Here is a 72,089-nt window from a genome sequence, read left to right on the forward strand (position 1 = left end):
ATGATGTACCAACTGGCCCATTTATCTATTTTACGACACGAGGACGCTCGCGCGGAATACGGCGGGGAGACGGACGCTGGCGCGGGGAACGCCGGTGCTACGACGAGTGGCGGACTTGACGGACGGACCGAAGAGCGACCCTGGACGACGACGTCCCCATGACGCGGTGTAGACGACCACCGCTGGGACATGGAGCAGCTGCAGTGGCAGCGAACTCCCCCCGGCCTCGCTGATGACCGTTCGCCGATAGCAAAACCCCCCAGGCAATAAGTGAGTGAATAAAACCTTTTGCCCACAGCGAAGTATTGCTGTGTCATGTTCATCCGGGGGCAGGGTCCGAGGGAATCGGAGTTAGAAGCCCGCAAACTAAACCACGACCATTCCCTTACGACGTCCAAAAAATCACTCTTCTCGAGCCCGTATACGACAGCAGCGCCGCAGGGTACATGCGGGACCTTTGTACGCTCGCCGCTCGTCGGTGCCTGATCCCATACCCCTTTCTAGTATGCGCCGCCTTTTCCACCGCTTGGCGGCGGGTATGCAAACGGGTCATTTCTTTGTTTCCGTACTTTATAAACTGCATTTGTTTCTTTTCTGATCAAAGATACTGAACCGAAACTACTTTCATAATAAATTTGAAACGTTTCTCGCCACCTCTATTTGGTATTTCGACTAAAAAGCTTTCAGTGGCTCTGACCATGCAGTAGTAAGCCCACGACCGAAGGTTTCATATATCGCGCGCTTTCGGCACAGCGGGGTCCCCCGCATAGGTGGAGGGGGTTGCCGCGTTGTCCGGTTAAAATATGACGCACTGATATTTAGTTACTCTCTCCGTGCCCGCTGGCTTGTCCAAACCCCAAGAGATGTGGAAACTACAAAAACGATGAACGCTTAAATATGCTTGCAGGGCCCTTTGAAAACAGCCATTTGGGCCAGTTCATTCATGATCACCTAAAAAAGCGCCAAAAAACACAACGACGAAGTCATTGTCGGTTTTACGTTAGCGCTCTTGTCCGCTTCTTCGTCCTTGTGTTTTAGAGCGCAGCTCTTAGGGGCCCGTTCCCGGCTTGAGCGGCGTCGCCGTCGGCGTCGGCGTCGCCGTCGCCGTCGGCGTAACCAAGGTCATCCCAAGGTCACGTGACCCCCAAGGTCACGTGACCCCTCCCAAGGTCATCTCAAGGTCACGTGACCCCCTGAAGGTCACGTGACCCCTCGAGGTCACGTGACCCCTTCCAAGGTCATCTCAAGGTCACGTGACCCCAAGATGACCCCACGTGACCCTTTGAAGGTCACGTGACCCCCAAGTCACGTGACCCCTCTGAGGTCACGTGACCCCCGAGGTCACGTGGTCGCCTCCCCAAGGTCACGTGACCCCTTCCAAGGTCAAGGTCACGTGACCCCACGTGACCCCCAGGTCACGTGACCCCTCTGAGGTCACGACCCCTCTGAGGTCACGTGACCCCCCGAGGTCACGTGACCCCTCCAGGTCACGTGACCTCAGAGGGGTCACGTGACCTTGGGGGTCACGTGACCCCTCCAGATCACGTGACCCCCAAGGTCACCTGGGGGTCACCTTTGGGGTCACGTGGCCTTGAGGTCACCCCCAGGTCACGCCTCCCCGAGGTCACGTGACCCCCTCCCCGAAGTCACGTGACACCCCCCCCCCCCGGAGCATATTAAAGAATGAGGGGAGGAGGAGGAGAAGGGGGAGGGGTCTACCCTCCCCTCAGTACCCTTCACTCCTCCTCCTCAAGAGCTGCGCTCCAATTCGGCGTTACAGGGATTTGTAAACGGCTTTCACTTTTTTTTTAAATATTTCTTTACGTTTTTTTAGGTGAAGCTGTGCTGGCTGCATTCAAAACCGCCGACACCGGGAGAACTGATTGGCTTTCCGAACGCAGCAGTATGCAAAGTTGCGAGGTTGAGATTCCCGCTCTCCATTGAGTCGGGACACCTGCTCTAAATGTCAGCGCATTTTTTCGAGAATTTGCGTCGCTGCAGCAGCGATTCCAGTATCATTTATTTATGATCATCAATTAAATATCCTGCTCACAAGTAATACAGAGCGAAATATAACCAAGCGCATGCAATGAAAACAAAGTATTGTTCACGAATTAATTCATTTTGTAGTATTTTAGTTTTGTTGTCTTAGTCTCTCAAGCAGCAGACACCCATAAAAATACTGTGGGTACAGTATATGCGAAGAAGTTAACGCGACACGCTTTATGTTTCCCCGATTTCCCGTGATTTAAACCGCTATCGGCATAATCTGGTCCGTTTAACCTCCATATCGCAGCGTGCTTCCCGGACACCTGTATATGAGAATCCTAAACAACCACGCCATATTTCCTACTGATCCAGGTATTACACATTGCGTATGGTTTTTTGGGGGCCCGCTGCTGTTCAAGTCAAGCTGGTTAATGTTGCGAATAATCATAAGGTGGAGTCTCTCTTCTTCGATTTGTGATAATGATTAGAGTTGCGTCTTTAATATGCAATGCCTACAGAAATTGAATGAACTTTACTCTTGTGACTGTGGAACGATAGTGACGTCATCGCTGTCGCCAAAGCTGATTTGAAAGATATAACACCGCTTCCGAGACCGTACTTCTGATTTCGCCGTAAATCCCGCAAATCAACGTTTTGTATAAAATATCTAATATTTAAGCACATGGTTTACAAAATGTTATATTAAGCAATTCATTGGCGATGATTCCGCTACTAACAGTCTTGATCTCGAAATCTAAAAGAAATCAGTATTGTCGCGCTTTTGCGAGAAACAAAGCCACTGAGCTCGGGAGAACGTAAAACATTTATCATGCTTAATAAACTCTTTACACTCTTTATGCGTCGTGTTGATATGCCCGCGAGCCTTATCATGCTGTTGAAGTGTATATCTGTGATCATTGTAATCTTATAGTTGAAACTCGTTAAAGTTGTTACAAGAAGATTCAAGCTTTTCATTAGTTTTGCAATGTATATGCGAATAGAATAATTTATTATTTGGTCCTACAGATTCTTCATTGTTCACTGTATTCGTACACAATCTGTTGCTTAGAAGAGCTATCTGCATATTGTGTTTCCTTATGATGTTTTCATTTCTTATTTTACTTAAAGTTGCGACTATATTAAGACTTAATTGGGTATAACACTTTCGTTTTTTAATTGAATGATACTTCAATTGTTTCTATAATAATTATGTTTTTTGTTGAGCTATATTGTGACATTTAATTTCTGTATAATTCATTTATCGGAACTTTATGTATAATTTTGATGCTTTGCCACTTTGTGTATGATGGGTATGTTATTTTATTATTTCAAATCGCGTCTGCTTGTTGCCAGTTGGAAACCAAGAGGGGGCTATGGCCTGCTTAGGCATCTACGCCTTTTGTCTTTGGCCCAATCTGCTGTACCAAAGCGCAGGCTCAAATAATAATAAAAAAAAATAGGCAGAATGAAATCGGGCACAATTTTTATTGCATCAAGAAAGTTAGCCAAAACGTTCTACTGATTTATTCTCGGAGTTTATAATACTCCTGAAAAACCCTCTGCGAACAACTACAAATGTAGGCAAACACTTCTAATTGAAGCCTGGTTTGAGTCCGGCAATCTCAGGATGTTTAGTCGTTTATTTTTGTCATGATAAAACGTCATCACTTCGTTTCTTTGCAAGTGCTCTTACTTTGCATTTTTGAACAGCCTTTTCTTTTCTTCTGGAGTTCCGTAACATCCCCGTCCATGTTGTCTGCAAAAGTAAATATTATAATGCATAAAAAGTCCATAAGTTTTTACTGTCATTTGATATGAAACAATTTGAAAATAATGTTAAATTGAGGTATTCTTTCTGTAAACTAAAACTAAAACCGATTTCCTACTGATTTTCTTTTTATATGCCATTTTGTTCGTCATTTTAAAGACAGGGAAAGTGTTCCAGTCTTTCTTGCTACTTTTGCGTTTGAATTAAATGCGGCCAGAGATAATTATGTTTGCCTTCCCGTATGATCTATCTGAAAGCTTCAGTTGCTCTTGGGTTACATTTTATAGAACAAATCAAGTAGGGGACCAATGCAATGGAAAAGCTTGTTTTTATCTGTGATCAATTTGTTGATGTGTCCATACCGCTTACAAAATGCAGCGTCGTTCATCTATACTTGCTTTTAATTATGGTTATTGTAAAGCAGAGCTAAGGTTTAAATCTATAAAAGCTTTTGCGACTTTGACGAGTCTAACTTAAGTGGGGTATGGAGTTTACGGTTGTTTTTGTTTAAGCTAGTTTGAGCCCAACCAGATTAATTAAGGGCGCCTTGAGGCCGATGTTCACATACTTTACTCAGGTGTGTTTTGATTAAAATAAGAAGATACACACCAGCGCACTCTGTTTACCAGTGACCTAGATGAGGCCCCACGTTTTTAAGATTTGATCGACCTTGTTATAATTTTTGTACGCTTAGCCCAAACAAGATTCGTCTGAAAATTAGAGATGAACCCGAATCTACATGCCGACGATTCCGTCGAGCTTGCTGCAGAATTCAGCTAGGCGCATCCTACTTGATGTAAAGGGGTGCCGCAAACATTTTGTCCGAAATGAACTCGGTAATAAATATGTCTGTCTCATTTGAAGAACCCGGGTGTGCACCCTTTGGGAAGTACAAAGATAAACTGGGACAATTTTTTAAACTATAAAAGATACATGTGCCCGTTACTTAAAAAATAAAATCGATTGCAATCAATAAATTAACCTTACTAATTATTCTCATAAAAGTAATCGATTACTTCACTCGTTACGTCATAAGTTGCTGTCACTTTATATTGCGCGGCACTTCTCAAGTAGTGCATAAATGAAACGTCTTCCTTTACACTCATTTTGTTTCTATGCTACTTCCGATTTTTCTCAAGATATACATGAATATAAAAAAATAAATAAAAAAATATAAATTAAAAAATTTATTATTAACAATATTAAAAATAATTTTAAACGTTATTGCAACATAACTTTGAAGGATGAAGCTTGAGATGATAATCGCCCTGACTAGAAACCTTCTGACACCTCATGTGGGGTGGTGGAGGTATAGCAGTTCTTTGTATGATATGGACACAGAAGGCTGGCTGACACAGATGTCACCACAAGCCTTGATATTCTGCGCCTCGTAAAGTTCTCTTGATCGTTTTCCACGGTACGGTCCAAGGACTTCTGCATTTTTGAAGATCGGTGTGCAGTGGCAGTCACGGACGTGTATTGCCAGATGTCCTGCCGGTGACGAGTTGAGGGATGCTGCATGTTCTCGCAGTCCGGTATTCACAGACTTGCCAGATTGTCCCACATTAACTTTTCCGCAGGTGAATGGTATACCAGACTGCGAGAACACGCAAAATCTCTCAACTCCTCACCGGCAGGACATATCGTAATGCACGTCCGTGACAGCCACTGCACACCGATCTTCAAAAAGGCAGAAGTCCTTGGACCGTACCATGGCAAAATATCAAGAAAACTTTACGAGGCGCAGACAATCAAGGCTTGTGGTTACGTCTGTGTCAATCAGCCTTCTGTGTCCGTATCATACAAAGAACTACTATACCTCCACCACCCCACATGAGGTGTCAGAAGGTTTCTAGTTAGAGGGATGATCATCTCAAACTTCATCTTTCAAAGTTTTTTTGCAATAATGCTAAAAATTATGTTTAATATCTATAATAATAATTATTTTAATTTTTGTTATTTATTTATTTTTTGTATTAATTTACATCTACAATTGCAATGGTTCTCCTACTTCTTTCATTTATTTCTTTTATTTTCGTCGTTTTTGTCCCCCCTTCCGTATAATTTCTTCGCTTCTTTCGTCTCTTCTTTATTTTCCATTAAAACCCCAGTTTTGAGTATAGCGTGGTATAGCGCTGTCTTGTCTACTTCATGTCCGTGTCTGTCCTTTGCGCTTTATAATTCAATACGTGAACCCACATGACTACATAATTCTAAGCAAGATGTCTCACTTGCACCAGGTCGCTGCTGGCGTAAAAAAACACTTCAAACTGCAAACCTGTCAAAGTTACCCTCACGCACATACTGCATGTGCTTGCACACATGACACTACTATAGACGCCATGCTCGCAATTGTATAAGAGTTGTTTAACTTTATAAAAGTCGAACGACTACAGTTAGAGTATCTCATTGGCGCAAGTAATTAAATTATACGAGGATCTAATCTGCGACTTCTCGCCATATTTCGTCTGCTTTCTCTAAAATAAACAAATAACAGTAATATCGTTGCCTACCCAAAAATCCACGAAAGCACGACTTTATCGGGGAAATCGAAATCACTTTTCTGTGCCATATCGCCACGCGAAGTGACGAGCAAGCAGCACCCGGTCATGGTATTCTAAAAGGTTTGCGACTGTGCGGCAAAAGTGGGTGCGACAGCCGACGCAGCGAGTGCGACCGCAGTGTTTGGTTTCACACGCTGCAACAACCGCGCGATTTCTGTCGGCGCTGCCGGCTCTTCGGATATGAACGTGACGCGCTTGACTTTGCATAAAATACAACAAAAACGTCTTAATAAACAGAAACGTTTTACGAATAGTGTATGCAACCAGATTTTTTGAATAATTCAGCATTAAACCAAAAGCTTTTTGGTGTATAAATTTATTTTCGAATACGCGGCAATCGCGGATGAAAGCTGGCTAATGAACGGCTGGTTAAAGAGGAAGCGATCGCACCAACTCTGCGACAAAATACCAACTTGGTGGAAACCAGTCACAGAGCCGCTGCGACAGTGCGACTGCGATTTTAATCGGACATTTACTGGAAATCGCACCGATTTTGGACGAGAATCGCAGCATGTGAAACAACCTTTACTCGGGGCGTAACTTTTATCGTTTCGCCGTAGTTTCTTGTTCTCGAAAGTGCCTGATCATTCTCACACCGAACGCTCGATGCTCAAACCTTCTTAGCCGAATTTTCGACATGACGACGCACACACTCGACAAGGAGCGGCCCGCGACATTGTCGAGTCAGCCTCGCTCTCGCTTGCTGTTACGCCGCCAAATCACCGCCCAATTTTCTGCTGTCTCGACGCTCGCTCTTTATATTGTTTGGCACAAGTTCGCCGATTAAGCCTTTATTTTCAGTTCACTCTTCACCCTGTCGTCGCCTTCATTCTTGACAATATTCCACTTTTACTGATGATAATATTTATAGATTTTGTAATTTTTTACTTATATTTGTTGTTTAATTGAGTGAATGCTCTAGTTCAGTATTATTTTCGTATTCTTTTATAAAAGTTACGAGAGACATAAGGCAAGTTTTACTCAAACTTTGTAGTTAAATTACAGCAAAAGATGACAGCTGCCAAAAAATGACGCGGCAATTACGGAATTACGAAATAATAAATTGTGAGTGCTGCATTGATTGTAACAAATTCCCTTCAAAGTCTGCATGAATGGGAGTCTCATCTAGAGGTAGAACGTACACAGCCTATCCTTAGCTGCCCGTGATCCCCTCATTTGGTCCAGGCGAGTACAAGAGGGCACCTCAGTCTCACAACTGTTCAGCAAGTATGCATTATTGTTCCACACCAAGCGAAACGTAGTTCTAGAAATTATGTTGTATATCACTGAATAAACGTAATCGAAAGCAAACTTACCTCAGTCCCATCACGAACTGGTGTGGAGTGCAGCTAGATAAGCCAAAGCTTTTCCGATCGTTTCCCCATTTACCCATGAGAAATCCATCGTTAGGGTCACAGCCTTCTGCACCGTCACTTCCTCTCACGAATTCGGCTCCTGGAGGACCCTCGCCGTCATTCACAGCACCCATGCTTAAAAATAGGCATAAGTGTAAGCGTTTCCTGCAAAACTCCTAAAGTGCCACAGTAAACAAAAATCTTAAGACGCAGTTTAAATCATCCAAAGTAAGAGCTGCGTAACCCTCTCTACTTCATGGGCACGTCAAAGGAATTCAAACCAGTGACCAATGTAAAATAGATGAACTAGCGCCTGTAATGTTGGACGCACAGAATGGAATCACGAGCTGAATCGCCGATCCTAAGAAAGTCCTTGACTGGATGGCCTTAAAAATGCCCGGAAAGCATATGTATTACATAGTTAAATGTTCTAGATAACAGAAAGTATATAACTAAGAGAGGACGAAACAGAGACGAGTGCAGATAGGATACTATTTCTTACCTAGTATACTTTACCAACACGCTCGTTAGCAATATGTTTAAAAGTTCGCTTGTTACGCTTTCAACTGTAAAATTATAAGTCGATGGTTTCGGTATTTTTAATGACGTAAACATATATTCTTTAACGAAACAGGGTACCTAACCAAAACACGGTAGAGCCATAACACAAAGGAGAGTAATGATGAAGACACCTTTAAGAGTTTGCAGTCTTTAAGAACAGACCAAACATTTCCCTTTTGATCGCACTGCGCAGTAGTTAAACAAAACCATTCCTAATAAAAAAAAAATCATCACTGCTACAGGTCATCTTAAATCATGCAACCCTTTTCTAAGACTTAGGTATATGTTGCTCATTGAAGGGTCTAGAAGACATGGCGTTGTTGATTTGTGCCGATCTGCAGAGAAGCTTTTAATGAGTACAGTGGTCCCAAAACAGGTTGTGTTTCTGAATCAGTACTTATTATCCGGGGACGGGGGAAGATGGAGGAGCCGGGATGATGACACTTTCTAGCTAGAGATTCTATGATGTTCATTTGCCGTTTGAGCGTTTTATTGGGAATGGGTGGTAATAACGAAAAAAAAGCATGGTTAATCAAATGATTGGCGCTTGCATCGGTGGCCCCGAGAAACTGGATGAACTAAAATATTTGCATTGTGAAGAAAATACAATACCAGCCTTTTTACTATGCATAAAGTGTATGGTTTTGGCTAAATGCTCATATAAGCGGTATTTCATACGTAGGTAAAGAGTGAGAAGGTGACAAAAGTCCGAAAAAACCGAAAAAAGAAAGAAGCATTATAAATTGAAATTGGGCTAGTTGGTCTATAATATTCAAAAGGTTTAAAACTACGAAAAGCGAGCACAAAGACACGAACACAACAGGACTGGCGCTACGGCCTGTCGTGTAGTTTTCGTGTCTTCTTTGTCCTCACTTTTCTCGCACATTTAAACCCACAACCAAAAGCACCGTATTTTCCGGGCTATTAGTCCCCAAACCATGGGCACCCTGCGTCCGCTAGGAGCCGGTACCGATCCCCCAGCGAACAGCGCCGCGCGCGGCCACTTTTGAGTCGGCGTAGGGAGTGTGGTAGAGCTCCTCCGCGCTGACGCTGCTCCCGCGCTTCCGCCAATGTCGTAGCGTATGCAGGCGTGCCGACCTTGCAATATTAGCCATATTAGAAGATTTGGGGCCCTCGGCTAAGGTTGCTTTAGGGGCTCTCGTGATGATGATGATATTACTGGTTGACACAGTACTTTTTGAAAAGCCGAAGTTATTTTTAAAGTTATGCGTTTGTACCTTCTTGAGTAATGTTATCACTGAAAAGTGGGTAAAAATCTTTGTTCACTCCAAGTAAATTACTATGTATAGCCGTACGGAACGCGGCAACGTAATGACTGCCACGATTCGCTTTCCAGTAAGCGCTCAGGGATGGAAGTACCGACCCTTTTTCAGTGTAGCGCAATAATATATCTTTTGCAACTTAGCGTTTTACGAATGTCGTTTACTTGTTGCTTGTAAAAAAAATCTCCTCTGCCCTTTTTTTGTTTGAATTAATTTTTTATAATGTAACTGTTTTTTTCTGGAAGGCCGATGTCTGGAGGCTTGTAATAAGCAGGAGCATTTTAAACTCGTTGTTGTAGAGGGAACGTTCTCCACATTGCTCAAAGGTCCTCGCTTTGCTAAAAAGTTCATTGTGGAGGCAATGAACGCATTGAGAAGTAGAACCATGTGTGCAGCTTTCGGCTAAACATTGACTTGACTAATCGCCCATTGTTGTTCATAAAATGATTATAACAAAAAGAGTTCCATAAAGAATAGAAATAGAGATGGTTTAAGCCTTCCTCTTGGCTTCAATTAGGAAAAGTTTCACTGAAGCTGCCGCGGAGATGACAGCTCTGTCCCCTTCGCAAGGGAGCATCGAAGGCCGCGCTTCAAAAACATACGTTCGCACGAAATATAACAGTAAGCCCGAGCTCGAGTAGGACAGTGGATGAAGGCGTTTACGATGTTTCTCTTTTCTTTGCCTAAAGAGGGATGGAAAATGTCCAGAAGGCTGGAGGCTAATCGGCGCCTAATTTTGCTCAAAGCCATTTTGAGAAGAATGTAACTAGCGTGAGTGGCCCGACACATCAGACACACGCGCCAGATTAGAACCGCCATTGCTGACCTTCCCTTGTCTAACGGCGATATCGAGCCACTGAAACGGATGTTGATAAACCTCCAGAGAGGCCAATGCTGGGAAAGAGGACAGAATAAAATTTAAGATGACAAAAACTTGGCATGCTAGGTTGATGACCAAGTGAAGAAAATGGAATAAGAGGAAACAAAAACGGAAGGTCAGCTATGGCGGCGCCCGGGCACCGCTGCTACAAAGCGTCTACACACCAACCAAAGAAGCTCGCCGCGCAGAGCGTTGTTCGGTTTCGTTTGCAGTGACGTTATCTTTTTCAAGCCTCTCTTCCTTAAAAGTAATGGAAATAGTGTCCAAAATATTCAGTTAAAAAGCTCCTGACACGCAAAAAAAAATATCATGTTAGGCGTTAAAATGGTGCTGCAGGACATCACTAAAAAATAGTTTCACTAGACGGTTGCGTAGTTTTTTTTTATAAGAAATAGAAATACGAAACCCAATTCAAAGCGCCCACCATAGAGTTATTACAATAAACGCTAGAGGCTCAGCTGGCGCTAGTGGGCTGTTGCAAATTGAAGCCGACAGCATGCAGTCAGAAATTGACTTCTGGTAATGCATTTCTAAGGGAAAAATCGAGTTCATTTTCTCTCTGCGCTCGATTATAAGAGCAAATATCACGAATAATATGTACGTACTAGGCACATTGGAACATTTCTCAGACACGCAGACGAAATAATTGGTCAGTTACAGCATTTTTATTTGAAATTCGCGGCGTTAAAACCGCTTCGTACGTGTATTTATGTGCACTGTCGGACACTGTTAGCGCGAACACGGCGTCGACGCTTTCCAGCATGGGGGATATACGTGCCAAACGAACGAACGACATGTGGAAAACCAAGAGAGACGGCAAGAACTACGCAGTAATACTGGTTAAGTAACTCCTTGTGCTTGCAGACAATCAAAATAAGTTGAAAGTCACGTAATATTGTCCGATTTGCAATAAATAAGTAATGCTTTATTCTTTCTGCTCATGAATATGTGCGAAGATGCTTGTTCTGTGTTCAAATCATCGCCCGCACGCTCCAAATCTTTGCAACTAGGGGGAAGCCAAAGGACAGGGGCGCGATAAAAACTGCCCAAGATAGGAAATAATAAGAAAACACACTTTTCGTAGCCCACGTACTTTACACTTTACGTTTCGAACGTTTTTCTTTTTTTTTTTTTTAACCGCTCGTAGAGATGCACGACGGGGTCATTTTCATATAGTGAGAGGAGAGGCATATTAGCAATATATAAGCCCCAACGGAATGCTGGAGAACTTTGAACACACTCTACATTCCTTTCGATCGTTATTTTGCTTAGAATCGTCGCTCGTTTCTACCTACCTGCCATGGAACAGAGGTTTGGGCCTGAAATATAGCGAAGTTTAACATCGTTCAGTGGTAAAGGAAAAATGCTGTAACTAAAGCAATTACACTTTCACAATATTAATAAAAGTACATACTACCCGGTACAACCGAAATAACAAAAGTTATTACTTAATGTTATTTTCCGGCGACGAGACAAAATTCACGCGCGTTTTCCCATAGGAATACACAGGAAGACTGGAAAAGTAGACTGCATGCTGTCTGCTTCAATTTGCAACCGGAAGTCCCATAGACACTAGCGCCGGCTGAGCCTCTGGCGTTAATTGTAATAACTCTGTGGTGCCCACCAGTGCCCTGTGACGTAACAGTGTACCGCAACGTGTCGGGGCGGTCCGAAGGGAGGCATCGACCTACTTCACTAAACGTGGGTTCGCCAGAAGTCACCTGAGTATCACTCCTAGTGCTCTCCGGGACTGTGCCCAAGATTTTTTTGTTTTGTTATTCTGGTCTTCTCCACGAGCAATCGTATAAAACGAAGTTTCAGTTTCATTAGCTTTTTTATCGCTGCACCGTTCGTTAGTTTGCGTGCTGTAAAAGTTGAGGACAAAAAGTTATTGGATCGACGTGATGGAGTTCAACGATGAAAGCGTTGGGAGTACAAGCCAGTGTACGTTGCATGTCATCAGTCTGATGATACAGAGCCATACTTCGCACAAAAAAGAAGCTATCGTGTTTAAAAAAAAAAGAAAAGAATGTTCGCAGAAATTAGGACTGCTAGCATATAGCACGCCCGATCGCATTGCTGAACGTTCAGACACCGATGTCGTCGAATCATCGGATAATCTCCAGACTGAAGACGCCTGCCGTTTAGAGAATACGAACTGGTGAGCGTACCAAGTACAAGTAAACGTCGAGCATAAAGTACGTGTTTTTTCTAAAACCGTGAGCAGAACTTCTTTACTAGGTTCACTGACTCCTCTGCTTCTGTCGTTACAGCAACATTAGGCGATGAAAAGCAAATAAAAGAAACCTTGTTTGTTTGGATTGCTCGCGGAGGTGCGGAATATAACAAAAAAAAATATATTACACGCGGTCGCGGTAAGCAAGGAGTGATACAACTCACGCGACCTTTTGCGATGCCTACCTTCTGACCGCCCCGACATCTTGCGGTGCATTGTTACCTCACAGGGCACTGGCAGGGGGATCGGTGGCCGCGTGGGCTAAAGCGCACACCCAGCTCGACGCGCGTGGAGCGAAAGCTCACGCCGCAGAACCCAGAGATCCTGGGCTCGAGCCCCACCCCTGCCCGTTTTGATCTGGATGAGCATCGTACCGGCGTGCGGTCGTGTATCACTACTGCCTGAGCACGTTAAAGACCCCAGGTTAGCAGCCGTACTGCACCGGCAAAATTGCTCATCTACAGTGTAAACCAGTATCGCCTCATCCTGGCAGACCGACCTTACGCTATATAAATCACTAAACGTCCAGTTGGACATTTATTTGAGGGCACTGGCCATAACCTCCGAGATCCCGAAGCGCGCGCGCGCGAAGGCTTCTCTGGCCGTTTTATTCAAGTCGCTCCCCAGCAGTACGAGTGTAATCGCGCAAACTCCGCCGCTCGCCGCGAGGGGGCGATGTTTGCTCAGTCATAACGGAGGGGCGAGCCGTCAGCTTCGCAGGTAGAGATCTGCACTGGTACGGGCCAGACCGCGGGCCAGGGGCCGGCCCGGTCCGCAGGCCGGGCTCGGGCTTCACGGCTACATTCATGAAAGGCCCGGGCTGGGTACGGGTCTTGCATTCAAGTCTACAAGGGGGGCCAAAACGGCCAAGCCACGCATTACTTTTTTTTTTGTTTTTAACGGCACGTTCTTCGGAAGCGTATTCGAGGGTTGGGAGAGGAACCACAGTGGGGGGATAAACAGATGCTGAAGCATGTGTTTGTGCTTTATGTTTTGTACGGTCCGGTGTGTGCAGCGAATGCTCTTACAGAGCACTATATGGCGCGGCGTTCCTTTTCGTTTCCGGCGGCGCCGCCGTCGTAGCATCGCTTCTGACCACACGCAAATGCCTACACAATGCGCACCCTTGCCGGCATAAACCCTCTACGTACGAGTGCTTGCATCCCCAATATGGATGAAGAGGTTCCCCTGAAAGGGTACTTTGCCTGAAGAATTTCTCGCGGACCACTGCAAAAAAAGGCGAAATTAATGTGTGTGTGTGTGTGTGTTTTAACGGTTGTGCGCAGCGAGAGGGGCTAATCTAGAACTTTTTTCATCTTTTGTTCAAACCCGTCGCGACGTGTCCCTTCCTTTTCACTATGACGTGTGGTTTTGGTTACTGCTGCTTGTCATTTTTCTTTTTCCGTCTGGAAGGAATATCGGGTGAATTTCGTTAACAAGCTGCCTAGGCATGCAGGTTGGTCCAAATAATAATAGCACAAAACAAAATGCTTACAGTATTTACTGTCGGGTACCGCAATCAACTTATGTGTAGCAAGTGCAAGCGAGCTGCCATGCCTCGCAATTTGTGAGCTATTCATTTTGGCTAAAATAAAGCGCAGCTGGGCCGTAAAAACTAGCTTCGGGCCAGGCCGGGCCGGCTGTCGGAAATAGATAGCGGGCCGCGAGCAAGTCCGGGCCGAATAGACAGTGTGCCGGCTGGGTCGGGTTTCTAAATTTCGGCCCGTGCAGACCCTTAGTCGAGGCATCGTGGGTGGGTATTGCCAGTGGCATCGTCGCGCTTTATCTTGCGTTTACCCGGGCTCTCCGGATAACGAAATAAAAAAAGTAGAGCATGGTTGCTTCTACTCAGAGAAATATATATATATACTTATCTTCTTACTTAGATTAAGAGAAAGAGCGCGCCAAAAAAAGGACGCGACAGCTCGCGCTGAGCCCGGCAGTTCGAAATAAAAGCCGACCGCCAGGGACTGACTCCTGGACTTCTCCTTCAACAACAACAACGTAACACTTTGGTAGAGGTGCGTCCCCTGCGCCCCTTTGCTCACTAACCACAACGCTTCGCCAAAGTCTGAAGCAGCTTGCTCCAACAATGTCTCGATGTGAAGCATCAGCCACTCAAAATATTCGTGCTAGTTCCGTCCCCTACCGACAGCGAGACCCTCCCTCCTCCGGCGGCTTCGGAAGCGATGACGTGGATGACTGGTTCCGCAACTTTGAGCGCGTTAGCGCTCACAACGCCTGGGACAACACCCTAAAATTGATTAACGTGGTTTTCTACCTGCGTGACACCGCCAAGGTATGGTTTAACAATCACGAAGATCAAATAGCCTCGTGGGACGAATTCAAGACCCGTCTATTAGATGTCTTCGGATGTCCTACCAGCCGCACACAGGACGCGAACCGCAAGCTTGCGACTCGCGCTCACTCCGGACCCGAGACAACTACGGCTTACATTGAAGACATACTGGCTCTGTGTAAACGCCGGAACCCGGTGATGCCTAAATCGGAAAAAGTGAGCCATATCATGAGAGGGATTGCAGAAGACGCATGCAACATGCTGATTTCTCATAATCCAGCCACAGTCGCCAAACTTCAGGAACAGTGCCAACGATGGGAAGCACTTCGGAATCGGCGCATTTCAGGAGCAGAAACTATCACTCGCCTCCAGAATTGCGTTGCGTCATCCACACTTTTGTCGACCGGTGACATTGTTTCCCCTCATCAGTACAATAACCAAAGAAGAGCTTGCCGCCTCGTCTCCCTTGCCTCAACGAAACTTATCAACAGAGGCACATATCCCCGTCGAGTTATGAACACTCATTCAAACTGAGTTGTCTCGATTTTCACTTCCTCCTGTCAAAAACATATCGTTACCTCTACCAGCGGCACCCCTACCACCTGACACAGTATGCGCTACGTCCCCGGCACAGTATTACCAGCCCATCACGATGTACCCTCCCGACCCTCGAACATCTTTCTCCCGGCCTTATACTAAACGACAACCTTGGGCTCAGTCAGTAGTTCCTCCGAACTACTTCACAAACCGTCGACCAGCTTGGTTCTACTGCGGTATGCCAGGTCATATTTCGCGCTTCTGTCGCCGTCCGCTGTCGGATACATCAAGAACTGCATCTAACTCCCGGTACTTTACGCCATATGAATCCAACCGGCTTTACAACCAACGTAACGACGCTGATGATCACCGCTTCGGTCAACAACGGCGCTCATCATCTCCTTCCAATCGTGGTCGCAAACACCGCAGCTCCTCACCCGCATACCGGCAGCCCTCCCCTCTTCGTGCGCAGTCCACTTTTCCAAAAGCTTTCGTCCATGGGGAAAACTAAATGAGGCAGCTGAAGGGGGTACGGCTACTTCTGGTTTCCTCAGCATTCCCCACCGACTGCGTCCTAATCTAATTTAATTGACATAATTATCAAAAAGGTGAAACTGGCACCACTTGTTGATACCGGAGCATCGATTTCAATAATTAGCGAGAACATTCGAAAAAAATGTTAAAGCTTGGTACAACGCCCTGGGACGGTGGCAGTCTCCGTGGAGCCAACATGTCCCTGAGACATCTTCTTGGACTAGTTTTCGTTGAAATTTCTATCGATAACGAACCACATCGTCATTGCTTTGCTGTTTTCGAAAGTTGCACACACGACATAATTTTAGGATGGGATTTCTTAGCCAACCGACGGTCACTTATTGACTGTGGCACACGCACACTTCTCGGTGAAGATGCGAATGACGCTCCCACATCTCGACAACAATGTGCACCTTTCTGCGCAGTGAATCACGCACGGATAGCACCATTTACTGGCGCTATTTTACAATTGGCAGGATCTGTGATAGACGACGCCTACTTGCTGCAACCAAACCGCGAAGTGTTATTTCAGAAGGGGACTTGCTCTACCCATGACAATTATAACGTGCATTGCGGCCAGAACCACTGTTTTTATTGCAAATACCTCTAACATTGCACGGGACTTATTGGCTGGTACCTGCGTGGCATTCACAACAATTAACAACATAGAGTATGTAAATAGTGTCAGTAATCATACTGTAACCCCGACATCTTATCTGAATGATCACCATAACTCCTTCAAGTTACTTCGGAAAAACGTTAGAACTGATTTGCCACCAGAGCAGCAGGATACCCTATACAAGCTATCATGCTTCTTCATTTACAATTTTTTTTTAGCTCTAGGCCCCTGGCTCAAAAATCTTCTGTTCAACACACAATCGATACTAGAACAGAAAAACCCATACGCAGCCGTCCGTATTAAGTTTCACGTTCAGAACCAGAAGTCATCCAGAGGCACGTGAGGCACTTGTTACAACAAAATATAATCGAAGAATCCGCAAGTCCCTGGTCTTCTCCCATAGTGCTTGTGAAGAAAAAAAAAAAAAAAAAAAGAAACGAAGATGGCACATGGCGTTTTTGTGTTGACTACAGACGACACAACAAAATTACCAAAAAATATGTTTATCCCCTTCCCCGAATTGATGATGCCCTTGATACGCTGCATGACGCAAACTATATTTCGTCGATTGACATGCGCTCGGGCTACTGGCAAATTAGCGTTGACCAAAAACATCGAGAAAGGACAGCGTTCGTAACACCCGATGGACTTTACCTGTTTCGAGTCATGAATTTTGGCTTATGCAATGCTCCTGCAACTTTCGAACGAATGATGGATTCGCTACTCCGCAGGTTGCGCGGGACAACCTGTCTGTGTTACCTGGATGACGTTGTCGTCTTTTCGTGTACTTTTCCCGAACATCTATCTCGATTGACAACTGTTTTAGAATGCTCCCGAAACGCGGGCCTTCAACTCAACTGCAAAAAGTGTCTTCTTGGTACATGAGAAATCCAAATTCTTGGACATGTCGTCAGCTGTCGCGGAATATCACCAGACCCAGAAAAACTCCGCGCTGTTACCTACTTTCCACGGCCCGCAACAGTTAAGGCACTCCGTCCATTCTTTGAACTCGGAACGCGGATTTGCTGCCATTTTTGCTCCTTTAAACTTTCTCCTCAAGAAAGATCGACCGTTTGTATGGTATCAAGATCAAGAGGATGCATTCGCAACCCTGAAGACTGCACTGACCACCAAGCCCGTTTTGGCACATTTTTACCCTGCTCTTGATATCGAAATTCACACAGATGCTAGCGGTCAAGGACTTGCTGCTGCACGGATGGAAAAGCAAGACGCTGGAGGACATGTTGTCGCAGATGCAAGTCGAACTTTGTTCAACGCAGAGATGAATTACACCATCACTGAAAAATAATGGCTTGCTATAATTTGGGCAACCAGCAAGTTTAGACCTTATATATTTGGGCGTCCGTTTAAAGGGGTTATAGACCACCATGCTCTGAGCTGGTTATCAAACTTGAAAGATCCTCCTGGACGTCTGGGACGATGGGCACTAAAACTCCAAGAATACGACGTTTCCATATGCCATAAGTCTGTGAAACAACACGACGCGCCTGACTGCTTATTTCGGAATCCCATCTCACCCTCCCCAGAAACTCCCTCTTCTGCCGCTGCCGCAATTGCTTTGACCTCTAGTTTGAATTTAGCTATGGAACAAAGGAGAGACCCACCTTTATAACAGATTTTTTTCTCAACAAACCCCACCTCACCCGCCACGAACAACGGCTTGTTGGCCCTACACAATGCAAAATGACGTACTGTATCGTCGCAACTATGGCCCACGTAATCCTGCTCTGCTTTGCTTTGTTCCAAGACATCCTCGACCTGATATCTTAGGTGCTCTACATGATGACCCCACAGCTGAACACCTGGGTTTTATTAAAACTGAAATGCCTGCGCGAAATACCTTCTACTGGCACGGCAAGCATGTACCGCGACGTTTCGAAGTACGTAGCATCATGCGTCCAATGTCCGCGACGAAAAAGACCAACGGCCATACCAGCTGGACTTCTACATCCTCTCGATCCATCTCACTGCCCATCTGAACTCATCGGTGTCTACCTGGTGGGGTCCCTTCCTCTTACACACAACGGTAACAGCTGGGTCATTGTTGCCATGGGCAATTTGTCACGTTAAGCAGAGACCTCTGCATTACACTCGGCAAATTCAGAGGAAGTCGCAAGATTTCTCTTGAACCACATCATTTTGCGACACGGGCCCCTCGTCACATACTCAGAGATCGAGTAACAGTATTTCTTTCCGTGATACAAAAGCTATTACATCTTTGTGGAACCATTCATAGATCTACAACAGCATATCATTCAGAAACAAATAGCTTGGCGGAACGTTTCAATCGCACCATTGCCGATATGATTTCCATGTATGTCCAATCTGACCAACGAAAATGGGATGCTGTTCTTCCGTTCTTACTTACGCATAAAACACTGCCCTTTAAGACACTCGCGGTTATTTTCCATTTATCTTCTCCATAATCGCCCTCCAACCACATTCTTGGACACGCTCCTACCTTACCGTCAAAATGACGAACCTCCCGACACTGTAGCACATGTCGTGTGCAGTGCTGAAGAAGCGCCCCAACTTGCCCGGGTACGCACACGTACATCACAGCAACGCCAATGCCGACGGTATAACAAGACTCAGCACCCCGTTTCATATGAAATAGGCAACCTTGTTTTACTCTGGACGCCTCAACGCCACCAGAGCTTGGCTACCAAGTTTCTCCACCGCTACATCGTCCCTTACGTAGCCGTCCGCAAACTGTCCGACCCTTCATACCACGTGCAGAAACAGCAAGACACTACTGACCGACGCTGAGAAACCTCCGATGTAGTCCACGTCGCCCGCATGAAGCCCTATACCCCCGACCCACCGCATAAAACAACGCCACCATCGTTACCAAAAAAAAAAAAAAGTTCAATCCGCGAAAAAAAAAAAAAAAAGGGGGGCGGGGTAACGTTACTCAGAAGAAGAGAAAGAGTGCGCCGGGTCATATTGCGGCGTTTGCTTCTGCTAGAAGTACCTTTAAGCCGGGGTCACCCTGCTTATACCCACCATACTAAAGACAGTCTGCAAACAGATTCAGACGCGAGTCACCACGAGATCTGAGCTTCGAATGCCGCACCGAAACGAGTTGAAGGAGACACTTGGCACACGGCATTTGAAGCACGGATGTTGTGGTGACTGATATCTGCAGACTGCTTTTTCCATAATGTATGAGCAGTGTGACCCCGTCTTAAAGGTACTTCTAGCAGAAGCAAACACCGCAATACGACTTGCAAAAAGTTGCGTAATAAATATCAAAAGCATTAAAAGATGGACAACACTTCGTGCTCAGGCATTAAAACCTACGCCAAACAACGTGCGAAACAAAAAAAATTGCACATTGATTTTTTTTTTAGGGAAATCTGAATTTTTTGTGTACGGTGTTAATTGTTTTCGGGAGTTTGATACGTGCTACAGGTTGCAGTCAGACATATCAAAAGGGACGCTTGCAGCGCTAGCCGCAACATGACCAGATGATTATCTCAAACTAAATAAGCATCACAACTTGCCTATCCACATCCCCATAGCTGCTGTTCATCGTTCTACCACCAGACACAAAAATCTGTAAGTAAAGTTGCAGTTACTCTACATAACAATACTTTTTCTTAGGCTCTTTTCCCTCGCTGAAACTACTGAAATGATAAATATGATTCCTGGGTTGAGAGCGCCTCCCCGAGGAGAAACGCCGCCTCCTCCTCTTTTTCTCATTACAGCGCGAAACACATGTACGACGAAACCTTCCGATCCAACGTGCGGACTGCCGGAATGACCCTCGGGGGCGAGGGTTTTCGTAGCAACGAAGAGCGTTGAACACCCTCGCCTCCGACCGTCGTATTGCCTGATCGGACGTCGGATCGGACGTCGGATCGGACATGTGTTTTGCGCGTACGCCCTCTCCGCACGAATGGGACGGCCAAAGAAGAGTTCGCGCGCTTCGGGATCTTGGAGGCCATGCCCTCGCGGGCACTTTGAATTGGTCTTCGTATTTCTATTTTTTTTTTATAAAACAACTACGCAACTTCAAAGTAAAACAATTTTTTGGTCCTGATACACAGTTTTAACGCATAGCACACACAAAAAAAATTTTTTGGCGTATCAGAGGCCCTTTTAAGGTGTCACGAAACAATTTTTCAACTTTTTTCTGTTTAGCTTTTTCCTCAACTCACAAATCGCGGATTCTACCGAAAAGTTCAAGAAGACAAAAAAAAAAAAAGAAAAAAAGGGGGGGGGGTTCTTTTGCTTGGACCCTTCGTTTGTGTACCCGGGCACAGCCATTCTCCCCTTATACTTTGTCTCACCCTACGATAGACTAAAGGCAAAAGCTACGGACTGCCAGATCCAATCATGAGTCACTAAAAAAATTGTGCGGTATTTTGCTTCAACAACCGGTATCGGTGCCCGCGTCTCGGATCACTCATGTGGGAAAGGGTGGGCAGTGGTTCGAATAGAAGAGCACTGAGTGACCCAACAATTTCACATCCCAATGGAAGCCACGACATATAGCCTCTTTACAGCGTCAAAGCTATAGACGCTTTACAGCAGCTGTGCATGGGCGCCGCCATAACCGCCCTTCAGTTTTTGTTTTCGCTTATAGTTTTCACTCTGCTCCATCATTACCACAGGAGGACAGGTTACTGGCATTTTAGATACGACGGTGTCTTTTTCACCAGCATTTGCCTTTGTGGAGGCTCGCCAAAGCCCGCTTCAGTGGTTCGATATCTCGGTAAGACAATAGAAGGTCAACAATGGCGTCTGTACTCTGGCGCGTGTGTAAAGCGTCTATAGGAATAATGCGGCGCTTTTGGATTCGAGCATTATTCGTCCACCCACAATCAATGTTAAGCGCGTCATAGTTAGCGTGGAACGTGATTGGACCTGGCGGCCCGTGGTCTTGGCCTTTAGTTCATCGTAGGATGAGACGAAGTATAGAAGAGTCGCCCGTCTCTCAAAATTCTGACAAAAATTGCTTTCCCCACTTCGCTCACCCCTAAGGTGATACTGGTGTGCAAGCTACCTGCTCGTTGGGACAGCCACACTTTTGCCACGTGATCACGCTCTTTCGCGCATACCCACGCGTAGAGAATGAGGTCAGGGGATGAAAGAGAGGCGGATGATTGGTCCGGCAAGCGCATAGCTTCCACCGCACGGGCAGCTTAGGGGTAAAGAGAATAGGCGAGGTCCGGTGTCGTGTGACGTGCGTTTGGGCCCGGCGACGCGCTTTGGGTACCGTGGATGTATCACAGTGAAAAGGCAGAGAGCTTACGAAGGGAAGGAGGCACAAAATAGTCCGCTGTGTTTTCGGATTTTTGTACGGAAAATCAGGCTTTTGACATTTGGCCCACTTAATTATATGCTATTAGTAAAATGCCAATCTAAATTCACTTATCGCAGACAAAAATTCGTTTCACGGGCCCTTTGAATATAATGGAAAATATTTATGTTTAAATTTTTTGGACAGTCTTTTTTATTCTTTTTTCACGACTTGGTGTTTGAGGCCCCCCGAGTGCCGAGGCCCCTGGGCGGCAGCTTCCTTAGCCCGTAACTTAATTCGAACCAGGTTGCAATACCCACCCGTGTACCACTGCAGTCGAGCTGCGACTGCCGTGGCCACTTCGCGATAATCACGCGCGCCGCTGCCGCGAGAGGCGTGAGTATCGGCACTGAGTTAGATCTGCAGGGTGCCTATACATTTTAAAATCTTAAAGTTTACCAGATGCAGACTATCTACACGTCCTCACTATACACGTTTGCAAGTCCGGCTTCAGGGCGCTGCCATCTTGCTCAGCTGGGGTGCTCTCGGACGAGTCATAACCTGATTACGAGTCCTTGCTAAGGCGTCGTAATTGGATTACGTCCGCGCCGAAGCGCACCCCACTGAGGTAGATGGCAGCGCCCTGAGACCGTACTTGCAAACGTGTATACAAAGACTTTTTTTTCTTTTTTCTTTCTAAATCGTTTACTGTGACAGGAAGTGAAGACTTTTAAGGATAACGGAGTATATTAATGTGGATTTATGAATAATACAGGCTTCTTTGTGAGCTAGTACAGCAGACATTTATCAACGTGTGCCGTGTATGATCATTTTTACTTTCGGACTAGGTACGAAGGGCGCACTATGCACGGTGTGCTAACCATGCGCCGGGTGCGGACTCTCTAAGCAAAAATGTCTTATTTTTGACCCCAAGATTTGTTTTTGCGAAGTATGCACGGTATGCGGACTACAGCCGGAAAATACGTGTATAATACGTATTTTCCGGCACGTGGGTGTTTTTTCAGTGTTGTTCAGCTTTAGTTTTTCTTTGTGCAGCTCACAACGTGTGTGTTCTTTTGCAAAATAAAAGTAATAACTTCTAAGTTCCGGCCTTTCACCTTATATTTTGCTCTTTTGTGTTTATATCAAAGCATTACCGGCAATCTGGACCCTCGGTATCACGAACGTATGCCTCTATGGTCCACCGTTTGAAGGCAACAGAAAGGCATGAAAAGGTTGCGGGTCATTATGCTCACGATATTTTTTATGAACTCTAAAACTGGAAAGCAGGTGAACCAAATTTTTAACATAGAGTATATTGTAAACCGTGTTTGTACGTAACAAAAACCAGGTTATTCGCACACTGAATGTAGCAAGAAACTTTCACCCTAGATTTAACGGCATTTTCGGTGTTATAATATCAACTTCAAAGCCTACGTGTGCACTGAGCAATTTGTTCTATTAGGTTTGTATATATATATATATATATATATATATATATATATATATATATTCCTTTGAACGCTATAGCTCCTGTGCGTAATATATGAACTTACAGAAACGATAGCTGACGAGCAACTTCCCTGACTCCGCTGTAGTTGCCGTCATCTGTCGCTGCAGCTACTTTCTCTTCCGCCAGACAAATTCCTCCGATTCTTCCACTGATGCCTGCAACAATTTTGTTTACAAGTCAGATACTCATATGCCCGAGAGAGATGAAATAAGCATCCAAAATATGAGGTGTGTCATAAACGAACTTTAAATTAACCACAAAAGGTGAACAGTCAGATGATTTGTTAATTTCTGTAGACTCAGAAGTAGCAAACTGTGTGAAAGTGGTGCAGCAAACATAATAGGCGATGCGATACATTTGAAGTGCGAAGACATTGTTGTGAAACACGTAAGTACCTGAAAATCGGTGACTATAAGGAACCTTTCGAGCATCGAATATACAGTTTCCCACAAAAGGAAATATGAAGCCGCCCAGGCAGCTTATCCGTTGGAGCACTCGTTTTTCAGAGGCATTCTATTTTAACTGACGATTGAATAAATGATCATTTTTTTTCTCACCCAAGCAAAGGGCGTGAGGCCTTTAACACGAGTCCCGCACAGCCTCCAAAAGCTGCGTCGTCGAAAATGTTCTTTTTTTACTCTTGAAGACTCTACTAGTCTAAGTATAAATATTTTTATAACGGTTTAGTTCCTTGTAGCATCTTTGTCTATATATTTGAAGACATAGAGGTATGCGACGTAAAATTACAGGGAAAATACATTTCGTCCAACATATCTGAGGAGAGGCGCACTTGTGTGAAGCATCTAGGGACTGTGTGAATAATAATAACAATAATAATGTTAATAATAATTATAATAATCTTTATTGGCTTCGGTGTGCCGCGTCAGCGCACACCAATTTGATAATATTTCCAAGATATTTATACTATATTTACAAGATATTTACAAGTGATGGCTGTTCGAGCCATATTTTAATGCGAGCAATATTAACCACACTTTTTTGTTGCATATTCTTATATGGTCTGCTATTCGGTTGCATTCCTCAAACAAACTGAACCCTCATTGGCAATTTTTTTTTTTAAGTTTGACGGCATGCAATTGCAAATTATCTTAAGAAAATAAAACTATCTTTTTTTGTAAGTCATCACACTATAAACGGACGGCGTTCCCAACACTTTGTTGCTGCTCAGCTTTAAAAACGACCCCTCTAGTAGCACGTGCGCAGCAGTGACGCACAGTTTTGAAGCACGATCAGGCTGAATCAAGTAATATACTCCTGCGCTCTCGTTCACATGCTAAATCTCAAGTTCAAGTTTAAGTTTAATTCCTCTCAAGGACATCTGAATGATGTATTACATGGGAAGATAAAAATAATTCAATGATCTTAGTGTTCATTAAACGTTTGAATAGTAGCAGTGTGTAAGCAGCTCAAAGTACATATGTAATTACCGAGAGGCACGGGAATCCAAGTGGTCCCATTCCCTAAATCATTTTGCACTTTGAACGAAATAAAATCGTCGCTAGTTCGACTTATCGTGTCGGAGCGGTGCCACCGTTATCTTTTGTATATTGCCCGATCATTTCAGTTTACATTGCCCATGACTGTGCCCCAAATATGTCTTAAACCATAAGCGCCAATGATCGAACAATTACCTCTCGGACAATTACCTCCGCCCGTAAACCATCAACCCTTTGCTCATGCCACAATTATCTATTTTCGCATACGAATTAGCTTTTAGTCTACTCCCTACATCCTTTCTCAAATCATTACACTCACACGTTGTTTGCAAACCGATGAAGGAGCGGGTGAAGCAACGAAGCCCTTACGTGGTTAAACCGGTAACGATTTGACGAACGCAAATTTCGCCATTAAAAATCAAGAGGGGAATTGTTCTATGCCATGTGCTTGGTGCTATACTCCAAGGAACAAACAATAGAATAAAGTTAACTTAGTTGTCGTACCCCCTCCCCCCCTTTTTTTAAACCACCTAGCAGTGCGCGTGAGTTTCTCTAACCGTGTGTGTGTCGGTTTCTTTGATTTATGTATAAAATTCATTTTGAACACAGGCGCTAGCGAAACCCGTTTCACACTTTTTTGCTTACCGATTGGACGATTTGTAGTTTTGTTCATAATTTCCTCCCTGCGAAAAAAATTCAAATATTAGTTTAATTCATATGAACTTTTTCTGTATCTGGCTTCTGTTACTTTGAAGTCTACACGTACGTGCAAAAGGAGGCAAAATTAATTATTTATTATATATATATATATATATATATATATATATATATATATATATATACCCACAAAATAAACATTGTCACGAAACGTTTACGGCCAATGATGATAAAGAGGGTTGAAAATATTTACACTAACGAAGAGTTTTGTATCCTCTATTCTAGCTATTCGTTGTATTTAAATATTATAGAATGCAAGAAGGAAGAAAAAAGGTACAAATAATATTTCGCAAACGCAGCCAAGTAAGCTTTATTGAGACAATTCGCTTTGTATTAAATATGTACACCATTCCAATGTTTACAAGTCCTCTACCCAGCCTGCGATCTCCTCAGCCCAACATGCGCAATCACTCGCCATACGCACGAACACCGAAAACGGAACCGGCCAGGAGTCCATTTTTGGAAAGGTCTGTCGGTGCTCCAGTCTTTGACGACGCAGTGAACTTCCGGTTCATGCAGATAATGAACAAAGCCCACCCAACACCGCTGCTTCAAATGTCGACGAAACGATTAAACACCACTTCTCCAGTGAACGCAAAAAGAAAAGAAAAACAAAAACACACACAAAAAGAAACAAAGAAGCGTGAGATCTGTTAAAAATTTTCTAATATTCTTTTAAACCAACTTGCCTTTTCCACGACTTTAAATTGTACAGAGGAAGGCCCTCGTTAAATTTCCTACTTCGTTGTTCGTGTAGCATTTATGCTTTCTATCACTGTTGACATAAGCCAGCTCCGCAGTCTTGCGAAGACGGAGCGACCCCAAGTCGCTTGGGACAAACGCAGCAGTTGATATTCGTAAAGAGCAAAAGCGTTGATGCTTAGTTCGAGATAAAACATGGATGCCGTTCCTTTTCTCCTATAATCAGCTACTAAAGACATTTTATCAATCCGTCTCTTCATCTAAGTCCCAAAGCTTGAGTCTTCACGAGGAGAATGGGATATAAGTAGAAACTATTTCTTTAACGTTTAATTTATTCCTAAAAAATTTCATTTTTTTAGGCGTGGGAGTTGGTAATTTATTTTATTAAACGCATAGTACGCCGAGAAGCCCACGCATTCACTAAAAATTATATTTCAATATTTTCGGAAATTGCTTTATTGCTTTATATGCAACGTGTACACTAATGCAACGAACAAATATTGGACGGGCCGCAAAAAGTCAGTTTCTCGACCACGCATCGTGCTGCCATTTACTATACTTTGTTTCACCTTATGCTGTACCGCAACGAAGGCTAGAAGCACGAGCTTATAGGGTTGGCCGTTGCCCTTGGTGCATGAGAGCTTGTGCCGCCGAGATGTGCTCTAGAGCAAGAACTTCGCGCTTGTAGCGTTTCCTGCGTTACAACACAAAGTGAAACAGACTATACAGACGTGCGGCTAGGTGATGAAAGTTTGGAGTAAAAATATCAACAAATGAACTTATCTTAAAAAAAGTATCTGTTTTGGGTATTTTAGAGCCACTAAATAATCTAAACTTAGAGTATCGGCACTTCATTCCCTAATTTCCCCCGGGCGCCGCCACCTTGGTGCTTAGTGCAAAGCGGGCTCAACTGGCGATCATTACAACTCGAAAATTCAACTTTCTAACCTAGAGATACGGCGTCGGGCAGCTCGAACGACAGCGTTCGGCTTTGGCGGGGGCTACTTTCACAATTACAGAGAGAAAAAACCTGTTTCCCGTGATTCCTGATAATGCTCTAGATACCTGGTCACAAACGGTCACGTTCGTGTTTCTCGAAAACTCCCCCCCCCCCCCCCCCCCGCCCCCCCACTCCCCAACAAATTGCGCACTCCTACTGGCCACAGCGCGCGTGGAGAACATACGCTTTCTCAATGGAAACATTCTAGACACTGAAACACCTCCGCCCGTCGCAAGCAATCAGATTCGCCTTCGGCTGATGACATCAAAATGACTTATGACCGGCATTGAACTGTATTATCTGCGGCGCTAAAATTTGATAGGTGAACCAAATAAGATGGTCCGCCTTTCTCGTTGTACAACGTTGGCTGGACCAAGGCGCACAACAACGGATATTTAGAAAACACGCCAATGCTTTCGCTATGCCTGAAGAGACATTTCGGCGTCAATACCAGCTGTTTAAGAGCACAGTGACATGGCTCTGTGATCAACTTTGCGATGAAAAGGGAATACAGCGCCAACGACAGACGGAGGTGACGATGACCGTTCAGCAGCAAGTTCTAATCGCGCTTAGGTTCTTCGCCACGGGTGGCTACCAAGGTGTCGTAGCTACCGACAAAAGCCTGGCCATCGTTCAACCGACGGTGAGCAGAGCCGGGACGGCACTGGCGAACTTGAGTCACAAGTGGTCCTGCTGTCCGGGCGATGTGAAAGCGCTTGGCTGCTTTAGCACCGTCAATTTGGATATTGATGAAGTAAGACGGATAAAAATCAGTAACGAGGCTCATAGAAAAGGAAAATTGCGTCTGACGTGGCGAACTGACGTGTTGAACGTGACGTGGCTTTATAACGAACAAGTCCAGAGATATTCCACGATTCTTGCTGCCACTCTCGCTGCACGAGGTACAGCACCGTATCAGTAGCTTTCAAGGATTTGATCTCGCGCTCGTAGCTTTTGTTATGGTACACAAGTTAAAAAAATAACTGGTACACTGCGCACGTGATGATAAATTGGACACTTGTCAATATTCACGTGCCGATTCATAGAAACTCCGAATTCCTACTGTGCAATGGTGGAACAGCCAACATCGTTCGGCGTACTATACAAGCGCACGATGAAGTAAACGCTGTAGGATTTCAAGGGTTCCAACATAGGTGCATGTCTTTTGTGTGTTCCATCGTGCAAGGTTCCTCTGCTTTCAGCAGAAGACGCACTTTGCTAAAGGGTCTCTCCCACCTTGGCTAAAACAAGAATGAGTCGCTTAGCAATGTTTTCTCCACAATAAGTACTTGCAATACCATTTGAGACATGACGTTATGTGGGCAAATAAGCCATACACACAATAATCTTCGTGTCTTGAGACGCCCGTATTACGTACCACCAACAGAGTGTGACCTTTCAACCACCGTGAGGTTACCGCCATGCCTCTGTTTTTTTTTTTTTGTGGGAGCGGTTGTTGACGGTCTCGGAGACGACAAAAGTCATCGGACCACAGGAGCCACACCCTCCTTTGATCCTGTTCTTGTTCGCTGCTGGCTGTACAACGGTTGTATACTTGAAGACAACGCGAAGTTTATGGGCCGCTAACATAGTTACTCGTTGATTAGCACCGTGCCGTCGACGGTGATCGTCGAAGCCGACTACACTCTTGCAACAAAGATGTAGTAAAGCCTCCACACCACACTCCCATTAATGTATCCTACCTCCTTTGTGGCTTGCGCAACGACCGGCTGTGACTAACGTCGTCAACGCCGTTCTTGCTGTTGCAAATCAACCAGCGACAAAAACACCATCACTTCCATCACAGCTAAAAGTAGGAGCCAAGTTTCTAATCTTGCGAAAGATAACACAATCAATTTTTATCTTCACCTCGCTATGCACTTGAGCAACCGTTGCCGTAGCCGAAAAGAGTGCTACCGTGCCAGCCGTGGTCGTGCTATGTCACTTGAGTGACGTTGGCTGGACCCACTCCAGCCAACGTCACTCAAGTGACATAACCTAGAAGCCTAGTAGAACAAGAACACAGTCATCTTTTTTGTTCATGTTTCAAAACTCGCCGAGGGTAAAGTTGTCGTAATTAATCGCCCCAAAAGATCGAGTTTCGGCAGGGTCATACGTTATTGTGTTGTCAGGGGCCAAAGCCGAACTGTGACTGTTTAGCGACTAACCGAGGTGTTCTGGTTTGTAGAATGTTTCTATGGCAACACTTCAATATTCCCATGGCAACAGCCCCACATCCACGCGCGATGTAGCCAATGAAAGCACGCGGTACCTAGAGGGAAAAGGGTTTGTTTGTACGTTTGCTTGTTTTTCATAACAGCGGTAACTTCAAGCGCTTATTTGGCCCGTGCTGTCGCCCATGGCTCTCAAAAGGTGGTCCGCGGGGGATCTGATAAGGAAGTTTTAGGCTTAGCTTGTCATGTCAGGCAAGCTGAGCGATAGAACGTTGTTGTTGCATGTCGTAAAACGTTTTCGGCATGAACACACATTTCCGGTGGTATCTTCTTGCTGCATGTAAATATATCAAGCCTAGTTTCTTATATTTTTACAGTAACATTCATTGCCTACTATAAAAATGGGTTTGTCGTATAATAGTGACAAAACAATTCATTCATAAAGGAGCTAACCGAGATCCTCAACCAGCATCAATCGCTTTTACAAGCACGGAGAACGGTCGGCTGTTTACTCGAGTGAAATATTGAAATATTTGTTTATATTTCCCACATCGTGGTCGGGATCTCCAAAACGACGAATTGACACAGTAAGTTATCTGATTGCTGATATACACCTTATTTCGTTATTCGCAATGGCCAGGCACGTATCGCATTACCTTGTCAATGATGACTACAATGTAAAACATACGTCCCCTTAGCGCCTGACCACCCTTACCGTGAACGTTGAAGTTTTCTTTCAATGCATGCTGGGGCAACTCATTCCATTAATACAGGGTGTCACAAAAGAAAATTTACACGGTATTTTTTACCGCGAAAATAAACTAGGCATCGCCGAACGCTCATTCTCCACTCAAAGGTAGAGCTAGAGGTCACAACCATATGCCAACGTTTCAGCCCGATCCGATAACTTAATTAAAAGTTATAAGGGATTTTCTGAAAATTTCAATGGGAAAATGGAGCCCATTTTTGCCCGTTTTCGGTTTCTGGTGCCATAGAGCCCCGTGTGTTTGAAAACTTCGTCGGCCGCCATTTTCCCATTGAAATTTTCAGAAAATCGCGTATAACTTTTGATTAAGTTATCGGATCGGGCTGAAACGTTGGCATATGGTTGTAACCTCTAGCTCTACCTTTGAGTGGAGAATGAGCGTTCGGCGATGCCTAGTTTATTTTTGCGGTAAAAAAGGCGGTCTATAAATGTTAGCGTCCTCTCGAGTCTTCCTGGGTAGGATGGGAAGGGGTCTTGGTCCCGCCCCCTCTCTCCTTGGAGGGTGGCGCCCTCCAGGGGAGCCGAGAGATATAAACTTATCACTGTGGCGGGAGCACTTCGTGCATCGTCACCTTGCGGGCCCACCAACCCACTGTGCCCCAGTAGCGGGGTCGGACGGGGGTCGGGCTCTGATGGGCTCTCCCCCGTTGGTTTTTTCCAGGGTGTTTCTTTGGCTCGGTCCCGGTTTCTTTTTTTCTTTTTGTTCCCAATTGGCTTTTTGGTAAAATTTACACTTGATACTAGGATCCAATTAATTTATATCAAATTGGCATTAATATCTGTTATGCCCTCGAGGCCGTACCGATTGAGAATTTTTTTATTTTTCAATCTTTTTCACGAGCCTCGCCCTATCAAATGTTCTGAGCGCCATCACCCGTTGAAAGTGGTTTTGTATTTCCGGTGAGTCAACCAACATCGTCATTGCAATGTTTAGTGTTGTGAACGAAGCCTGAAATAGTCGTCGATGTCTCCATGTGCTTTGAGAACCAGTGGTGTAACAGCGAGACAAGATTATGTGTAGGGTCGCTGGTTGACATTCAGTGCACCTTAATGAGTTTAATAAGACCGCTTGAGCGATCTTGATGCAATCGATTGACCTGCGGATTGTCATGTTAGAACGCTGGTCCGAAATGTAGCTCCTATAGTAGAATGAGAAATGTAACTGCAGTCTGCCATGCCCTGTTGTGCCCTCCCCGAGAGCGATTGGGCTCTCGGGGTAGGGCTGAACATGCTTGAAATATGACAGAAAGGAAGCACGCACGTACATTTACAGTTTTCAATATTAGCACTATAATCAAAAAAGAAGAGGAAAAAAAAAAAGAACGACCGCTGTGGTGCTAGGTAAATTTGTTTTCTGACCAGGTTCTGTAACACCTTTAATGTTCGCGAGCCCTTAATTTCCCCAATTACGCAAATTGAAAATTCGGAAAATTTAACGGCACGCGAAAAGCTAGCTGGGCTCCGCTTCTGTGCGAACTGGGCACTAGTAGCACCACTTGCACGTTTGCTGGAATTTGTTGGGGATCGGTGGCCGAGTGGTCTAGCGCACACCAGCTCGGAGCACGTGGAGCGAAAGCTCGCGCTGCAGAACCCAGGGATCCTGGGTTCGAGCCCCACCCCTGCCCGTTTCGATCTGGATGAGCATCGTACCGGCGTGCAGTCGTGTATCACTACTGCGTGATGCACGTTAAGGACCCCAGGCTAGCGGCTGTACGGCACTGGCTAAATTTCTCATCTACAGCCGGGAGACTCGTCGCCCCTGTGAGGCAGACCAAGTTCTAGGCTTATGAACACACACACCGCCCAATTTTTTTTTGGAATTTGTGTCAGCGGGAGCACGCGCTGAGCGCTGAACGTGCATGGGCCAGCAGCAGAAAGGAGGAAATTAAGAGCAGAGGAGGAACATCACTGCCACGACTCTGTTTTCTGGCCACACTAGAGTGCCTTCATGCACACGCGCGGTTTTGCTTGGCCACACGAATAAGTGCCGCCATCTAGTGGTTGTACTAATGGCTTGTTCAAGAGGGCCGCCATGGGACCGCCGGATTAAGAGTTTGAATAAGGGCGTCTGGAAGTCGCGAAATTTAGTGGCCGCGACTATGTACTCTGTGACTGATTCGCGAAAAATTTGGGACCGCAAAAATAAAGGGTTTACAGTAGTTTTAGTCGACGGCCGGCATCTGGCAGACCCCACAAAACCTGCGTACCATCGTTCTAGCCTTTTCTTCTTGATTTTTGTGCTTAACCGATCCCGAACTTGCCCGCCGGTTATTGAGGACACATGTTTGAACTACTTTTTGCTACGAGCTTCAACCTTTGTGCTGTTGTACAATGTTTGTGCCGTAAAATTACAATACTGCGAAAAAAATTGACATACTGGCAACATTTTTAATGCTTAGATTTTCATCGAGAAAAACCGTACCTTGAAAACGACGAGTATAAAACGTGGAAGCGCAGTGTACGGAGTCAGTGAAGGGGGTAGTGTGCGTTCATGTTCATATTTGTATGTGTTGTGTATATGACGCTGTATATGAACTGCAATGTATTGTATGTAACGGCAAGCGGAGTGTATGTGTGGGTAGAAAAATTCACAGGGTCTCTTATGCTATCCCTAAGACGATTTGCAGGCGAAACCCCAAGCGCCGGTGCATGAACTTGTTTTGAATGCTAGAAACTCCTTAAAAATTGACACCTTTTAAGGTCGATCTGAAAATACTGCAAAGTGGGGTGCGCAAAAAACACCAACAAGCTGACAAGTCTATTACTGATATAGTACCCACTTCCAAGAGTTTCCTCGATTGATAGACTTGCCATTTTAAGGTGTCTTTTGCACAAGTCAATTCGCAGTATTTTCAGATCGATTATAAGAGGGCGTAACGTTTGTAGAAGTCTATACCACCAGTGCTATATATTTCATATTTTCTTCATTCTTCAATAAGTCACCCTTTAACATCCTAACAATAGTTTCACTCCAAGCTCCCACCACCTAGACGCACCTCTATACAATTCATGGTGCAATATGTTGAGACAGATTATTGCGGAATATCTAAATTATCTTCGACACATTAGAACATAGGCTCTAGATTTTCTAAAAAAGCTGAAACGTTATCAAATTATTATTAACACCTACGTCTACGTTCAAAGCGGGGATTCGATCTGTGTACTGCTTCGTAATTTTTATGCAAAATGAAGGGGAAAAATTAAGTTGCCTCCCCATTTGAAAATAACATTTCAGCCTTGATGAGTTATGGAATCTTCTCCGCTCTTCAAACACCCTTACCCCATCAAACTCCTCAGTCTTACAAACCCCTTCAGACAGTCATACCTTCAAACCCTTTAGCCCGTCAGACCTTTCTTTATACGTGCAAATGACTTTGAACCATAGAAAGATATTCAGTTAACGTTATTGGAGATTTATTTCAGACATTGAGTTTTACGTGCATTTTGTAACTCAAAAATAAGATAAGAACCAACGTTGGCTCAAATCCGGGCACAAGCAGCTGTAGACGAAAGCGATCATACCAAATAGAGAAAACCAAGTTCTTCGTCGCTAAAATATCTTTCAAGGTTCTCGCAATGCCGCTGGGAAAATGTTTGGGGTGCGCAGTAGTTTAACTAATAAAATCGGGCATGTGCGCCACACAGACACATACGCACTGTCTGTAGCACGTTAGGCAAAACCCTGAACGCGTAACCAACATCCACCGCCTTGGAGAATTACTGAACACAGTCACGGTTTCGCCTCCTGCGTCTTTTTCGCTCGCTGGATGCCTCGAAAGCCAGGCGGAAAAAGAAGAGGAAAAAACAGGGCACTGAGATACCTTCTTGATCAGCACACCCAGCTGCTCTAGAAGATAAGTCCCACACATGGGGCGGGAAGCCGATACTGAGCGACCGTTCGTTTTTGTCCATTTAGTTTGCGCTCGTTGACGGAGAGAAAACAGGGTGACAAGCTTCTGACGAAGGCTGTATTTTGACTGACTGAAACCGTTTTTTTCTCTCAAAGAAACAGAAAAAAAAAAACCTGCCGTTTTCCTTTAGCACCCTCTTTTCCTCGTGAGCGAGGAAAAAGGGTGCGTGGGGACGCGTCCTTGACCGTACCTAGTCTAGTCCGTGAAAAACACACATAGGACACGCAGACAGAACAAGGGAGCCGCGAACGCCACGACAGGATAGAGATGGGTAAACGTCCCCTCATTTCCCGAACCCCAGCGGCCGCACGATCCAAAAATGGCCAAGCGGATTCCCAGACGCATACATCTTTTGGGGTCACGTGATCTCTACTACAGACCAGTAAGAACGATTTTGTGGAAGGTGTGGTTTCACGGAAAATTTTGCGACAGACCCCACATGCGTCTAAAAAAGCTATGGCGCGTCTCTTTCACACTTTAGGAATTCCTAAAAGGTACGTCAGGCCCCTTAGAAAACTTTGACAGACATCTCAAATACGTCAAACATTTTTTATGGGTACGTAAAACCATTTCAGAAATTCAGGTGGACCTTATAGAGAGATTTTCAATAGGCTATTTTCGTTGAGATGATACATACTATCAGCTCATCAACTGGCCTTAAAAGAAAAGATTTTAAGAAATCGGGAAACTCACGTGGTAACAAAGATAACGGCACTGATGGGTTGATGGGGGTGCGTTTTATGCCACTTCGTCTCTACTCTGGTCGCCTGTTTTTTCAGTAGTTTTTTTAGCACTTCAGCATTCAGCCTTCCTCCAGATGTGTAAGCTTGCTTGCCGGGCTGCAGAAATTAGATACTATAAATTAAGAAGATATGCACACGCAGAGGACACTTACATTCCACACGCTGGCCTTTAGAAAAGTGAGCGTTACTCGTAGTAAATTTTTCTGAGACTCAAATATATCGTTCATCTGGAAGAAAAAGGGACGAGAGGTGATTAGACGCAGCAAAGTATTTTAGTCTTAAATGTATTTTCAAAACAAGCAAAACATTAAAAAAAAAAAAGTCGCCGGCTCAAGGTTATGAAATTATCTTTGTTTTTACTGTTTTTTAATCTATCCGGCCATCTTGAAGACGCAAACCCGTAATTAAATCTGAGGTCCTGCGATGGTTGGTGCTGCCGTGGTGCAATAATGCATTTCGTCATTTTACTACGCATAAAGCTGCCCACAAATGTGGCTCCGAATAATAATGTAATTGATTTTCCAAGAACCATAGAATGAACCTTGATATTACTGGAAAATATATTCAATGAAATTAAAGAAAGTTTATCCTCGATCTCCTTATAAGTTACCTTGGTTAATTAAAGACGGCTGGGTAAACAATTATAATTTTATATTCTATATGTGGTAGCCCTGCACGCATAGACTCACTTTTTTTTTAGATTTTCAAGTTTAGAAGTAAATGAAAAAGTATTGGTGGACTTGGAATATCGCCAAGACATTATTAATTGAGGTGAAAGAGCGGTGTTGCACAGTCTTGTACCGACGACTACTAGTCTAACTAATATTGTATCAACATTGGAGCTTTTCATTTATACACGAGTTACATATTTATTTATCAGCGTGACACTTTTTTACACGCTTAATGCGGAGCTACCTTCTACTACATTCTAGCGGAGCTGTACTCGACACACTGTGTGCTTCTTCTTCGTCGTCGTCTGTTTTTCGCGCTGTTTCCTACGATGAATTCCCACCAACGCGCCCAACTATCCATTCTTGTATTATAGCTTGAAAGGTTGTCGCAATCTACGAGCGACGGCGGAAACCATACTGGTTGTGTGCTTGCCCCCGTTGCTTATAGATGGCGGTGGCTGTCCAGGTAGCTTTGTGTCGACATACACGGGCATGATCCGGGGGAACCTAGCCCTTAACAACTTCACTGTAAAAACATTGGGGTGTATTATGTTTCTACAGCTTAGTCCTTGGTCTGCCTCAACGGGCAACTTGTGTCTTAGCTGTAGATGAGAAATTTAGCCAGCGGAGTACAAACCGCTAGCCTGGAGTCTTTTACGTGCGCCACGCAGTAATGTTACACGACCGCACGCCGGTACGATGCTCATCCAGACTGTCTATGCTGGAGAAAGCGGTAGAGAAACTGCATCGTGACGCCGCCGGCGGGAGGAGCCTAATCTCCATCACCAACAAACTGCATCGGAAGGGAACTGCACCGTGACGTGTCCGGTGACGTCGCCGAACTGTGGCGATTGAATTGAAACTACATCGTTTATTTCCTCTTTACAGGGAATTTTGGAGAATCGCAAAACTCGGCAGTGAAGGGTTCTAGAAAGCAATACTCTTTCCGTATAACGCAAGCCAATTTAATTAAACTATTTTTTTGCGAAATTTGTCGCATGAAATATTTAGTTTCCTTAAGTTGCACAAAAGCTATCAGCATTAGCTGCAGCCCTTTACGTTGCGCAGGCAGGTGGTCATAGCCGGCAACACAAAAAAGTGGAAGTCCTCTCGTGTCGGTCCACCAGATAACCCTTCTGATCGACTTTTTGACAGAACACCAAGTGTTAGTGAGGGCCGCCACTGACAGTCCCCTGGCCAAGCCTGAGCGGGACGAGTTCTGGGACGAGCTGATCGCCGAAGGCCCGTCCATCAAAACTCGAGCAGAATGGAAGGGCCACTGGAATACTCGTGTGTGCCACGCCCGAGCACGGGGTCTGGATATAGCGTGTACTGCTCGGCCGTGTATCACTACTGCGTGCTGCACGTTAAAAACCCCAGGCTAGCAGTCGTACTGCACTAGTTAAATTGCTTATCTAGATTGGATAACAATGTCGCCATGTTCAGGCAGACTAACATCCTGCTGTATGAATAACTAACGGCAAATTGGACTTTTCACTTTGTTTGACAGCGTTAGTGCAACTTCTCCCGTACTGGACGAGGAAGAAAAAAATTCCTTCGGGGGTTAACTTTTTGGTGAATTAGGAAGCTAAAAAGAAGAAAAGAGAATATTTCCCTCAAGTGGGATTCGTAGTAGAAGAGGAAGAAAAAGAAAATCAGTTGTTTCTCCCAAGGTGTCTATGGTATTTTCTTTGTGTGTATGTTGATTCTACTGGGTGTATCAAGGAGTTGCCAGGCTCTTTAAATCGACCGCAAAATTCGGTTTCTTAACCTATCGCGCTACGACTTTGTGCAGCGTTGCCCACAGATGGTGCATTTTTTTTTTGTCGTAAAATTTGCAAAGAGGGGGGGGGGGGGAGGTTGCCTGAGGGAAAAGTGAAGAAAGAAAAAGGCCAATTGGAGACGGCATAGTCACCATTCGGCCAATTGTTGAAGGACGACCACAGCGACGCTTTCGATCGCGCATGTTGACATTACTGACAAAGCCTGGAAGATCGCCACTAGAAGCGGCCGCCGAAATTCAACAGGTAGAGCGGCAGACAGCGGATGAGAGGAGAGCCACGTGACGGGCGCCCCGCTGCGGCGAGACGCCGAAAAACACTTCTTCCGAGTGATGGAATGTCCGCTCGTACTCCTCGGGTTCCTCGCGCTACCGCTTCTTTTCTTGTCAGGTTTGTAAATCATGTTTCGGGTCCTCGCCGCTATAAAAGCAGTGGGCTGACGACCAGGTTCCCCGAGAAATGCTTTGTGCTACCAAATCATCGCGCTCCAAATCTGCGACCGGGCACTCTGTGGCTCCGTCGTCGAAGTGCAATGTTTTGGTAGTATAGAGGAGGCTATGCTTCTGTGAACTGAAGTCATGGCGGCGTCACGCATGCTCTGAACGCTTAGTGAGATCGGTTTAATGAGCTATGCTTAGAGTATCGGCACTCCGTTCCCTTATCTGCTAGTGGGCGCCGACATCTTGGGGTTTAGAGCAAAGTAGGCACACTCTGGACCGTCGCACTTCAAACATGCATCTTCCTCAGCTTTCGACACGTTGGTAGAAAGCTCAAGTGATATCGTTTTGCTCTGTCCCGAACTGTCCTATCATATCTGGAGGACAGAAAAACGGTTCCTGAGATTTCCGATAACGCTTCAGATAAGTGGCAACCATGATTTTTACCACAAAACTGGCATAAGTGTCGTCACTCTGGATCACCAACTAGCCCAAGTGCATACCCTTCTACGTTACTCTGGAGCGTAGCTTACTTAGTGGCTCTGCTTTGAACACGGTTATGGCTGCTTTACGCATGTGTGAAACGCTTTGTAAAATCGGTCTATTGAGGCAAAGTTGAGCGAAATCACTCAAAAGTTGAACAAGGAGCGAGCTACAAAAGAGAGGCAAAAACGTTTTTCGCAAACGTGGAACCGCGAGAAAGCGGTTATATCAGTTTGAACCGTTTCAATTTTGTCTTCACGTCAGACACGCAGGCTATTAGTGATATGTAAAAAACGGGTAAGTTTAGTTTCACCTTGCCTGATATTTGTGGCACAAGCAACACAAAGGTTTTGTTAAGCGTCAACGTAGTACGTTTTAATATTTTTACCTATATTTATTTCGCTTGATAGCCGTATTACAACTGCAAGCGAGAAATGGAAGTATGTCATGCTACGTATTGAAAACTTAGCGCGAGTATCGCAGCACTCGTTCCCTGGTATGGCTTAGAAGCCGCCTTGCAATGGGGCCCCCTATTCGGAAACATTTTACTCTCAGGTGCACTTTCACACTAGTTTCGTAAATGTCTCAATATGCTGTAGGGCTCATTGTGAAAATTGTGGTTTTCGAAAGGGCGACCAAGAACAACAATACGATTTATCATCAATATTGCACCGCGACGAACACGCATGCGGCTCATTGTGCGTGCGGGAATACTTAAGTCACAGTTGTGTCATTATTCTCGTGTCAATTCCTAAAGTTTTACCTTATGTCTAGATACCCTCAGTTGTCTACTGACGTTTCGAGCCTTGCGAAAACTCATAGCAGTGTAACAGATAGAGTTATAAGGTCGTGAGTTTGATATATTCGAAACTATACTAGAATGATAATTCATGCTGTGCGCTTTGTAAATTGTTTTTTATTTAATAGTTTTTAGGAACAAACTTCTGTGACCGGAGTTAGTTAGGCAAATAAATTTGAGAAGCATTTATTTTCATCTTTAAAGGGGCGATGCAACAATTTTTGTACTTTGCGCAAATACAGCTTAGAACGGATCCCTGACATTAATGACCCATTAAACACGCGTTCGTTTTTCACCAAACGCAATAGAAGTTCCAGGAAAAAATTCAAGAAAAACGATCACCGTTCACCCTCTCAACTCTCAGCCAGAACAAGCGGCCACGTGATCTGTAGCCGATTATATACCGCCAATGTTGATCATAGCCACGCGCTGGGGTTGAAAAGCACAGGACACGCGCTGAGTTCCAGATATTGTTATGGCTCGGCTATTGTCGTCGTTGCAGCGATTGGACACGGGCCACTACCCGTATGCATGTCGAGGCATCGATTTTCACGAGCCCAGATCGAGTGCGTACGCAGTCTTCGCGTCCACTGTGGGAACAGCATTTGAATATCGTCACCGCAAAGCTTGATGACGCATTCCCGGGGATCGTACTGTTGCCATTGTCCCCACAGCTCCTTCATCAAATTTCGCGAAGGAGAGACTGAAAGAAAAGCTCCGCTTTCATCCTTTGAATTCCGCCGTGACGAAGACGCTGCTTGGTCTGTGGTGCTGCGTTCTAGTATTCTTGGGTCCCACTAGTGCGAGGAAGCTGGTGTAAAGTAAGAAATATTCCTACCCAATGTCGTTGTACAGCCCCTTTAATTCTTCATGGCATTGTTCGGAAAAATAACAATATTTTAATCCCCAAATATAAACAAAGAAAGTTAAAAGCTGCAGTCAAGCCAGTGAACTAACATATTAGCGACCATATCCCAGCATTATTAGAAGGATATTGTTGCTTTCCTTTGTCCCACGTAATTCAGATTTACTTACCTTTTTCACAAACTTTCTTAAATATCCACTCTCATGTTTGACATGTTGTTTGTGCTCTTTACTAAACAAAAAGTAAAGTTCAAGATAAGCTGAACCTTTGACAGATAATCTACCTGGAAAGCAGAAGAGGATGTAGTAGAAAAAACAAAACAAAACCACGTGACTGTGAATCGCAATCATTTTGGTATTTTAAACGACGCTAAACATAAAAAAATGCCTTCTATTGATAATACTTGGAATAAAACAAAATCTAGATGGCAAAAACAATTTCGACTCTGATTATGACAGTTTTTTTACATTTTATTTCATGTTTGCTTCTTAGTTTTTAAAGGTATTTGGTTAAAAGTATAATTCAGGGTGAAATGGACAAAATGAAACCTGGTGTTTCGGCCCGCATAAACAAACCACTCATTGCAGAGAGATGAAGCTCTATAAGAAAGGGACGCTAGTGGTGGTGATAAACTGTAAAATGTCGAGCACGCGGGCTTAGCCGGATCAAAAAACACAAAAAGAAAGAAAATATTTATTTATGAGTCGACGTCCACCTAAACCCAATTTGCATCATACCGATATATGAGATTGTGGGTGCCAGTAGCATTTATTTCGGGTGAAAAAAAACTTGACAGTTAAACAAGAAAACTTGTCAGTTAAAAAGACGGTATTGTTTTCCTTCTTGCTGACAAGTGTTTTTCACTGACATAATTGCTAACTAGCTCACATTCCTAAATTTCACTTTGATAAATATTAGACTTAAGCGAGCACAGCCACATAGAACAGTTCTGTTTTTCGTTTCTATCTTTTCATCCCGATAATGTCCGGTGTTCAAGTTTTCGGCTTTTATTACCACCGCTAGGGTTACATTTCCTCGCAAGCTTAGTTTTCTGCAATGCTTTGTTTATTTATTCAGGCCGTAACCCGTTTCATTTTCTCGATCTCACTCTTTAAAATTTATTTCAAGCTCGAAATAGCAGCTAAAATACTCCAGTTTAGAAAATGGCAGTTAATTATTTCTGCGTTTTGAAATAGTAACTTGTTCGTTTTAATGTTCAAAGTGCTAGTGTATAGTGCCTCGCTAAAGAAAAATGTAGTGTACGAGCGAAGAAAATATAATAAAATCAAACCGAGGTACCAACGTAATGTTTAAAACTCGGAACTTTACGTTTTATTTAATACAAGCTTTATGCGTTGTCTTGGCATTTTAATCAATGCAATCCTTGCAGTTTTCGTGTTTATAAGATTTCTTAGTATTATATCAGGTATTTGTATTGGTGACTATATACTGGGGACAGTCAATGCTCGAAATCTCGAACTTCATGGCGTCATTATAAGCGATTGAAAAAAATGAAAGCCGCTTACAACTCCCTGTAACGCCGAATTAGAGCGCAGCTCTTGAGGAGGAGGAGGGAAGGGCACTGGGGGGGGGGGGGTTAAACTAACCAGGGGGGGGTCACGTTACCTTGGGGGTCACGTGACCCCCAATGCCGATGATGTCATCACTGACGTCACTGATGACGTCATCAGTGACGATGACGATGCGGGTACCGATGACGTCATTAGTGACGTCACTGGGCGCGTTAAGTCGGCGCTCCTTTACTCCTACTCCGACGCTCCGAGTTTCATACTCCGAGCGCAGCAACTAAACGGCGCATATCGTACAGGAGCGCGACACACCGAGGCCGCCGAGGCTGCGTTCAAAACCTACTCAAATGGATCCGGGTTACCCTGGCGTTTTATGTCACGTGACAACAAAAATAGAGAAACGCTGGACGCGGGTAGGTCTTCGATAACTACTTTTAGTTAGATCGAGTAAGTTTGGAACACGGCCGGAAACTATCAACGGGCCACGGCCCACACGAGCTCCTTCCAACCGTGGATACAGGTGGCAGAAGCCGAAAATATTTCGAAGATAAATAATTAGGCCCGGGTGGAGCGGCAGAGTCTAAAGCAAAAGAGACGGCAACGTTATGAAGTTTCTACGAACGTTTTAATATTCCTGAAAGGTTTGAAGACTCGCTTCGTGCACATATGTGGAAGGTTACCTTGGTTGATCTATTTATCGACCATGCATGCTGTTCCGATTTAAATTAAAGACAATATTCTTGAACCCGCTCGGGGCGACACAGGAAAACTCTCAAATTTGTCAAAGATTTTCTGGTTCCGTCGGTTCCGTCTCGCAGCGAGACGGAAGCTACGCCGATACCGGCACACCGTCGTTCGTTAGCACATGGTTTTTAGGCGGTATGCATGAACAAGCCTCTCCCGCAACGCTAACTGATGTTTCGGCTTTCCAATCTAAGTATCTTTATTCGCTGCGGCCGGGCTAAGCATTCTAAGCAGGGCAGCCGCCTGTCTTTTCATCACTTTTCTGTCGCCGAGCTATCGGCACGCTCGTTCGATAGATCAATTCGTTTTCAGGCAAGACGCACGAACAAACCTTTTCATCGACGCTCGCTGATGTTTCGGCTTTCAAATCGAAGTATTTTTATTCGCTGCGCTAAGTATTATAAAAGGGACAGAGCGGTCCGAATATCTCATCATCTCGACAACCTTTCTGTCGCAGTGCTATCGGCACGGTAGCGTTTGATAGATTAATTTCTTTTTCAGGCGAGATGAACGAACAAATTTTTTGCGGAACGCTAATTGCTGTTTCGGCTTTCAAATCAAATCGTTTTTACCTGCTGGATTAAGCAGTAATCAACTGAAAAGGTGCAGCGGTCCGCCTACGCCTTTTCGTCTCGCCGGCCGCAAGAGCAGCGCAGCCATCTTGTTTGTTTACGTGACGTCACGGAGCGCGAAGAAGTCACTCGCGCTCCGAAAAATTCTCGGTGCACGAAGAGCGCGCTCGAGTGTCAGTCTCCGGTGGCACTCCTGTTTGTTTAGTGAAAGGAGCGCCAAACTCTCGCGCTCCGGAGCGCGGACTTAACGCGCCCACTGATGACTTCACCAGTGATGATGACGATGACGATGCGAATGTCGGTGACGTCATCAGTGACGTCGCTGATGACGTCATCAGTGATGATGACGATGACGACGCGGATGCCGGTGACGACATCAGTGACGTCACTGATGACGTCATCAGTGATGATGACGATGACAATGCGGATGTCGGTGACGTCATCAGTGATGATGACGATGACGATGTGGATGCCGGTGACGTCATCAGTGATGATGACGATGACGATGTGGATGCCGGTGACGTCATCAGTGATGATGACGATGACGATGTGGATGCCGGTGACGTCATCAGTGATGATGACGATGACGATGCGGATGCCGGTGACGTCATCAGTGATGATGACGATGACGATGTGGATGCCGGTGACGTCATCAGTGATGATGACGATGGCGATGTGGATGCCGGTGACGTCATCAGTGATGATGACGATGCGGATGCCGGTGACGTCATCAGTGATGACGATGACGATGTGGATGCCGGTGACGTCATCAGTGATGATGACGATGACGATGTGGATGCCGGTGACGTCATCAGTGATGATGACGATGACGATGTGGATGCCGGTGACGTCATCAGTGACGATGACGTCATCGGGGGGTCACGCGACATCGGCGGGGGTCACGTGACCTCGAGGAGGGGGCCACGTGACTTCGGGGGGTCACGTGACCCCCCACGAGGTCACGTGACCTTGGTGGGGGGCTCGCGCGGTGCATTATGGGACATTTCCCATGATGCACCGCGCGGTTACGCCGACGCCGACGCCGACGGCGACGCCGCTCAAGCCGGAAACGGGCCCCTAAGAGCTGCGCTCTAAAAAGAGCAATCGGTTAAATCCCGATCGGTTCCTACTACGCGGAACGAAACCCAATTTTGAGGTAATGCGAGTGAACATATTTTAATTATTAATATATATGTGGATTGTGTTTCTGTTAACATTTAGGCACGGAAGCATTTCTTGTCACAGGTTTGTATTTCGATCATTTTGTCTAGCTTACACTTTCGGTTACAAAATAGTTGCATGCATTATTCATGAATGATAGTTTTACAAAATATTCGCCCAGTATTTTTGATATTACGGTATTCAATCAATATTAAGTTTATAACATAAAAATGATTGAATCTTCAACTCTACAAAAAAAAAAGAAAAGAGAAGGTAACGGAAGATTTGGTGATTCTGGAATGCTACTCCCTTAAAAATGACTGCGAGTCTGCTTACTCGCAAAACACTTCAACATCCATCCTCTGCGATATACGAAATCAGCCCAGTAAATGATGAGGCAGAACACAGGTTTAAACCTAAAAATTAAGTCTGCGCTGTGACATTGCAATGCAAGCATGACGCTTTGCATTGGGCAATGCCACAACGCAAACTTCATTTTTAGGTCTAGACAGATGTTTCGCCTCATTCGCTGAGCAGATATCGTAGATAGCAGAGATTGGCTTTTTGAGTGTTTTGCGGGTAAGTAGACGGGCATATATATATTAGAGCGTAGGCACAGTTGCTTGGTACGCCATAATCGAATCAATGGCTTTTATCCAAATGGGTCCAGAATATCTTGTAAAATAAATAAATTAAGATTTCGCTCAACGGGAAAACAGATAATTACGAACCCGGTCAGTGTGTCAAAGCGCCCAGGCGAGATACAGGACACATGGTATTAGAATATAAATTTGTTGGGGAAGCCTCTCAGGCGACTCAGTATGTTCCATCATACTCTTCTTGCCCTTCCGCTCTACACTGAATAGTTTTGAGTGTCCACTTATGCCGGTGTTACACTGGCACCCCCAAACGCAGTTAACTCAGCTTTAACTGCTGCTACGTTTCAACCACCATGGTTTCAACACAGTTACCGCGCTATTAGCGATGTGCGCGACCAAAAGCGTCGCTCCGGTCAGCTTTCCACGATTGGCCAAACCATTGGCATATGAGTATTGTCAGATTGTCAACTTTGACGGTGGTAGTTTTGGATCGCGATGGCTCCTAGCTTCCATTGTGCTTTTCAAACACACCACCGAACTCGTCGTTGCACGTGATGGTAAGTAGCGAGGATAACAACTGATGACGTCACGGTGAGGCAAATCCCAGTCGTGTCGTCACGGATGGAAACAATAAAGGAGTATCCACACGACGGACCAAATTGCTGTTTTGGTCCGCGGGCCGCGCATCACGTGATCTTTCGTTACCGGTTTTCGAGGTCCGCCGGCGGTCCGCGGCCTGCGCTTCTGAGAAATGCCAAGCGACTTTTCTCACCCGGACCTTGGCGGCGGACCGTGGCGTTTTTAGTATAATTGAAGCGCTAAGTCTGGCAACAAGCTGACTTTTGTTGTTTGGATTGGAATCCAAATCCAAAGTCGGTTTCTTTTGGCGCCAACTGTTGCAGACGAAGAAGACGAACCATTTGTTGTGCGACAATGGCGGCATGGTGCGACGATGCAGCTTTTTATTTCATCACGATCGTGAAGCAATTCCGCGCTCTGTGGGACAATAGATGCATGCCCTTTTCGGTTCACTTAAGTCCTCCTCGTCCTCAATAGTCAACGCCAGGGCCACCGCGGCCAAACGTCTCTTTTGTTCAACCTCCATCTTGACTCCTTACAAATAGCCTCAAAGCAGCTCGCTGCATGCGTTCGGCGGAGCTGTGAGGTCGAGGGTTAGACCGGCCCGTTCACTCTGTTGTCTCCTCTTTTGGTCCGCCGTGTGGATGCTCATCGCAGCAGGGCGGCCCACGGGCCGCGCATCAAGTGATCAATCGGTCTGCGGCCCGGTCCGTCGTGTGGACACACCTTAAGAGGGCGCCGCCGAAACATCTCGGCGCTAATACTTTCGGATAGCTATCTTAGAAGAAGTGAGAGTGCGCGTGCACTGCTTTGATATGGGTGCTCAAGATGCTCATTCAAGCGCACGTGCGCCCGTGGCTTTGACTGTATAGCCGCAGAATGTTGTCAGCAAGTATTGTGCGCTAACTGTGGCTTAGCATAACTGCAGTTAAGTGCGCTTGTGTTATAAGGCTATTAAAGAGGAGAGTGACGTCGATAAATCTGAATATTTTAGATCATCCGTAGTTTCTACTGCTATAGAGAGTTTTCTTATCTCGTTTACGCCGTCCCGCAACGCTCTCCGCAAATCGCTAAAATACGCGGAAGTCTACAGTCGAGGCCATCGGCGCGCAAGGACAGCAGCGGTTTCTTCGTTGAGGAGGGCTTAGCGGAGGGGGAAACGCGGTCTACGAAACCTCCGCAATATATTTTTCTCCACGTTATATATTTTATGTTTCTTTTACATCAAAATTTATGCCGCAAAAATATTTTTTTAATGGTACTTAAACCCTTCAATGTTTTCTTGCTTCAAACGTAACCACATATTTTTCAGGGTTATATTTCGTTTTCATCTTAGTATAGCACGAGTCGAGAAAACACAGCTGAACGGCTCTTTCTTTTTTTAGTCTAGCCAAACAAATATCAGTCACCCATTAAAAAAATTCACACCTAAAGTAAATACTTACGGGGTTCCATCATTTTTATATTGCTGTTGCTCCTAGCGTCCAGATCTGAATAGACATTAAGCGACATTCCTGAAAAAAAAAAAGAAGGAAGGAAGTGCATCGAGTGAAGCATAACTCTCCCTTTGGACGTAAAATTCCCGTTAAAACAAACGAAGTGCCAACACATTCTTCAACATAGCAGAAGTAAATCCTGATTTGAAGAAAGCTTAATGTTGTTTCATTCTAGCGATTACAGCAATTTACTCAGAAAAATTGGCTCCCATCAGTCAGGTGCGCGGCTGTCGTCAATGAAGTGATGAACGCTAGAAACACTATTCTTTTAAACATTCCACAACACCCGCTAGATCTTCTGACACAATGTATTAGGAATGTTTGTCCCTAATTAAACCGGAGCTGAATATTTGGAAAATAAAATTGGCTACTCAAGTCATTGTGATCATTATTTCTTCTCTTTATGAATAGGCATACACGTTACGGTGAAACCCAAAATTTATTTCTAAAATATGCCTCAATTTTATGTCTTAAATTACATGAGTTGCCTTTAAACATTAGAGTTTCTAGGCATCCTTCAGTAACGCATGGGAATGATGCGGGTGCCCTGCTACTGTGACATCATTACTCAGTTTTTATCATAACCCTCTTCGCACTTGACTGCGCTACTGTGCTCGAGGTAGAGGAAAAGTAAACATTTCGGTAGAATCTCCCTAGTTTGGTGAGTATTAAGAAACGAAGCTGGAAGCACTCTAACCAACTGTTTAAATAACCCGACGTTTCGTGGCCTGCTCGGGCGCTTGTTCACGGGTGACTTATTTAGCTGGGTGTTCGTCTTTCTCTTCTCCTTGTCGCTGCCGTTCAAATCGTCTTCTTCCTTTAGTGACTCCTCGGAGTCCGTGAATAGTGCCGTTCTTTCAAGTTTCTTTCAGTGTCCTGAACTGCTGTCGAAGTTGATGACATGGTTGTTCTTTCTTGCATGTTCCGCTGAAGCGTTTCCTTGCACGTCCTTTTTTACATCATATTTGTGTCTGCGTAGACGTTCGAGGACGCTCTTGGTTTCTCCCAGATATGAAGCCTGTCAGTCGGCGAGGTGCGAAGATGGCGATTCAATTTTTGTCTTTACTGTGGTCACCATGAGCTTTCAGAAAGCATGTTTTAGCGTAAAAAGAAACTAAAAAAAAACTCTTTTTGATTGAGCGTTTATTGGTGATTAGTACAAAATAACGGGCGCGTGATGTTTTCTAAAAAGTTAAGTTTACATGGTTTTGCCCCACAGTTAATATTGTTTTTTCTAGAGCCATGAAAAAACAATTAATATTGTTTTTTCTAGAGCCGCGGATTTCAGGTAGCGCGTCCCGACCTAGGCGCGTCTTAACTTTGCTAGTAAGTCGCCGAGGCTATTGAATGTGAGACTCCCGAGTCAATACAAGCAGCCGTTCATTTCCCCGAGTGGCCGCTGCGGGAGGAACGGCGGTGTTGCGATCGCCATTATCTCGGTTCTGGAACAGGGGTTGGTGCCACTTTTTCAGAGCAGGCTCTATGGCAGTTTCCCAACTGAGTTTTTCTAGTGACGTTGACTGCTGGAACACTCGCTGCACGAGCACTCGTACAGTCGACGAGGCTTCATCCAAGGCCACTTGATTGGGCTTTTAGCATACCCAACTAACGATAGTCTATGCTAAGGTCAGACGAAGTATATAGTTATGCCACCGCACCCTCTGTGGATCGTGGGACTTGTCTATTTTGCACGTGGGTCAGAAGCATCGTGCTCTGCTCGCGCAGATTTGCAGCATGGTTGTTGCGCGTGCCGAAATACTACAGCTCCCACGATGCATACTGGCTGCGGCGGGGTGACTAAACTGTCTAGTGAGATCGGTCTGGTCCGGATTGGATGCGTTAGAGGGGTACGGGAACGAAATGTTTGCACTTATTTTCTTTTTCGTTATGATGTGGTCTATGTTGTGCCGGCCGCACAGAGACACTAGACTAGTCTAGTGTTTCTGGGCTGTCGATAGAAAAGCCAAGGAAAATATTTTTAGAACGAATCAATAGATTTCAAGATTACGGCTTTTGGCAGTTTTTAAACCTCCGTTGGAATGCCACCACTTCATTGGCCTCTATACTTTGTCTCACCTTATCATGGACTAACTGCGACGGCTGTGCAAGCTCAAGCGGCCAGTCTCGCCTCCCTTCACTGGAGCACTTGCTGCACGAGCGCTCGTGCAGCCGGCGAGGCTTCGTCCAAAGCAACTAGCTCGCGCTTTTAGCATGCACTGCTAATGTAGTCCGTGGTAAGACGAGACGAAGTATAGGAGGTATTCACTGGCGGGCCATAGCTGTGTGCGCGACTGCTGAGCGCGTGCTGATGGCGAGCTTCCACAGTTCTTTTGCAGCGTGCATTCCGCACCCTCAAGATTGCCGGTCTTAGCAACCTATTAGTGTGGGCTCGTTCTGAGCATGCGCTCTAAACAGCACCGACAAATATGGCGCCCAGTGAATATTCCTTATAGGAACCAGAGCTACTTTGCGGCAGTAGGGCTCGCCCGTGGAGTTACTTATACCCCTGTCAGACGGGCTAGTTTAGTGCACTTCAAGTGAGCACACTTTAAAGGGGTACGGAAACCAAATTCTGGAGCTCATTTCTTTGTTTCAACACAACGCAGGTAGCAGCACAACCACAGAAACATAAATATTGCGCTAGAAAACGCAAGAAAACATATTTTAAAGTGAATTAAACGATAATCAAAAACCACCTGGTAGTTGGTTATGAAGCTTCAATGGAATGTCGTGACGACAACATGCCTCTGAAAGCAGCGCCGCAGCGGTATGTCCGCTAACTGGTATTCGCGACTCCAGCAAAACGGACGCCACCAAGCGGGAAAACCGGGAACTGCAGCCGGACCAGGTCGCTCCGCGCCCCTCCGCGTCTCCGATGGCTTTCGCGGAAGCGTGTTGTCGGCGCGGTGGCAAACAGTGTAATTTCACGAAGGTCCGAAAATTTCTTAAGTTTGCCTGAGTATTCATTAGTGTGGTGAAGCCTCAGTAGATTGTTTCCTTCCATCATGTGTTTGAAAGCCCGTTTACTCCACAACACACGGTCGCGTGCTTTCGATTTCTTGGATGAAAAGGAATCACGGAAAAAGGTTTTGATTACTTGTCTGTCTCTAATCACATTCAAAGTGACGACCACTTGATAACTGATAAGTGGTTTCTCTTTAAGGATGTAGAGCAGTGAACTGAGGACGAAAGACGAGGCATTTCACTGGAGGGAACACCAATGTTGCAGTCAAGTGAATGGGAAGGTTCGATAGCTGCTTTTCTTGAGTTTGGTTGTGTTTGATTAGCTTCAAGTTTGAGCCACCCACGCCCGTCGGTGCGTTGGCTATTCACCTTGGCTGCTTTTCGCCGAAAAAGACTCTGGACCACACTGAAGGAGTTTGGGCTGATTTCGCAATTACTTGATTCAGGAAAACCTGCTCGCTGCATATGATGAATGAGGGGAATGATCTGTTTTCAAAAGGTGGGGGACGAGTCTCGCAACGTTAGAAGCTGTCACGGCATTTTGATCTATCGCGCCTCCCAATATTTATATTATACCCCCGTCGAAGTCAGCAGCAATATACGTCTACGTTGCTCAGGTTGACCGGCCAGAAAAAAAATACTCATTGTCTCCGTTCAGGATTCGAAGCAAAGTTCAATGCAGAGAGGTTCTGCGTGAATCTCCGATGAAGACTCTTCAGTTTGTCTCCGTGCTGCCGGCTCGAACCATTTGGCTAAGTTTCAGTAGTATCTCTCTGTCTGTCAAATATACTTTTATTCAGCAGTTCACCTAATAGCTAGTCAACTCAGCTCATATTTCAACCCGAATATACTAATATCGCTTTAGTGGGACCCCCATAGTACGTATTATAATACATAACCCGCTCGTCAAAATGACTTCTCGATTGCTACTAAAACCTGAATTGGAATACGCGTATCAGCTGCTTAGTGGGGTGCCGGCGAGTTAACATGGTCCTTGGCTCAAGAAGCGCTTGCTTAATTTTCATAATTTTCCTGCAGCCTGTGTTGTTCGCCTAGCAGACGACTGGAGCTGTTTCTTAAACGCGGATACGCACAAAAGCTCGATTTCGCGGACAGATGAGTCGCATGGTCGAGGCATGCGAGTCAGCTGAAAACTCCTCTCGGCGGAACAATTCTGTAGTCATCGCCGCTTTTCTTAGATGATCAAAACGGATTAGTATCTTACCGTCTCTCCGGAACCTATAGTTTCGGTTTTGAACGAAATCTCCGAAACGAAAGTTTGACATGAAAAGAACAAAAAACACCGGAAAAAACAAAACTATGCTTTGCAAGTGTATGTGCACCGGCTACACTTAACCGTCTCAGTTCAAATACCGGTAAAATTGGGCGTTAAACAAAAGAAAACCTGTTAAATTGAACGCGCCACCTGTTCAGGCGGCCCGGCCGAGCCGACTCGACCTGGACTCAGCCGCCATTTTTGTTTGGTGGTGGCGCCGCCTATAGGTCGCTGGAGTCGCGAATAGATTGCCTAGGCCTGAACGCAATACCGAGGCGTCTTGGTGGAAAGAGCCAAAACGAAGTGAGCCACCTTGGTTTCAGCTCTCGCGCGACGTGCAAACGCGTGCTTCGGTTGTTCTCAGGTTTGGTGCGCGTGCTGGCCGCGCGATATCTACAGCCCTTGGGTACTTCGACCAGGACCAACTTGAATAGGGGGGAGACCTGTCTATCGCGCGCCCCTCCTATGGGAGAGCTACTGGAGCTCTAGTTGGCGTTGCGGCTACGAGGCGGCGCGCAAAGCCCCCCCATCGATTTGAACTGGAAAGGCTGCGCGATTCACGGTGCGATACTGAAACCGGTGATTTTGTGCAGCTTATGTGCGCAAATATTTAATTTTATTGAATTCACAAAGTAATAATTAAAAAAAAAATATATATATAGCTTTTTTCACTAATTACAAAACAAATTTTATGCGTGCTTTTTTATAGAAGTCCTACAGCTTCAACACAATTCGGGAAGTCGGTTTTTCCTCTTATGACCTGCTTTGCCTGGTGCTCCTCCATCATGTTTGATGCAATGATCGTCAGAAAAGGCCTCGTAAACTTCCTGACGACGACTGCAGCCAGGGCCGGTTCTGTAATCTTGTCAGTCGTTGTCTCCACAGGCAAATAGCAGGTTGCTCGCAATTGCCGGCAGAACCCTTTTAGTAAACGTCAGCAGTGGCTTCCTCGGTGCAAATAACCCCGTCTGAGCAGAATTGGCTGCGCTCTCAAACGTAATCAGAAAGTTGACGAAGCGGGGGCTGGGGTTGCGCGGTACCCCACGGTCCAGGTTGCATGCTATCGTAACGGTTGTGCTGTTGTGTAGAGGGGACTTGAGCTGGTGCAAGCACCTGTCGCTGGCAATGTTGTCTTCAGCCGCTCTCACGAGGAAACCTCCGATGTGTGCCTCCGCGCTGGTTTGCAGTCCTGGAGCTGGAAAACCTACTAAAAATTTTGTTTTGCGTTTTTTACTAGTTTTAATTTGTTATAAACAATAAAATGGTTCTTTATCTGGGAACGTCTTAAGTTCCTTTAAGAAGGGTTGCAAAATATTCTTCATATTTCGTGGCGGAGCAGCAGGCTGCAGTCCTGGCTTTTGCAGCAGCGCACCCATATCGAACTGTGCCGCTCCTTTGTGGAATGCCCGTAAAAACCTACAAGGATAATAAATGATGATGATAAGAATTTTGTGCAGAAAGGAGAGGGCGCCTTAGGCATCCGTTCAGCCCCACCGCAGAGAAGGGCGACTCTTCTCTGTGTGAAAAGAACTTGGACGTTAAAACGTACTTGACTCCTTGGTCCAACAGATTGCGTGTGCACAATACAGTAGACAACGTTCTGATTGCTAAGGCTTCGCGCGTCTCGGACGTTAGAAATACGCTGAACGACGGTGCCGTTCTCTTTCAGTTGTCCACGCACTCGAAGAATCTGTTTTCAAGCGAAAATATAGAGGGGTCCATCGACTCCACCTCGGCCCCTCTGAGGCAGTATTCCCTTCGTTCACCGGGCTCGCCGTCCGTAGCAAATAAAAATCTTGTGTCGACATGTATAACTGTTACAATTATCCTAAAAAATTAATTGCACGCAAAAAAAAAAGATAGCATTTTTTTTGTTTTTTTTTGTTTTTGCGATGGTGGTGCGGGCGTCGCCGGGTGTTTTCAAGTCTGCTTTGAATTGCACTGTTTGTCGATCGGATAAATCTCGAACACGGAACATCGTTGGCACCGCTCTGGGTTTTTTTTTTTTTTTTTTTTTGTTCAAATTTACATTCTCCTTGTCGTCAACTGCTGTAAAATTCTGAGAGCATAAGACAGTGCCCCCGCTATCACTTGGGCGCCATTGAAAGTTCTTTTCACATTTAAAAAAAAAAAAGAACGAAAGAAACCAAAAACATTAAAACATGTCCTGAATGCCTTTTTTTTCTTCTAATACAATATGACGCTATTATTTTTATTTTTCCAAATGACTGAGATGAAAAAAAAAGTCGACACTTACCCGCTCTTGAGATTCTTTTAATCCATTCTGCGGATACTTGGTGATGGAAATTTGTGAAATAGAAATCATTCACCCTTTTTGTTCTGCGAGGTGCACAGCAGCACGCAACAGTGCACCATTTACCCGCAGTTCGAGTCGACACTTTAATTTTCATATCGTAACACACAGATTCCAGCGGCGTAGCCACCTCGCTTCGGTGTTTCCCAAGGCGTCCCGGACTGGATCCGGGAGGGAAGGTAGGGGGGCTCCGAGCGCCACCACGAGCGTTCGTGAGGAATGCGCGTACTACTGAGCCGGCGCTGATCCTCCGTTCAGTAGACAGGTCTCCCCTTTATTTAAGTTGGTCCTGACTTCGACAAAGCGAGATTGTAACGCGTTGACGCCTCCAAGTGGCAAAACTCGTCACTACGGTACGCTTGGTCGTCCGAGGCATGATGACGTCAAGACGTCTGCCGGATCTCCCGAGATGCATCGCGCTCCTCCATGGCTGATTTTGAAGCGCTCGCCAAAATCGCGGCATTTAGAGCATAAAATATAGCCATCTGCTCAAAATACGACCGTGCGATTATTCATTACAGGCTTAGCTGATCATATTGAACTCATTTCTTGATGTTTTCTCTATATTTCAAGTTCCGATTCCGTATCCCTTTAACTCGTCGAAAAACACTCCAAATTTGTTGGTCCTACACGGGAAAAGTTAGTGCCACTCCAAAATGATGACAATGACGATGGGTAAAGTTATCGACACGCAAAATATTAAAGTTCATACCCACAGTTTTATAAATAACTTCGTCGTCTTATTAAAAACACGTTACCAGACATCGTTGCGCTAAGTCACGAGCTTCAATCCGAGCGTAAATCCAATTTGGTGATTATGATCAGCCATTACCAGCCAGGCAAATTTATTTTTTATAATTTTTAAATCACTTTCATTCGCCACAACAAAAACAAAATTTGCGTGTGTGTATGCTTATACCGCCCAGAGCTTTTGCCTCAACGGGCGACTTGTCTCCCAGCTGTAGATGAGAAATTTCGCTAGTGCAGTACAACCGCTAGCCTGGAGTTTTTAACGTTTACCACGCCGTAGTGATACACGACCGCACGCCAGTACGATGCTCATCTAGATAGAAACGGGCAGGGATGGAGCTTGGGAACCCAGGATCCCTGGGTTCTGCAGCGCGAGCTTTCGCTCCGCGTGCTCCGAGTTGGTGTGAGGAAGCCCACTCGGCCACTCGCCACAACGAAACATCATGCCGTGTGTGGAGGACGAGCTGGAAAGCGATATCCGCGATGTTGGACAGTGGAAGCGCATGTTTGGGGCAACTTTCTCAGTGGCGCCTTTCAGATGAGAGGCAGCTGGAGCTGGATGCCGACTCACAGGCAAGAATTTTGAGTGACATTGATCAGCAGCTGCAGGCCAATGCCTTCATCATAGCCGCTCTCATGACTAACAGCCTAACTGTGATCAGTCAAGAAAGATGGACTTTCCGGAGAAAGCAATGGTTGGTCGAAGATACCTTGCCCCATTTGGGCGAGTTCTATTTCAATCAAACCTTTCGCGTCTCTCCTGCCACCTTCAGATCCCTGGTGGAGTCTTGCAAGTGCCTTCTGGCCGTTGCTCCCCGTCGCAGAGGGGCTAAGGCTGGAAACTAGATTAGCCACTTGTTTTTCTACAATGCTCTATTTTTTTGCCAACAGAAAACAAGTGCGCATCTAATATTACTCCTATCTAAATAATACTAACTTTACGCAGCGTTATTTGTTTCTCTTTTCACCCCTTGAACACCACTCTCGAAATTACACACTGGGTCTACCGGAACTAGCCAAGTGTGCTCCCCGATCTCACTTCATCGGAAGTGTGTTCTTCGGGCAGGTCTGGGGACTGTACTCAGGATCACTGGGTTCTTCAGCGCCGAGCTTTCTCTCCACGTACTCCGATCTGGTGTGTGCTAGACCACTCGGGCACCGGCACTTTAATAAATAAACGTTAAAAAAAATATTTACAATTCTCTGTAATGCCGAATAGGAGCGCGACTCTTGAGAGTACGGAGGGAAGGGTACGAAGGGGAGGGTACTCTCCCCCCCCCCCCCTCCAGCTGCTCCCCCTCCGTATACTCCCATTTTCCTCTTTTGCTCCACTCGCATTTAGTGGAAAATTTAGCGGGCAAATTTTCCGCTAAATTTAGCGGGAAGATTTCCCGCCAAACGGAAGTGTGACTTCACATGCCACGTTACGTGAAATTTCACGTGTGACGTCACGTGACGTGACACGTAACGTCACGATAGTAAAATGTTTCCGCTAAATTTAGCGGCAACATTTCCCGCCAAACTTAGCGAAATAATTTACCCTCGGGACAACAAATGTGACGTCACGTGCGACGTAATTTTGGCGAACATCCCACAATGTAACGCGCGGTTACACCGACGCCGACGTCGCTCAACCCGGAATCGGGCGCGAGCTGCGCTCTAAAACAACGTTCAATTAATTTTTTTTTTTTTTTGCGATGCGATGTAGTCGCATCGCGCGACTGCTTATATCTGCGGTGTCCATGCGCCTTTGTGCTGCCATTGAGCTAGCACTGCGCGAGACTCATGTGTGCACGTCTCCCAAACAGATATCATTATTAGGCGTTGCATTGCAAAAGCGAGCGTGGCTCTGTGCGTGTCTTGCATTGTGATTGAGCACTGTCAAATCTTAGCGATAACAAAGAGGGGAAACGACCGGGCTCCGTGGCGCGGCTCCCGCATCACACTTGGGGAATGAAAATGAAATCCAGGAACTTGTACTATTTTAGCGTGTTGGTACTTTTTAAACATTTAGAAAGTGGAGACGCAAAAGGGACGATACAGAGGGGACAATCTTTGAACTTCAACAACATTTATTTTCGGCTTCAAGCTCAAAGCCCGCCCGCTCCGTGGGAGTACTGGAAAAGGCAATCTTGGGGGAATGAGAGGAAGCGGAGGAAGTGTACGCGATCCACCTGTCGTGCGGGGCCAGATACATCGGCCAAACAAGGCGACGCTTTAACGACCGACTCTGAGAATATCAAATGGACGCCGAAAGAGCTGCTTCGGATTCTCAGATGGTCAATCTGGCATGCGCGATGAGCGAGTCGAGCTCCTTTGTTGGCGAGTCGCTTCTTAAGAACTCTCGCTCCGAACGCCGTTGATTGGTTCAGCCTCTCCACGACTAGATCGCATCGCAAAAAGTCGGGTCAGCAAGCGACTGCTCAAATTCCGTCGCTTTTTTCCGCGGTGGTCGGTTTTGCGATGAAAGTTATCGCGCGACTACATCGTATCGCCGGTGTGAACGCGCCTTAATGTCGAACCAGTCTCATGGCGCGTCCCGATATTGGCGTGTGTACCTACGCGCGAGTATAACATCTGGCGCAATTTTCGTTTCGAAAGCTTGGTCCAGCCGCGTCAAAACATTCAGCCAACCTCTGGACTGCAGAAATCGAGAGACACCCAAAATAAGATAAAATGGCAAGCCGAATAAAACTTGATTTGTATTTAATTAAGATGAAGACCTCCCGCGTACATCAAATACCTCATCAGCGGAACTCCAAGGCAGTAAGCCTAGTTCTAGCACTTGTTTGGCAACTTTGGTCCGTAGCTGCCAGATGACAGCCGTACTATCGGGACGGGACGCCTAACTTTGGCACTTCTTTGGCGACTTTGGCCCGTAGCTGCCAGATGACAGACGAATTATTGGAAAGCGAGGCCTAACTTTGGCACTCGTTTGGCGACTTTGGCCCGAAGCTGCCAGATGACAGCCGCACTATCGGGAAGCGAAGCCTAACTTTGGCACTCGTTTGGCTACTTTGGCCCAAAGATGCCAGATGTCATCCGAACTACAAGGTACAAAGTACAAGGCACATCTGTGGCAATTTTGGCCCGAAGGTGCCAGACGACAGCCGAACTATCAAAAAGTGAACGCTAATTTTGGCATTAGTTTGGCAATTCTAGCCCAAAAATGCCAAATATCTGCCGAACTACCGGGCAGTAAGCTTAACTCTGGCATTTGATAGGCGATTTAGGCCCAAGGATGCCAAATGACAGCCGAACTACCAGGCAGTGAAGCCTAAGTTTGGGACTTGTTCGGCGAATTAGGGCCAACATACCCAGACTGTTTGTTGCCAAGGGAGGCCAGGTTTGGCTCTACTCTGGCTTCTTCGGGCTTTTCAATGCCTTAAACTCCCAGACAAAAGCCAAGTTTTGGCCCAGAACTCGGTGCTACCTGGGTCGCGGTCTCACTCGTCGGCGCCAAGCTTAACTACACCGAATACGCTTAAAAGTAGCTTACACCAATCAATACTCATACCGCATAAGAAGAATGGCCTGTCTACACAGCGATCACTGCGGAAATATAGAAGACTTAGGACAACTCATGCTGGAATGTCCTCAGTATGAAGAAGAACACACTCAACTGCAAAAAGAAATTTAACTACGTTCTGGAGAAGACATCACCGTCTGTAAGATACGGGACCGCGAGAAAACGAAGCCCCTGCCACAACAGAAACAAATGCCCTCTTGCGATAACTATCGGCGACAGGTCTCAACAAGAAACTCTAACGCTGTGACAGGATATAAACTGATTTTAATTTTCTTTATCTTATTTTTATCATTTTTTGTGTGCAGGTTTAACTCTTACTATATCTTTGCATCCACATCCCTTCACCGTAACCAGAGTAGCAAGTCAGGAGATACTTCCCGGCTAATTTCTCTGGCTTCCTTTTTTCACATCAATAAAAAAAAGAAAACACTTTGGCATGATTGTTATAACACAGTTTGCGTGCCAGAGTTGCTAGCGGTAACTGTGTGCAATCGCCTTTGTATAAGAGTCCTGTACAATCAAAGACACCAACGTTGACACAAACACAGCCACGGTCACGAAGAGTTTGTCACAGACGTGGTCCCAATCCACCACAAAGAAAGTTCGGACGGAGAATGGTAATCTTGCATTGGTTGGTACCTTTTCAAATAAATTAAGAACAAATTTCAAACAGATATTTAACACTAAAGCCTCTCCCCAAATCCCGTACTCTCCAAAAATATTGAAAACATTTTCACAGCCTCGCGTTGTTCGCCTGGCGATAGCCAGGGACTTAGTATTTGAGATATGTTTATGTTGGTGATCTGGGTAACTGGTAGGAAAATGAGAAGGCTGTCACGCTCTGTGTTGTAGAGCGGGCATTTGGAGATCGTATGTCAAACATCTTCAGGTTTTCCACATGCGCTGCAGTTGGGGCTAGATATCATTGCAAATTTGAACTCGCGGCCATTTGTGTAGGCTGCATTGATTCTTAGCCCATGTAGGTGCGTTTCTAGTTTTCTTGGAAGGCCTTTCGGAAGGAAGCTTCGTAAACAGGGATCAATGCGGTGGGAGTAAGCACGATGATTTGCAGGCGACGTCCAAGTCCGTAGAAAGTGATCCTTACCTAGTGTATTAACAAGTCGGCGACAGTCTGCTTGTGCAAAAGGTATATTTTCATTAAACTCCATATCGTGTCTGCGTGTGGCAGCAGCATCTGCTGCTTCATTTTCAGGGAGACTGCAATGTCCCGGTATCCATTGAAATACAATGCGCTGCCCATTGTCTATTGCTGTCGCATGGAGTTATAAAAGTTCAGAAACTAACACTTGATTTGTTGTTTTGTAGAGAGGGTGTGTTAAGCATTGAATTGCAGCTTGCGAGTCTGAAAGTACGACCCATTTTTGTTGGAGACTGGAAGCCGGTGTGTGTTGAAGTGACTTCTTGAGGCAATGGAGTTCGGCTGCTGTGGATGATACTCTCCGTAAAACTCTGAAAGACTCAACGATGTGCAGAGAAGGGATATGAATATCTGAAGATGAAGAGGTATCAGTTGTTGATCCATCTGTGTGTATGTGTATAAAGTTTGTGTGCCTTGAATGTATATGTGATTGTGCACATTGCAGCAAGACAGTTTAGATTGTGTTGTTTTGTTTGTAATACCGTCTAGATGCAGCGAAACATTCGGTGAAGGTAAAACTCAGAGTGAGCAATCGGGAGGCTCAAGGAAAGCTGCGGCTTGCGGGATATTACGCTGTAAGTGTGCGATATTTTCTCAGACGTCTGAACGCCTTTGTTGTACGTTTATTACGTGACGTTGACGATGTTGAGTTTTGTATCCAAAGTATAATCGGAAAATTTCTTGAATTTGCAATGCCACTCTACACTGTCCTCTTTCATGAATTTCTTTTTCTTTAAAAATAAAATTTACGCCACGTTTTTGGTTGCTGTTTTGTTATGTTTTACTGTTGAAACACTGCTATCAATGCCACGCCCTCAATGCAGTGAAGTGAGTTCCTCAATCTCACTCGAAGCCTCAGCAAGTAGCCGTGTGGCACATTACACAAATGACACTAAAGGCGAAGTGCGCTTGGTTGAAGCATACTAAATTATCCCGTCTGACAGAGTTATTAGTCCTCAATGTCACTTGGCGGAGAACGCTGGCAAGTTTACTACGTTGTAATGTTATAGCTTCCACACCCCTTCTGTAGCGTGAATTCCGTACCATCAAGATTGCCGTTCTTTGCAGACGTTAGGTAAGAACTTGATCCGAGGATGCGGGAAACTTCGAGGGTCGGGAACCGTCAAGCGGTATTCACAGCTTTTTTCCCCGGCCTACCGTTCATCATGTGATGAAAAAATACTACTCCCCTCTCCCTTCCCCACTCACGCTGTCAATAACGCACTCAAACATGGCACCTAGTGAATACCTTATCCGCCTCGCAACTCGACTTGGTCATCTGCGTCGCTGCCCGCCGTTGACCCTGGCAAGTTTCTTGGCCCTATTTTTCACAGAAAGAGAGCTACGCGTTCTAATTTTGCAAGAAAACAGTTCGAGAACATCTAAGCACTTCTTATGAGTTGTGAATACGAAAGCACGAATGTCGTTTTTCCGCTCCTTTAGTTCGTCTGCGGCGTACTAGCGTGGACGGCCATGTTTCGCTACTGCCAAGGTAGCAGCCGGTGCCCGAGCGCGCGCTCTCGTGAAGTGGCTGCGCCGCGCTGAGCTGGGCCGTGCAGCCTTTCCGGAGTCTGCCCGAGCGGGCTGTGCGGCAAGGCCCGCACCTCTTACCGGTGGCCGGGCCTCTGCGTGCTCTGCGCCGCCCTGGAGATGGCTTCTCTGGTGGCGTTTTTTGGAACTACGTCGGGCGAGAGCCAATGGAAGCCTCGTTCCTTGATGACGCGCTCCAGCCGATGGGAGCCTATCCATGAGATCGCGACTTCACTTCGCTCCAATGGGATAGACATGTCTAGGTGCCGTTTGGCGCAGCTTCAAAGCTCATGACGTCGGTTCACTCCATGGTACAGTTAATGCTTTTGCGTTAAGACCCGACCGGTGATATACACCTTTCACGTAAAGTTTAGATTCCTACGTGCAGACACCGATTTTTACGGCCCCTTTTAGATATAGCCTGATGACTTCAGTCACAATATACATAAGGGTTATTCACTGGACGCCATATTTGAGGACACTATTTAGAGCGCATGCTCAGAACAAGCCCATATAAATAAGACCGGCAATGCTGATGGTGCGGAATGCACGTTGCAAAAGAACTGTGGAAGCTGACCATCAGCACACGCTTAGAAGTCGCGCACACAACTATGGCCGCCTGTGAATACTGCCTATAACTTGCATGTGTCGCCATTGCTGGGTACTGATGCTTATTTTTACTTATTGGCTCCCTCAAGCTTCTACTTCTGCGATGTAAAACTAACACGTTGAACTGAACGCTCAATGCACATACAGTACGGCCATGGCCGCGATTGATGTTACGGGCAAGCCAAGTATAGGGGAGTACGGTCCTCAGACATTACTACTAAGCGAGATTGTCACGCGCTGACGCCGGCAAGGAGCAATGCTCGCCACTACAGTGCCCTTCGCCGTGCAGAGGCCCTTGACGTCACGAGTGCGATACGCATTGCGCTTCTCGGTGGCCGATATTGAAACGAGAGGTAGAGAGATCGTGGTCAAGTTATTTCATTTCCGTACTCCTTTAAAGGGGCCCTCCAACAGTATTTGAGCTTCGACTTTTTTTTTGCGGTTTCTACACGCTAGTGGTCCCGGAAACCCAGTGGACAACGAAAGAGTTTTAAAATATTAGCGCATCATATTTTAATTTCACAACTCGGAAACCCCTCCTCCGACGGTGGCGCCGCGAGGTGCCGAATGCGCGCGCATAACGGCGCTCCAATTCACTATACGTCAGATTCTCTGGGTTTCGTGATTGGCGAGAGCCGTCCCAGGAATTTTGAAGTGAAATAAAGTATATCACGCGTTAACCGTCATTATTTCTCTAACAAGTCATTTTTATAGAGCTAATAAAGTTCAAAGTAAAGTTCAAAAAGGGCGAAAACAACGCCTTGTCGCTCATGCGCGCCTCCCAGCGGCGTCCGCGACGTACCATCGCGAGCAGACGACAAGTGATCCGAGCAGACAACGCGCATCGTATTTTCACTTGTGAGCCCCCGGTCCCGGTCAACTAAAAGCAGTAAGAGGAGCCAGGGGAACCCTTATTTTCTTTTAGTGCTGTGACAGACTTTTCACTGTTCGAGTGAAGTGCGGCGACGGGACCCAGCTTATATCGTGCCCAACGGGAACGCTCATCAGTTTGTACCTCCTACTCGCCGAGGTGGCTCCGGTGGCGGAGTTGCGGGAGACGAGTCTTCCACGGCTGTCGAAGCGGACTGAGGCAGAGACGCGTGGCGGCGCTTGCGTGGATTGTCCTCGTACGGCGCGACGCCCAGATCCGCACTCAAAATCCGATAATAAACCTGGTAAATTGATCGATGATGGCAACCCGATCCCAAAGCTACGATGGTTGCAGCTATGCCTAATGGCCGACGAGCCGACCGGGCCGACGGGCTATCAAACAAACTCGCGTCCAATGGACCTTTTTCACATACCGACGGCACCAGGCGGTGGCTGCACGAACTAAAAATTGAGGAAGTGACCTACCTGCGCTACCAATCGATAATGGGAGCTACGCTACCAGTTTCTTCGCTCTCTGAGCAGCAGCGCCTGCCCAACGCGACTTTAAAGAGGAGCATCTGTGGCGTCCACCAAAACGTCGTATTTTCCTTTACGTCGACGTTCTTTTTTTGTGTAACACAATTATATCTATGCTGCAGTTACGTGTTCTACTCGCTGATATACAGCCTCCTTCCGAATTTCCTCGATTTTTCGTTCCGACTTCCGCCGCTTGGCATCGGGCGCTCGCGCGTGCGCAGAACGCTTCTCGGAAAAGGTCTATTGGCCAACCGCTTTGCTCCAATTGCTAAACTGTTTCATTTTACGTCATGAAGCGCAATGTTTTGTTTATTTAAAGTTGTTTTCTGCAATATTTAATTTGCTAATAACTCACAAAATATTGCGAATTTTTGTAATATTTTTTTTCCTCGGTGTTCCTGCTTTCATGGAGCTCCGTTTCAGCGCGAACTTCAAACCGGTAAAAAAATTGTTGGTGGGCCCCTTTAATAATAACCCAAAAATTGAAACGATTGTTTTTAACGCGTCGACGAGTCGCGTGAACTGACCGTGCCGCAGAGGACTCGAGCTCGGCCGCTCGGCCGCTGTCCAGAGCGGTGACCGAAGATTGTGGAATCACGGCTGCCGGAGTGGCGACTATCGTCGGTTCAATCAGAACGGGGCTCGACGCTTTGAAGCAAGCAAACGAGCAGGGCAGCAAATAAGAAAGAACGCTCGTGCGCACTGCGAGGATCTCGACAGCAGGCGGCGGTGCAATTCTGTCGGCACTCCGTGTTATCCAAACTTCTGCTCCCCAAAGTACATACGTTTCAATTTTTAACGAAGTAAAAAAAAAAAAAAAAATGTACAAAAATGCTTTTTAGCTTGGTAAAATGAATATGACGCATGCTCATCCGCCCGTGGCCTATACTAGTACTAGACCGTACCCCAGAGGGCTATGCAGGACGGCGTCCCGCCTCGTCCCGCCATCATGCATCACCTCGCTGGACGCCATAGAATGCAGTGTAGCGTTCCTTGCGGGACAACAAACTCGCTAACGTCTGGTTTCTATCTTACGATAAACTATACAGGGGCCGTGTTCCAAACTTTACTCGATCTTACTCCAGGGTAAGGGTTTTGTACCTTGGCGTTCCAAAACCTACACTCGTCCAGCGTTTTTCAATCTGTGTTGTCACGTGACACAACCCGCCGGAGTAACTCGGATTCATTTGAGTAAGATTTGGAACACAGCCAGGGTGTCTGATTTTTATGCGAACCGGTTAGAGCACTGCACGGGCCGGAATTTCTAGGCCCGGCCCGACCCGGCCCGGTAGAGACACGACCCGGGCCCGGCCCGAGCCCGACAGAATTTTTCATTTCTAGGCCCGGCCCGACCCGGCCCGGAAGAGACACGGCCCGGGCCCGGCCCGAGCCCGTCAGAATTTTTAATTTCTAGGCCCCGCCCGACCCGGCCCGATGGCTGTAGCCCGAAACAACCCATTCCCGTTTGAACCCGTCCCGTTTCGACCCGTTCCCGAAACGAGCTCCCCATTTGAACCTCGTCCTGTTTCGACCCATTCTTTAAACGCCCTTCCCGTATGAACCCGTCCTGTTTCGACCAGTTCCCTAAACGCCCTTCTCGTTTGAATTTGTCCTGTTTCGACCCATTCCCTAAATGTCCTTCTTATTTGAATCAGTTTCCGAAACACCCTTTGCGTTTGAACGCGTCCCGTTTCAACCTACTTTTATAAGGCCCTGCACATCGCAACCTCTTCGCAAAAACTCTCCATCGTTCTAACTGCGCACCTTTTCTGTTTAAGAATATGTTCTGAAGTAGCTTTACATGATCAACGCGTTCTTAAAATATACAACCCTTTCAGGCAAGCTTAAGTTTAATATATTCCTACTTAACCCCTTAAAACTTTTTTTTTTCAAGATGGTTCCCAAAACGTGCAAGCGCGGAACGGACTATGTACACTGCGCGACATTGATACCGCGAACACGACGTTGGCTCTTTTTTCGAATTTTACTTCGAAATGGTGTTAGTAGGCACCAAAGTATACCGCTTAGGTCTGTGGCCCAGATGAGCACTTCTAAAGACACTAATAGTTTTGAAAACGGCGTTTTGATTTTATGAGATAAACATAAAAACACGACGATCGCTTGTTCGCGCTAATATAGTGTCGCGCTCTGTGCAATAAGGGAGTCTTAGAATAACGTACTCAAGCACTTTGGGCAAGCTAAAATTAGCATCGCCTTAAGTTTTACATCGCAACGCTATTTTTACGGTACCCAAAGCGCTTGCGTACGTTTTTCTAAACCTTCCTAATAGTGAACTAGATATTTTTGAGAGCGATGAATCAGACAGGTTGACAAGCATATGACTGGGACTTTATTTTGTTTACAATTTATAACACTAAGCCCTCGCTCACACGGCTTGAAGGCTTTCTAGCTTCAAGACGTCTTTTAGTTATTATTTTTAACGACGCTGTAGTGAATTTGCACTTCGCTTTTTTGTATTCAATGAACCTAAAAGATTAATGAGCAAACTTCTTGCTATCAACAACAATCTATGATTTACGGCTCAAGATTGCCCAGGCACGGCCCTGGCCGGCCCGGGCCGGCGCGGCCCGAGAACTTTTTTGTTCAAACCCGAACCCGGCCCGGGCCCGAGAAAATACGTGCTACCCGGCCCGAGCCCGGCCCACGGGCCGGGCCGGGCTCGGGCTTTCGGGCTGGCCCGGGCCCGTGCAGTGCTCTAGAACCGGTTTCTTTTTAAATGGGTGAGAGTCAGAAGAGCGTCGTTTTCACCATGTATTTATCAGGCTCGGCGGAGATTAGATGAGGGAATAATGGTCATGATAAGTTGGATAAGGAACTAACATATGTTCATTAACTTTAATTCTTAGTTATATGGCTCATGTTCCGATTGCAGCATTGACGGCAATTAATATTAGATGCAGAACCAATTGAAGAAATTTGCGCAAATCTAATAATCTAAAATCTAAATTTTTAATCAATAAAATCTCGCGTTTGAGCCCTATATAAAAATGGCGCGCAAAAAGAGCGCCGCAAGCCCTCTTCAAAATGAGGTTCAGAAGATGTAAGTGGTCGCTTCAATTAAAAGAAATATCTAATCGTCGTTACAGCGTTCTGGCATTGGTGCTTGTCTGCCAGCATTGTGGCGTGGTATAGTTATTACCTAATATGAATACTTTATTGAACGCGTAACATTAAACACGGGTGAAATTGTCTGGAATGCATACTAAAACTTATTTACTCAGCAATAAAGCTTGCCATTTAACAGCACACACCCAAAAAGACTCTAGTTTTAATTGCGGAAATATAAACTTAATTCTATACATCATTTTTTATATTTTCTCATCAGTCGCAATTGTATCTTGCTACTATACCCCGTTTCACCTTACGTCCGGATCCGGCGGATGCGACGAGCTATCCTAGCCAATCCCGTTCTGAGGACGTGGTCAGTGACATGTTTTCTGCGCGTCGCTGCGCCTCCTCTCTAAGGTCACGTGACACTCACAGGGCCTCCGGTTGGCTCCGATGGCTCGCGACATCCGCTGCGCTTAAACGTAAGATGAAACGGAGTATAATTAAAAGAAGAAAACTAACAATTTATTTTTGGAGAAAATCGATTCGGAATTTGCTAGATTTTCGATACATTTCTTGTTTCAAATGTAACATGTTATGTCAAGATACAATATTGAATATAAAACATGTATTCATATTCATTTGCCAAAACTCGTCAATGGAACACAGTTCGACGTTATTAAAAAAAGTATTGAAACATATAAAATAGTTCTTTTTCTAATATTTTTTAAGCATAATTAAAAATATTTCAGGAATGTCACAAAAGCGTCCCAGTGCTTTATATTGAGAAGTGAGAAAGTAGCAAGCGGTCAAACATGCGATCCCCGACAGGTGGGGGAAACGTCCGTTTTCTCTGCGATCATTTAAATGGTTAATAACTCGAAACCAAAAGAATCCGCCAAGCTTGCTGTTCGCGCTCTCTTTCCTTTCAAGAATGCTCCTCAAAATATATTTTTGGGTGAAAATAGAAATTCGATATCAAAGCCGTGCATGAATTGAGATGAAATCACCCTGGGTACTTAAGAAACAATAAGTTCTAAACACTGAATGTTGAAACAGGCGTACGCATCGGGAGACACTAAAGGTTTCAGTTTTCTACTTAAGAAACCGGAGTTAGAAACAGATGGAACAAAAAAAAAGTTAATATTGTATCTCGGTCAAAAGACTTACCATACGCCACGAAGCAAAGCACGAGGAATACTTTCAGCAGGACCATGATCACTGTTCTCTTGCCCTCAACGTTATACCCAAGACAGTTTTCCGGCCCTATATATACTTATATATTATTTGGCATCATTCGACTAAATCAAAAGAAAAGAAATGTTTCCGGCTCGTAACCTTTGAATATTGGCGAGGCCTCACGCACTTGAGGGTCACTGTTGCGTAGGTTTCTTGTTTACTTCATTTGGTATGCCCTTTCCCTGATAAGGTTGCAGGTTCTCATCAGAGTCTAATATCACACGATTGTTTTGCAAATAACAGCCGGATCTTCGAAATCCGGCAGAAAAATATTGATAAAGGTCAAAAAAGGAATGGACAGGACTTTCATCTAGAAAATATGGAAGCAAGACATGTGAAAGCCGCAGGCGAAGCGTGTCTTATACGTGTGACAAATTTTTTCGACTTGTTTTATATTTCAGAAAGTCACTATCGAAGTGCAGTAGTTTATTTCTCATTTAGATATATAACATAAATGCAATCAATAGTCCAGTCTTCAAAAAGAAAAAAAAAAGAACTGCCCCGAACTCTAAAGATTGAAATGTAAGTTCTAAAAACAAACCGAAAATCGCGCAACATTTGGATCACATAAAATAGTTTCCTGCCGCTAAACAAACCAAGCGTAAGGCATTCATTCCTCAGAAAACGCAAAAACTACATAAAAAAAAAAAAATAGCTTATGGTTTTGTCAAATATTTTCCTTCTGTTTTCGAAAAAAATAGCGTGGAAAAAATTTCGAATGTTCCAGATTTTGCGTGACTTCGGTTGCTTCTTTACAAATGCGCCTTAAGAGCTGGAACATGCAGAAAACACGAATCAAGCTTCAAGCTAAGCTTGCACTACATGGGTTGGACGTGGCGCCATCGCACCCATGCTGGCATCCAGGCACGTAGCCAGGGGGGGGGGGGGGGGGGCCGGCCATGGGGCCCAGACACTCCCCGCCCCCCCTAAATCTTCCATTTTGCTGGGGCCTTCTCTCCCCCCTCCCCCTCATAAAACATTTTGTCATAGACGCCCCCTTCCCCCCCCCCCCCCCCCCCCCCCCCCGAAACATAATCCTGGCTACGTGCCTGCTGGATTCATTTACACTTGTTCTTTTCAATAAAACAATTTTGACGATGCAAATTGCATGCTGCAGGAAGAACGATCTCAGCAACAAGGCCACGGCGATGGCCGATAGTGTGAGCTCTGTGCAAGTCATGTATTACTTATTGGAAAAGAAGGGTGTCCATCGTGCGTAAATCCGAGAAACGTTTTCGTTGAAAGCTTATTTGCAATTTCTGTGTATGATATATCCGCGCATGATATGTATAAAATAACCGTGCAGCCCATTGCGTCCACCTGAGAAAAGAACTCGTCCACGCAGGATGCGGTATAGTTTTTCTTTCGTTTCGTGCTGTCGTTTTTCTTTTTTTTTTTTTCAAGTTTAGGGGTGGGTTTTGTGGTATATTTTAACGCTATTAGCTTTTAAAGGGCACTTCTGGTTTATAGTCCTTTGGCAAAATTTAATGAGCGACGGGCTAATCTTCTCGAAAAAAAATGGCTGTGTCCGGGGACACATACCAGAGTTCGAGCGAAAGGGGAGTCCCTCCTTTCCGTCTTTTTGAACTGTTTGGCACAGTGCGCGGTTTGTGCATGAGTTGAGGAGGAAAACTATGAAGGAAAATGTTGAATTCCAAAAAGTGGCGCTGCTCCGATGGAACTTGCTACGTCATGACTACGTGGCAAATCAACGCCGCTCGATTACCTCCCAAACAGGCTCGACAAGCATAAACCAGGTGCACATTGAAAGATCGTTTATTTAGCTTTAAAATTAGTTTTCTTGTGCCTTTCAGCAAAAGACTGGTATTTTTGAGGTTATGGTGCAACATGCCACAGATTAAAGCTAAAAAATGAACGGTGGAATTGCGTTGCTACTCCCCTTTAAAAGTGAGGAATGAGCTTTGAGATCAAGTATCAATAGTGTGGACACGTCACTTTGTTCATCCATTATTTCCGATGGGTAATGTAGATTCCCGCACTGACAATATGGACCAAAAACAGCGCTAGAAGCGCAGACTCTTGGCTTGAGGCGATGCTTCAAGCGTCCGAGCTAACACACTGAATCAGAGCGTTTCGGAGCAATAATCACGCGCCTATAGTCTTCACTGTGGTCCAAGTAAGCACGAACCGGATCATAGTTCCGCTTTTCACCGCGCAGTATGCGTGGCGGTTAGATTTTTCGGCAATAGTATCGCGTATCAGACGCCCGACGTCCACGTCAGCTGATGCCACCCGTCAATTAGGCAACGCGTTTTGGAGTCTGAGGGGCCACCCTCGAGTACGAAGGGCACAATGGGCCTGCTATGGGTACGTGCTGGCGGCACCTCCGATTACTACGCGATACCCGCCGTTTCTCCTCTTGCAGCCGGAGAGACGGACAAGGGGAAGCGGTAGCAAACTCCGTTGTCCCTTTGGACCTAATCGTGTAAGCAATCGCCGCAGGTGGCGTGCTCTGCGGCGAAGTCTTGGACCACCTCAGAGTGAAATAAACGGATGTTTGTGCGTCAAAACACTTTTTTGCAACTTAAGGATTTTTTTTTTTTACTGCAAGAAGTTCAATTGAAAGGTTTTAAACATTCTTTATGGTTAATATACCTACAAAGCACCAAGGAAAAAGTTATCTTAAGTCCCGGGAGCAATTAGATATTTCCTAATAAAAAAAACAAAATATTAAATTTTTCAGAAAATTGTGTATTTTAAGAACTATTTAAATTAAACTAAATTGCACAAGACCAACCACATTGTAAGACGAAGCCCGTGCAACCTTATGAAAAAAATATTGTTGCTTCTTTAAACAAGCTGATTTTTTATCAATTATTGAGTGATACCCAGTTTTAGGGCATCACTCAATATTTTAGGGCAGGGTTACGAACCGTGCAGCAAAAAAACATGTTTTTTTTTTGTTTTTTTAGAAATTGGAGGTGGTTGAGCGCAACGTCTGGGAGGTTTGGCATTGCATGACCCTTATATCAACAGATTCTGTCGACAATGAGTTTCATCTATGTGATATATTTTTACATAAGGTAAAAGAAATTACAACGTTTGCTTTTATTTTATGATTTATCTTAGTTGGCGGTTAGATACGTACTAAAGATTACCATTCAATTGTTTCTTGCAGAAAACAAAGGTAAATAAGTGCTTCACCAACTCAATTACCAATTCCTATTCCTGATTACTTTTTTGTTCTTCCCGTATTTACTGTGTGTTTTTCAGTCTCCCCCCCCCCCCCCCCCCCTCTACGCGTTTTTTCATTTAGTATCCAACGCAATATCCGCCCTCGGTTATAATCGCAATCCACTACCTTTTCTGCATCTTTTTTCCCGCATAAAGTTCGCTGAGTCAATCACCGCAGTCAGCGGAAGACATTTATGTAAATGACGAGGAAGAAAAAATCGCTTGTCGCTTAATATAGATTCTACTGTCATAAGAAAAAAAAATGAATGACATGTACAGTGCTAATCACACTTGTCTATAACGCGCGAGCGTGCGGCTTTCTCCGGGGAGCGCTAGACTGGTGGCATTCGCGGAAACTAAGCTAGTCACGTGGCGCAACATGGAACGGCCCGCTCGAGGGGTGACGTCCTGCCTACTCTATCAGCTGGGACAACCCCGCTTCACTCATTCAGACTATCCTTGTTCGGACGTCTTTCGGCACTCGTGGTGTCATTTTCGGCGATCAGTGCTTTTGTCCTGTAGGATTCTCTCGATACTATGCGCAGTCCTGTTGAATCCGGTCAATTGACATACTTTTGTTTTTTGCATTGTAGCAAGCCTTCTGCCAGCCTGATAAGCGATAAAAGTAAAGTGCTTTATGATATATTTTTGTTTTTCGATGACGACATCGTTGATACGCCTTCATGCTATAGTTTGTTTATTGTTCGAGCAATGATGTTCGTAAAAAGTGTGCGAGCAGCCTTCCGCGTTCGCCGCCAGCTGATAGAGTGGGCAGGACACCCCTTGAGCGGGCCGTTCCATGTTGCGCCACGTGACTAGCTAAGTTTCCGCGAATGCCACCGGTCTAGCGCTCCCCGGAGAAAGCCGCACGCTCGCGCGTTATTGACAAGTGTGATTAGCACTGTACAATCCCCTGTAACGCCGAGGTAGAGCGCAGCTCTTGAGGAGAAGGAAGGGAAGTACGTAGAGAAGGGTATGTGCCTCCTCCTCATCCGTACCCTCCCCTCCAATTTAGCGGGAAGTTTTCGCTATATGGCGAGCTAAATTTACCTCGAAATTTTTTTTCGATAAATTTAGCGGGGAATTTTTTCAACTAAATTTGGCGGGAAATTCACCCATAATGCAACACGCGGTGACATTGTAATTGACGTCACTCGTGACACTCATGACGTCACATGTGACGTTACGTGTTACGTCATGATGGTGAAGGTCTCATAATGCAGCGCACGCTTACGCCGACGGTAATGACGACGACGGCGACGCCGCTCAAGCCGAAAGCAGGCGCCTAAGGGCTGCGCTCTAAAACTATAGTAAATGACAGCTTAGTAAAGGCGGTGCTTGGCTTATTATCTTTGTGCATCTTGTTTTGCGAATTGTACAGTGTGTTGTTATCGCAAAATATCACAGTCTTGTGCGAAGCGCAGCCATAATGAAATACTTGTGACTAGTCACTTCCTGCGTTTGATAGATTGTCAGTAACTACAGCGGCATCTACATTTCGAGATGGCAAGATATGTTTGGCGGCCATGACGGGTGTGACGTACCACACAAAGATACATATTCTTCGGAGGAAACAGCGCGCAAAAGATACGAGGATGAAGAAGAAACACATGGGACGAGTACTGCACCCGTGTGTATCTTCTTCATTCTCGTCTGTATTGCGCGCTCTTTCCTACCTTGAATTCCCACCAACTCGCCCAAGTATCCATTCTTCTAAATTTTAATACATCATCAACGTGGCTGGTGACAAGACTTATGTTGTTTGTTCGAGATTGTTTCACTGTTTCTAAATCTGTGTATTTATTATGCAGTATGGACCAGATAATGCTGAACATTGCCCACTGAATAGGTTTTGGCAAATTCGGTTTTCACTGGAAAATTCCAGAATGAAGAACGTCGGAAGCGTCCAAATGAACAAAAGTACAAATTAATATTTTCAGCACTTAGCGGAGACTGCAGCGATGTTTTGACCTCAACTGACAAAAGCCCGCCGCAGAAAAAGGATGTACGATGACGTAGAAGTTGTTTGTGAAAAGACGTTTGCCAAATGTCAGGATGCCGTGTTTCATGAATGGAATGGATCAAATAGATGGCTACAAATTAACGCGCCTCTTCGAAACTTCTGCTCGTTTCACCGCCAACATCCGGTAATTTCTCTATAACCGAAAGAGTTTTCGTCCCTGACATTTATTTCTTGTTCAATTGTTTTGTTGTTGCTTCTATGAAAGAAAGCCGAAATGTTTGTTATTGAACTGGAGCTTGTTTGAAAAGCAAACAATGCTGCAGTATCCTGGAACTGATCATTGTTCCGTACGCGCATAGTTGGTTGGGAAATGCTACATTTCATGCAAGATAAACTTTAAGGACAATTGAAGCGCTTTTTTGTTTACACATTATTGTACGCAACGATGGCACTATCCGGATCTTTGAGAAAGAATTATTTCGTTAATTTCTT

The 72,089-nt window shown here is 45.3% G+C and overlaps 1 protein-coding gene across 1 annotated transcript; it reads right to left on the minus strand.

Moving 5' to 3' along the window:
- Window positions 1–7,633: 7,633 nt before the first annotated feature.
- Window positions 7,634–46,555, minus strand: LOC115310919. Its single transcript, XM_040218007.1, has 7 exons — window positions 46,543–46,555; window positions 40,084–40,196; window positions 35,030–35,104; window positions 34,828–34,973; window positions 25,514–25,547; window positions 23,451–23,575; window positions 7,634–7,811 (listed from the first exon to the last, which is right to left on the minus strand). Exons 1-7 carry the CDS (start codon window positions 46,553–46,555, stop codon window positions 7,634–7,636), a joined length of 684 nt encoding a protein of 227 aa, XP_040073941.1.
- Between the last annotated feature and the right edge of the window lie 25,534 nt (window positions 46,556–72,089).

This window comes from Ixodes scapularis, unplaced genomic scaffold, assembly GCF_016920785.2.
Source record: "Ixodes scapularis isolate PalLabHiFi unplaced genomic scaffold, ASM1692078v2 PGA_scaffold4__175_contigs__length_147842914, whole genome shotgun sequence".
Taxonomy (NCBI): Eukaryota; Metazoa; Arthropoda; class Arachnida; order Ixodida; family Ixodidae; genus Ixodes; species Ixodes scapularis.

What these genes read in the sequence shown, in the direction of transcription:
- LOC115310919 (XM_040218007.1), bottom strand. An exon ending in TAAAGGCCAGCGTGTGGAAT is followed by an intron (nt 34,974 to 35,029) that starts GTAAGTGTCCTC and finishes TAATTTCTGCAG; the next exon opens with CCCGGCAAGCAAGCTTACAC. An exon ending in GCCGTTATCTTTGTTACCAC is followed by an intron (nt 25,548 to 34,827) that starts GTGAGTTTCCCG and finishes TTTTTTTCGCAG; the next exon opens with GGAGGAAATTATGAACAAAA.